The sequence below is a fragment of the Gorilla gorilla genome, chromosome 1 (assembly GCF_029281585.2).
Source record: "Gorilla gorilla gorilla isolate KB3781 chromosome 1, NHGRI_mGorGor1-v2.1_pri, whole genome shotgun sequence".
Lineage (NCBI taxonomy): Eukaryota > Metazoa > Chordata > Mammalia > Primates > Hominidae > Gorilla > Gorilla gorilla.
The window spans coordinates 227,375,637-227,446,765 of record NC_073224.2 but is presented as its reverse complement, the minus strand read 5'-3'; the positions used below and the strand labels follow the sequence as shown (position 1 = coordinate 227,446,765).

The 71,129-nt window shown below is 45.1% G+C and overlaps 3 protein-coding genes and 1 pseudogene across 3 annotated transcripts; 1 reads left to right on the top strand and 3 right to left on the bottom strand.

Moving 5' to 3' along the window:
• The first annotated feature begins 4,117 nt into the window (after positions 1–4,117).
• On the top strand, positions 4,118–6,885 carry LOC115932889 (PRAME family member 1-like; annotated as a pseudogene).
• Positions 6,886–24,712: 17,827 nt separating this feature from the next.
• On the bottom strand, positions 24,713–28,581 carry LOC115932888 (PRAME family member 15-like). Its single transcript, XM_031006525.3, has 3 exons — positions 28,274–28,581; positions 27,024–27,605; positions 24,713–25,274 (listed from the first exon to the last, which is right to left on the bottom strand). The coding sequence occupies exons 1-3, from the start codon at positions 28,564–28,566 to the stop codon at positions 24,713–24,715; spliced, it is 1,437 nt and encodes a 478-aa protein (XP_030862385.3). The 5' UTR covers positions 28,567–28,581.
• A 10,765-nt stretch (positions 28,582–39,346) lies between these two features.
• LOC101148714 (heterogeneous nuclear ribonucleoprotein C-like 3) lies at positions 39,347–41,456 on the bottom strand. The gene is made up of 2 exons (XM_004024691.5): positions 41,295–41,456; positions 39,347–41,081 (listed from the first exon to the last, which is right to left on the bottom strand). The coding sequence occupies exon 2, from the start codon at positions 40,898–40,900 to the stop codon at positions 40,019–40,021; it is 882 nt and encodes a 293-aa protein (XP_004024740.3). The 5' UTR covers positions 40,901–41,081; positions 41,295–41,456; the 3' UTR covers positions 39,347–40,018.
• A 21,613-nt stretch (positions 41,457–63,069) lies between these two features.
• Positions 63,070–65,835, bottom strand: LOC101145725 (PRAME family member 1-like). Its single transcript, XM_004024685.5, has 3 exons — positions 65,549–65,835; positions 64,574–65,152; positions 63,070–63,628 (listed from the first exon to the last, which is right to left on the bottom strand). The coding sequence occupies exons 1-3, from the start codon at positions 65,833–65,835 to the stop codon at positions 63,070–63,072; spliced, it is 1,425 nt and encodes a 474-aa protein (XP_004024734.5).
• Positions 65,836–71,129: the final 5,294 nt, after the last annotated feature.

The window sequence follows — 71,129 nt, the reverse complement described above, 5'->3', positions numbered from 1 at the left end:
GAGCCTCTCACCTGAGGGGTCTGCCAATCATTTGTTGCCTGAACATGGGCAGATTCCTCTTGCTAGCCAAATCTCAGGGTCACCAACATGCTTTAGATTATTTGTGAGGGAGAGCTGAGATCTTGGATGAATGATACCAGCCCCTGCTGTGCCTCGTGGATGCTGTCACCAGAGACACTCACGACCACCCTTGGTGCTGAGCTCAACCTCAGCCTCAGGCTCACAAAGTGAGGGCAGGCAAAGTAGAAGCCCCACTGAACACATTTCAGTTTAACTCAATTGCACACATAGCAGGGCATTGACAGTGAGGTCAGAAATGTGGAGAAAGAACATTTACAGAAACATTTCAAGATAGAGAACACCCTTCAAAGTACTCCAGTTTTGGAGGCCAGTGGCATCTCAGAGCTGTTTGGTTTTCATATAGAATGGGAGAGAAAGGCCTGGAGGACTTTCTGGAGGCAGGGGAGGTTCTTGCTACTTTGTGCCCTAAAACATCGGAAGAATCACTGTGTGATCCCTCTTAGGATGGGAGCCATCCGTGAACTTAGCAGATATTTCAACATGAAATAGAGCTTCCAGGTTTTGTGGGGGAAATGTATTTTAGGTGTGCACCCAATATAACAGTATATATGCGCTGTTCTTAAAGACAAGAAGGCTCTTTCTTTCTTTCTTTCTTACTTTCTTTCTTCTTTCTTTCTTTTTCTTTCTTTCCACCTTTCTTTCTGTTTCCTTCTTTCTGTCTTTTTCTCTCCCCTACCTCCCTCCCTCCCTTCCTTCCTTCCTTCCTTCTTTCCTTCCTTTTTTTTGAGGCAAGGTTTCATTCTGTTGACCAGGCTGGAGTGCAGTGGCACAATGATGGCTCACTGCAGTCTCAACCTCCCGGGCTCAGGTGATCCTCGCATCTAAACTTCCTGGGCAGCTGGGACTACAGGTGCACACCACCATGCCTGGCTAATTTTTTGTATATATTTTTTATAGACAGAATTTTCCATGTTGCCCAGGCAGGTCTCAAACTCCTGCGCTCAAGTAATCTATCCGCCTTGGCCTCCCAAAGTGCTGAAATTAGAGATATGAGCCACCACACATGGCCTGAGTTTTCTTTGTATACCTAATGGTATCACTTTAATCAGAATCTCTCTGTTCAATATCAGGGACAAGGGAGGACTTTAAGGATGGCAGAACATTAATTATCAAAATATGCTGGGGAATGGGACGATGGTATTGATGAGGATGAGGGGCCCTGGGAAACGCCTGTGGGTGAGGGTTGCTGGGAAATGTCCCACTGTGGGAAGATCCCTGAGTTTAAAAGAAAGGTTTCCAGACCATAGCACCATGACAGAGACATGGACCCTTGTTCACTTTCTCCCACATCCTGCAAAACCCACAGCTTCCACCGTCGATGGCTTCCAGGTTGGGAAAGTCTCCCTTCCCAGGTCTGGCCACACTGCTTCTCTCTGGCATCTGCCCCAGCTCAGATTCTCAGATTCCATCTTCCCAGGCTGATTTTCTGAGGCGAGCCCATCATTTTTGGGAGTAAGCACGCTTTCCCTTCTAGTAGGGGCCAAGACTGTATCTGCCTTCTCTGCCCTTAAAGACAATGTTGTGTTTGAAGAGTCTGCACTGTCTCTTCTGTAACTATTCCCTTTTTAATTTTTAAACTCAATCCAGATAGAGTTTTTCAATCCTTCTGTGGAGATGCCCACAAAATACCCACCATGTTTTATGCTGTCTTGGTTCCTTCCCAGGGTTCTACTAGAACACCCGGTCCCATCCTGCCCAGCCCCCACCTCACTTTGTCATTCTGTCCTGATTTCCTGCAGTGAAGCCTTGACCTTAGTCTTGTGATCAATCACACCCTCCGTGGTTCCCTTTTCAACCTGAACCCACATATGACCTGCCCTGTTAGGAAGCATAAAACCCAGGTAACTGTTGGATAACAGAGCTTTTTATTCTGTTTTCTTAGGGTTGACATCACCGTCTTTTTAAAACTGTCTTAGCTCTGAAACGTTTTGATAATTTCAATGTGGCCAAATATTCTCCCATAAAGATATCATCAGGTTTTGTTTTTTCTTTCTAATTTCAGGAACAGATTAAACCTTCCATGTCACTATGAAGGTCACATGTTAGTCAAACTTCATCAGTGTTTGGGGAATAAATGAATTAATGAGTTTTGGACTTTCACCCTGTTATTTATTCTTTCACTTTCATAAATGCACATCTAATTTAATCAATGAATCAGAAGAAAGTGTGAAACTCAATCAGGATTAACTAGGTGGAACTTCAGGATCTAATCAGGTATCACTTTCTGATTGGAAGCTGGTGACTGAGAAGGGGAGGGTGTGGTTAGAAACATCAACAAAAGCTCCTGAGTTTGCACAGGACAGACCCAAAGCCCTGGTGCCTGGAGCTACTGCTTGGTTCTCTGAGAGGTCCCAGCACCCCGCAAACTGAGTCCAGATCTGGTAAGTCACCACCTTCTTAGGAACATGCCCGTCTAATCTGCAGCCAGCCAGTCAGGGATGGTGACACACAGCCCAAAGTGGCACAGAGAATTTCCTGTCTGTTTTTTCAGATTAAACAGATGTAGGTTTTGATTTTTCCTCCAAATATAGTTTTGACTTCATCCCTCAAATTTTGATTTCTGCTTCATTTTCCTCATTTCAAAATTCTTATTGAAGCAGTTTTTTAAAAAAAAATATTAAAAATTTACAGATGGATGGATGTTTATGTCTTGACATGTGAAGTTGTTGGTTTCTGTGCCTGTCAGCTACAGTTCACACACTTAGTGGTATTGTGATTTTATTAGTCAGGCTTTCATTTTACAGAAATCTTAGATCTCCCGTACACCATTCTCAAGAGACTTGTTCCGAACCTGGGATTTATTTCTTCCCTTAGACTCTGTCCCTAAGTGTGTGATTGTGAGTACGCGGAAGGGATGGTATTGCATCCTTCTCCTCAGACTTAGTGTTTCCATTCCTACCTTCCAAGTGCTCTAGACTACTGCAACACTGCTTTTATAATTTCTCCTACAGTTTTTCAAAATAAAAACACACACCTTGGACTCCCAAAGTGCTGGGATTACAGGAGTGAGCCACTGTGCCTCATCTAGAGCTAGTATTTCTATCCCTACCTTCCAAATGCTCTAGAATACCATCACATCGCTTTTAGTTTCTGGTTAATTCTTTTCTCTTGTTCTGAGATGGAGTCTCACTCTGTCACCCAGGCTGAAGGGCAGGGTGTTGAGTTCAGCTCACTGAAAACACTGCCTCCGGGATTCAAGTGATTCTTCTTCCTCTGCCTCCAGAGTAGCTAGGATTATAGGACTGCACCACCACACCTGGCTAACATTTTAATTAATTAATTATTATTATTATTATTATTTGAGACAGAGTCTAACTCTTTTGTCCAGACTGGAGTGCAGTGGTGGGATCTCGGCTCACTGCAACCTCTGCCTTTTGGAGTCAAATGATTTTTAATTTTTTTATATTTAGTAGAGACAGGGTTCATTATGTAAGCCAGGCTGTTCTCGAACTCCTAACCTCAAGTGATCTGCCTGTTTTGGCCTCCCACAGTGCTGGGATTACAGATATGAGCCACAGCACCCGGTCAGTTTCTGGTTGAAATTTTTCAAAATAAAAAATAATGGCATTGACTTTAGGGAGTCCCTTTAGTGTTCCCCCAGCATGTTTATGGTGTAAGCTGAGAATGTAGGCTGTCTGGGGCCACAGGACACTCTCATTCTCATTGCTTTAGGGCGGTAAGTGACAAGAAAATTTTCCTCAAAGAGGTAGAGCTTGGCTTTCAGGATCCTCAGTGACACTTTCCAGTGGTACTGGGATTCAGTGGAGCCATGGATGAAAATTAATGGGCCAGTGGTCTCTTTGACCCCTCCCTCCTTGGTGTTTGGAAGACATTCTTCCTGGTACCAGCAGAAGCAGAAATATCGATTTGTGGCCACCAAGTGCAGAGTGGAATTGGGGTAAAGTGGTAATTTTTCTACCTGTACCAGAGCAATGCTATTGGCCTTAGGAGAAGATGAGGTGATTGTGTTTGGCCTGAAAGTGATGCCTTTTCTCTGGATTTGTCTTCTAGAATTTTTCCTTACAGATTCATCAGGATGAGCATCCAGGCCCCACCCAGACTCCTGGAGCTGGCGGGGCAGAGTCTGCTGAGAGACAAGCCCTTGGCCATCTCTGCCCTGGAGGAGATGCCCAGGGAGCTCTACCTCCCACTCTTCCTGGAGGCCTTCAGCAGGAGACACTTCCAGACTCTGACGGTGATGGTGCAGGACTGGCCCTTCACCCGCCTCCCTCTGGGATCGCTGATGAAGACGCTTCATCTGGAGACCTTAAAAGCATTGCTGGAAGGGCTTCACATGCTGCTTACACAGAAGGATCGCCCCAGGTGAGGTGACCCAGGAAGGCTGGTAGATGGGGCTCAGGTGTCCAGGGAAAGAACAGCAGGGTCAGGCAAAGAAGTAGCCCAAGGATGGCCCAGTGTCTTCTGGTGGTGCTGGTGACGAAGCTCAGGGATGCCTTGGCCATTGCCCAGATCCTCAGGGAAAGAACTGCCCACAATATAGGGTCCACTGTGGGAACAGAAACTTGCCTATTCCCAGTGTAAGGTAAACGGAATAGAAGTGGGGACCAGTCAGAATTGAAAGAGAAAAGGGACCAAGAAAACTCAGAGAGAACAGGGAGCACCGAGGACAGGAGCAGCTGATTTATTGGATGAGAATGAAAGCAAAGGTCAGGGATTTGTCCTTCTAAATTCTGAGCCTCTGCCTTACTTTACCCACAGGAGGTGGAAACTTCAAGTGCTGGATTTGCGGGATGTTGATGAGAATTTCTGGGCCATATGGTCTGAATCCAGGGCCCTGTCCTACTCCCCAGAGGCCATGAGTAAGAGGCAGGCAGCAGAGGACTGTCCAAGGATGGGAGAGCACCAGCCCTTGAAGGTGTTCATAGACATCTGCCTCAAGGAAATACCCCAGGATGAATGCCTGACATACCTCTTCTGGTGGGTTTACCAAAGGAGAGGTTTAGTACACCTGTGCTGTAGTAAGTTGGTGAATTATCTAACGTCGGTTGAATATCTCAGAAGATCATTGAAAATAATCCACCTGAATAGTATTCAGGAGCTGGAAATTTGCTATGTGTCCTGGCCACATCTGATAAGAAAGCTTCATTGTTACCTGAAGGAGATGAAGAATCTTCGCAAACTCATTTTTCTCCAGGTGCCATCCTTACACGTCAATTACCATGAGGAATGCTCAGTCGCCAAAACCAGCTCTATGTTCCTGAGGCTGAAACACCTCCAGCTGCTTAAAATGAATATGGTCACCTTCCACAGAGGGCACCTGGGACAGCTGATCAGGTGAGAAAGGATCGTGCCCTTTCTCTGCAGACCACAGCGCAGCCTTTTTTTTTGTTACAGCAAACACTAGAAGACGTGTACTGTGTGCCAGCCAGTGGCGATGGCACAGTGCAGGGGACACCAGAATGTCAACACATTGTCCCGTTCAGTGCTCCATGTCCTGGAGTGGCTATCACAGGATCACTTCAATAAAGGCAGAGGGGTAACCTAGGGTAGAGGCTAGAGAGGGACATCATGTACAAGGTACTTAGTGGGCGTTTTGTCTCTACTGCATGTGCACGTGTGAATTTCTTGTTACAAAGTGTGTTTCAAGTTGATATGATGTAAAAGAGGTAACAGAAGAGGGTATGAAAGGAGGGACAGTGCATCAAACTTGTGCATTTCACAGTAGAAGCTCTGTCCTCACCAGCTTAGTGATCATGAATGATCCTGTCTCTGATTCCCTGTCTGTTGAAGGTTGTTTTGAACTCCAGGAAAGTCAATTGACATGGGACATGCATGCTTCTGGGATGGAGGGTGAAGGAGTAGGAGTGAGAGTGGTAAAAAGTGACAGTTGGTTTGCAGATGCAGGCAGGCCAGGGAGCCCCTGCCAGCAGGTAGCCCCAGCTAATGTCCCTAGACCTTGCTGAGTTGAGTTCTTTGTGCACATCTCCCACTGGGTACCTGTGGCCCAGAGATGAAGTTTTCTGCTAAAAGATGAAGACAAAAGGCTTTAGAGATTTTGTGGCCTTGACCCAATCACACAAGAAATGGTGAAAGGGCTGAGGCTAAAATGGGACAGCCCCTGAATGATCAGGTTCCTCAACATGCAGCAACTTGCATGAGGACCATCATCAGATGGTGGGAACAAACTTGTGTTTGGTTGAAGCAGGTATTTTCCTTGAGGTTATTCCCCACTACCTTCATCTAACTGGTACCATTGCCCAGAACTAACTTCTTGATCTCCACAGGTGCCTCTAGAACCCCTTGGAGAACTTGGAATTAACTTGTGGCTACCTATTGGAAGAGGACTTGAAGTGTCTCTACCAGTACCCAAGCCTCGCTTACCCAAAGCATCTGAATCTCAGCTACATGCTGCAGTTCTGTATCAGTCTTGAACCCCTCGGAGCTCTGCTGGAGAAAGTTTCTGCCACTCTTGAGACCCTCATCTTGGAGGGCTGTCAGATCCACTACTCCCAACTCAGTGCCATCCTGCCTGGCCTGAGCCACCGCTCCCAGCTCACCACCTTCTACTTTGGCAGAAATTGCATGTCTATGGAAGCCCTGAAGGACCTGTTGCGCCACACCAGTGGGCTGAGCAAGTTAAGCCTGGAGACGTATCCTGCCCCTGAGGAGAGTTTGAATTCCTTGGTTCATGTCGATTGGGAGATCTTCACCCCACTTCAGGCTGAGCTGATGTGTACACTGAGGGAAGTCAGGCAGCCCAAGAGGATCTTCATTGGCCCCGCCCCCTGCCCTTCCTGTGGCTCATCACTGTCTGAGGAACTGGAGCTCCATCTTTGCTGCTAGGGAAGGCGTGCCTAGCGGGGTAGAGAAATCCAAAGTTCTCTTCTAGGCCCTTGGACACTAAAATCTAGTATGTAGGTGCAAGTTATTTTCCTCTTTTCTTATTTCCTTTTTTAATAATTCCAATATTTTTATTACAAAAAAATTGAGATAGTGTTTCACTATGTTGCCCCAGCAGGTCTCAAACTGCTGGTCGCATGGGATTCTCCTGCCTCGGCCTCCTAAAGTGCTGGGATTACAGGCATGAGCGACCGTGCCCAGGCCACATGTGCAACTTAAAGGAAGCACAGAGCTCTGTTTCAGACAGGTGCTCAGTGCGAGGGAAAAAATCCTAAGAGCAGGGGGCAAGACTTGAGGAAAATATTGAGGTGGAGTCAATGAGACCTACAGAGTCAGAAAGAAACTAAAATTCTTCAGTGATGAGAATGTTATCCCTGCAAGGATGATTACCAAGAAATATCAGAAATAGAGAACCTCAATGAAAACTTTCTGGTGTCCTCTATAATTGATTTACTTGTTTTAGGGATTTATACATCAGAAATAGAGAACCTCAATGAAAACTTTCTGGTGTCCTCTGTAATTGATTTACTTGTTTTAGGGATTTATACATCAGAAATAGAGAACCTCAATGAAAACTTTCTGGTGTCCTCTGTAATTGATTTACTTGTTTTAGGGATTTGTACATCAGAAATAGAGAACCTCAATGAAAACTTTCTGGTGTCCTCTGTAATTGATTTACTTGTTTTAGGGATTTATACATCAGAAATCTCTAGTTACTGAGTTACTGATGGAAAAATAATGAGGCACTAATTTGTCTGTGATTGAGGTTCAGCTGTGGAACATCATAGCAGCCAAATAAAATTAGACCATTTTGAGTAATTCCCACCCATTCTTGTTCTTTTATTTCATTTTTTTTTTTTTATTTTTGGAGACAAAAATATTGCTTTGTCATTCAGGCTGGAGTGTAGTGGTGCAGTCTGGGATCACTGGAATCCTTTCCTTCGGGGCTCAAGTGATTCTCGTGCCTCAACCACTCAAGTAGCTGGGAGTACAGGCACGTGCCACCAAGCCTGCTAATTTTTGTATTTTTAGTAGAGACGGGGTTTTGCCATGTTGACCAGGCTGGTCTTGAATTCCTGGCTTTGAGTGATCCGCCGACCTTGGCCTCCCAAAGTGCTGGGATTACAGGTGTGCGAATGGTCTGCACCCATCCTTTACTTCTCTTTATTCATCTGTTTTTTCATACTTTTTCGACTGTGGGGAGCAGCTCGGTCGGGCACAAAGGCACAGGCAGAAAGGGGCCATGAGGAGAAGATGGGCTTGGGGTGGTGCCGTGCTTGCACATGAAGTGTGGTTGTCAGGTTCCAAAGGCAGAGCTGGGGCCATGCTCCAGGGCCCTGAGTTGGGAAGCAGAAATGGCACCAAGGTCAATGACCTGGCCAGCTATGCATCAACTGTGTGCCCACCCTGCTAACAGTATCAAGTTCCTAGGTCTAAAAAGGAGTTCTGTGTGAATCTTCCTGAGGCTGCATTTCCAAGATCTGCCCCCAAGAGGGGTGAGCACAGAGCCTGATGCTTCCGATTGCTGGGCCTGTGGACCATGATCCACTCCTAAAGGCACCACCTCTTGGCTGGGTTGTCAGCCAGGCCTGTGCCCCATGTCCCTGAGGCAGCCAACTGTGCCACCCATACCCTCTCATGGCTAAATGGGACTTGCCCCTAGGTCCGCAGTCTCCACCACAGCCTCGACCTCACTCCCCACTTTGTGCTGTTAGCCTGCAAACTCCTGGATCAGAGCGCAGTTGGGGCTCATTAAACCAGACCCAGGAGCTTCAGATTTGTTTCTGTGGGGTTGACCAGAGCTGCTGTGAACCTGCATCTCACCTGTCGCCTCTGCACGGAAACAGAGAGAGGGCAAAGCTGAGGCTGTGCACACTTTGGAGCTGATGGGATCCTGGGACAAGAGGGAGTCCTGGTCCTCCCAAGTTGGCAGGACGGTAGCTCCAAAGGCACAACTGAAGCTGCCCAGGTTGCAGTTACCAAACAAGGTCCCCCAGTGCTCTCGAGGGCCCAGGAGGTCCCCCCTTCCCCATTCTATTGCTCAATAAAGGTCCTATTTATCTTGCTCACTCTCCACTTGTCTGCATATTTCATTCTTCCTGGTTGCAGGACAAGACCCGCCTAATGGTGGGGCTAAAAGCAGTAACACAAACAAAGCTGAAACACGCCCCTTGCTCACCACGTTGTAGGTGAAGAGAAAAAGAGAAGAGCTACTACTCTTTTCAGGAGCCCAGACGTGGGAGCTTCCTGAGCCAGGGCTGTGATTCCCTTTTTGTGGTTCTGCAGTTCCCAGCACTTCCAAGAAGGCCCATAATGGCAGTTAATGCTAGAAAGGGGAGGTAGAGGAACCTGTGGAAGGAAAAAAAATGGTGGGGCTGAGATGGAGGGCCTGGGTCCACCCACGGACGAAAGTACCTTCCTAGCAGACCCTGCACTGGGCCCTGGGGATCCTGGCATCCCTGGTTCACACCCACGCTGCGTATCGCACCTATGGGGGGCACCCCAAAGCTTCAAGCAAGCCTAGAAAGGAAGACAAGGCTTGAAAGGGGAGGTAGAGGCACCTGTGGAGGAAAAAAATGGGCACAGTAAAGGAGGGGTGCTTGGGTCCCCCCACAGAAGAATGTGCCTTCCCAGCAGCCCCTACGGAGTCCCCAGGATTTCTGGCATCCCTGGATCACACCCACATTGCCTGTCATGGTGGTGGGGGCACCCGGAAGGGGCAAGAAAGCCCAGAAGGGAAGATAAGGTTTGAAAGGGGAGGTAGAGGCACCTGTGGAAGGAAAAAAATGGCGCAGTCGAGAAGGGGGGCCTGGGTCAACCCACGGATGAAAGTGCCTTCCTAGCAGACCCTGCACAGGGCCCGGGGGATCCTGGCATCCCTGGTTCACACCCACAGTGCGTGTTGCACCTGCGGGAGGCACCCCAAAGCATCAAGAAGGCCCAGAATGGAAGAGAAGGCTTGAAGCTTAAGGTAGAAGCACCTGTGGAAGGAATAAAAAACGGCACGGCAGAGGAGGTGGGCATGGGTCCCCCCATGGATGAAAGTGACTTCCCAGCAGCTCCTGAGCTTGGTCCTGGGGATACTGGTGTCCCTGGTTCGCCCCAACGATGCCTGTCTCTCCCACTAGGGGGAAACCCAAAGCAGCAACAGGCACCAGTGGAAGGTAAAAAATACGTGCAGCAGAGGAGGGGGGCCTGTGTCCCCACATGGACTAAAGTGCCTTCCCAGCAGCACTTGCACAGGGCTCCAGGGTTAGTTCCATCCCTGATTCACACCCAAGGTGCATGTCACACCCATGGGGGGCACCCCAAAGTGGTAAGACATCCCAGGATGGAAGATAAGGCTTGAAAGGGGAGGTAGAGACACCTGTGGAAGGAAAAAAATGGCGAGGCAGAGAAGGGGTGCCTGGGTCCCCCCACAGATGAAAGTGCCCTCCCAGCAGACCCTGCACAGGGCCCTGGTGATCCTGGCGTCCCTGGTGCTCACCCACGGTGCATGTCACACTCGCGGTTTTACCCCAATGGGGCAAGAAGGCCCAGAAAGGATGATAAGGCTTGAAAGGAGAGGTAGAGGCACCTGTGGAAGGAAAAAAAAAAGGGAACAGCCGAGGTTCAGGCCGGGGTACCTCCTTGGACAAAAGTGCCTTCCCAGCAGCCCCTGGGTGGGGCCCCGTGGATCCTGACATCCCTGGTTCGCCCCCTTGTAAGTGTCAATGACCTCATGGTATGTATATATATATATACATGTGTGTGGTGTGAGCACCTAGAAAGTGACAACTCTCCAGGACAGAGCTGGCCTCACAGATTAACATGGTTTTTCACTTGGCAGGGAGAAGTAAAATGCCTCGTGTCCCTGGCTGGGCAACCCCCTCAGGAGTCCAGCAAGAAGACATGGGATCTGTGGACGGGAGGCTACTGGGCGAAACCTCTCATTGAGGATTATGTTAAAATTTGCACTTGAGACGTTGAGTGCCCTATGTCCTTCCCACTCACCAAAGAACCCCAGCTGAGCCAGCCCTGACTCCAGACACAAGAGCCCAGGGAGAAGCTGGGAGAGAGGGAGACCTGCTGTGACCTCAGGGCATGGAAGGAGCCCTGACCTTTTTCTCCATGATGCCTTCCCCACTCCCAAGTGCCTCTGGCCCTGAAGCTTCCAGGGACCCCTGCAATCCATCCATGCCCTCCTCTGCTCCCTCCAACCCAGCCTCTTCTAAAGCCCCATGCATTTGTCTCCATGAGAGTGCCCCAGTCTCAGGCGCTCATAGTGCCTCAGAAGCTCGGGGTCCCTGTGCCTGCCTGGAGGCAGTCTCACTCTGTGTGGCCCCGTGTGTGTTCTTGGATTTCTTTCTACACAAGGTCACCTGTAGGTATACAGTAGACACATCACCTGTAGAAGAGCCAATGGGGATGGGTGAGAACCAGGAACCCTCTCAGGCACACACATGGAAAGAGAGAGAAGTGTTCCTGGAAGCATAGGCCTGGGGGTGGGTGCTAGCCCCCTCTGTCTCCTCTAATCAAAGAGGTCAGTGAGTTTGGCTACAGAATACACACCCACTTCCCATGGGTTCACATCCAAAGAACAAACTCCTTCAGACTCCCTGGTCCATGCACTCGAGATCCCCAGGGTGTCTTGAGTTTTTATCCCAGAAGGAGAGAGAAACAAGTTTTCATCAGCTAAACAAGACCACTACTAATACTAATGCAGGTATTGACACTAATACTAGTACTACTACTAATACAAGTACTAACACTACCAAAAGTACTCTACTAATATGAATATCAACAGGGATTTTTTTTTCTAGCTGCTCAAGGAAATGTGTGGAGTCATCCCCTATTTTCTTTCTATTGGAGCCACTGTGTCAGTGGCGACAGTGGTTAGGAGCCTCCTTTGGGTAAAAACGAGGTAAATTCAGCCCCTGCTTGCTCCACTGTCTGCCTCTCCAGGGCCTCTGTGTCCTGCAGAGTCCGGCCTGTTCTGCACAGGCTCACATTCCTTATGGCCCAGAGACACACCAATAAAAAAAGTCCTGAGAGAAAGGAAAGAATGGCACCTGCAAGAGACCTCACACTCACGGACCTCAGAGATATTCGTGGCCTGAGGAACACAGAGGAGAATGTGTGGGGAGCAGATCCCCAGTTAGAAAGAAGCAGGACAGCTGGGCGCAGTGGCTCACACCTGTAATCCCAGGACTTTGGGAGGCTGAGGCATGTGGATCATGAGGTTAGGAATTTGAGACCAGCCTGGCCAATATGGTGAAACCTCATCTCTAGTAAAAATAGAAAAATTAGCTGGGTGTGGTGTTGTGCCTGTAGTCCCAGCTACTTGGGAGGCTGAGGCAGGAGAATTGCTTGAACTGAGGAAGCAGAGGTTTCAGTGAACAATAGGAAAACAGTATTACAAGGAAAACTACTAGTCCTAAGATTTCTAACTATGTTTATTTGCTTGATGAGTCCTCAAGCTTCGGCCATGCGTAGACTAGTCAGCTTCCAGTGTGTGACTAGAGCAGGGCTTGTTGTCTCCTCAACCTTCAGCTGTACGTAGACTGGTCAGCTTCTGGAGTGACCAGAGCAGGGCAGTCATCTTTAGCATCAGCTTGGTCTCATCTCAGGATCAGCTGTGTCTCATCTCAGGATGAGTTGGGTGATCTGGGTCCTGCTGGCTGGTCCACTTGTCCTGAGCTTCGGTTTCAGCCAACTGTGGTGGATCCAAGGCACAACGCCTGCAACTTTAACAGCAGAGGGAGTACACAAGATTACAGTATAGGGCTGGGTGTGTTGGCTCACGCCTGTAATCCCAGCACTTTCAGAGCCTGAGGCGGGTGGATCACGAGGTTGGGAGATGGACAGTATCCTGGCTAACACGGTGAAACCTCATCTCTATTAAAAAAAAAAAATACAAAAATTACCCGGGCATGGTGGCGGGCACCTGTAGTCCCAGCTACCTGGGAGTCTGAGGCAGGAGAATGGTGCGACCCCCAGGAGGCAGAGCTTGCAGTGAGCTGAGATCATACCACTGCACTCCAGCCTGGGGGACAGAGCAAGACTCTGCATCAACAACAACAACAACAAAAAAAGGTTACAGAATAGGGCCCATCCCATATGGGTCCTAGAGAATTTAATTCAACTTTTTAACTCAGAGTCACTAGGTTTAAAGGGGTGTGTCTGGTCTGTCAGGCTTATAGGCATTCTTTCCTGTACCCACCCATGGACACTTTGCAAGTCTGTCCCTAATGCCTGCATTTGCTTTCTTAAGGTTAATTCTCTTAGTTCAAGGAGATCACCTTTAATTTGACTCATGACTGGGGGAGGCTGACTGAACAAAATCTCATAGGGCAAATATCCAGTTTGTTTGGTGAGGGTGCACCTGACTCAGAGGAGGACCATAGCAAGACCTGATCCCATCTCAGATAGGTTTCCTGGAAATATTTCTTCAGTAGCTCCTTGAGTGTCTGGTTCATGCATTCCACTTTTTCTGAACTTTGCGGCTGATAGGCTGTGTGTAACTTCCATTTTATTTTTAGCAGTCTTGTTAAATCTTGCACTATTTCAGCTACAAATGCCGTGCAATTAACGGACCCTAAAGTTAGAGGCAGTCCAAGCATGGGGATAATGTCTCTTAGCAGTACTTTAGTCACTTCTCATGCTTTTTCTGTTCTGGTGGGGAAAGCTTCAACCCATCCTGAAAAGGTGTAAATAAGCACCAGCATATACTGATAGCCTCCGGCATGGGGTAGTTTGGTAAAGTCTATAAGAAAGTTTTCACAAGGCATGGTTCCTACTTCCTGAATTCTTGGGGGTTGAGTGGGCCCCTGTCACGGGTTGTTCTGAGCACAGGTTAAACATTGTTTACAAACAGCTCAAATGATGGCCACGGCACATAGAAACAGCATTTCAGTAATGTTTCCAGTGCCATTTTTTCCCATATGAGTTCCTAGATAAATTTGCTTCAGAAACGTAGGAGCTAACATTTCTGGAATGGCTAATGTCCCATTGAAGAATTTCCACCACCCTCCTTTAATATATTTTCCAGCTTCTTGAGCAAACCAGGCTCTTTCATTTGGAGTAGAACTTGGGTCTTCTTGGAGAGGAGCTTCTGGGAGGAGAAGCATAGCTAAGGCTTCCTCTTTAAAATGTGATGTAATCATTGCTCCCCTCTTTGCCTCTCTATCTGCCTTTCTGTTTCTTTTGGTTTTTGGTGTCCCTGACTTTTGGTGCCATCTGCAGTGCATTAAAGCTACTTTTCCTGGAGGCCATACAGCCTCTAAGAGCTGTAGAATCTCTTCTTTGTACTTGATTTCTTTGCCTCCAGCTGTTAAAAGCCCTTTCTCTTTGTCTATAACTTCATGTACATGCAACATAGTAAAAGCATACTTAGAATCAGTGTAAATATTGACCTTCTTCTCTTTTGCTAGAAACAGTGCTCTTGTCAGGGCTATTAATTCTGCCTTTTGAGCTCATGTTCCAGTAGGCAGAGGCAGAGCATCTACTACTAAGTCCAATGTTATTACTGCATATCTGGCATCTTGAACCCCTTCTAGCACAAAACTACTTCCATCTGTGAAATATTCAACATCCGGGTCTCTGAGGTCTGTCTGCAAGATCTTTCCGAGTGGAGAACACCTCATCTACTGTTGCAACACAGTCATGGAGGGGAGCCCCCGGTTAGACTGGGAGCAGAGGAGCCAGGTTTAAGGTGTTCACTGTTTCTAAAATAATGTAAGGGTTCTCACAAGGAAGACCTGAGTCATTTTTGGGTTTGATAACCAAAGATGCCCTCTTTGGTCCGTCAAAGTTATAACTGAGTGTGGCACCCGCACAGTTAGCTGCTGTCCCAGAGTTAATTTGCTAGCTTCTTGTGTTAACAAGATGGTGGTAGCTAATGCCTTAAGGCAAGGAGGCCATCCTAGCACCACAGAGTCCAGTTGTTTGGATAAATATGCCACTGGGCAATGCCATGATTCTATAATTTGAGTCAGAACCCCTATAGCCATTCCTTTTCATTCATGAATACATAGAAAGAAAGGCTTAATTATATCTGGTAGTCCTAAGGTTGGGCCTGACCTAAAGCTTCCTTGAGCTGTTTGAATGCTATTTCCTGATTAATTTCCCAAAGGAGGGGCTCTTTTTCTCTGATTTTGTGGCTTCTTATAATGCCTTAGCCATCACTGAAAAATTTGGAATCCAGATGTGGCAGAATCCTGCTGCCCCTAAAGGAAGGGGGCCAGCCCCTCCACACCTGTGGGTATACCTCATCAGGTGGGATGAGAGACTGAGAAAAGAAATAAGACACAGAGACAGTGTAGAGAGAGAACAGCGGGCTTCTAGCCAGCAGAGAGTTGCCTGTGTTACTCTCTGGCACTCCTCAGCATTAAACTGTGGGAGAAAAAACTGCCTGCAGTCTGGCCAGGTTGGATTGTGTGTCAGAAAGATGGACTGCATCAGATCTATAAGAGCTTGGGGCTTTTCCATATAGGAGGGAGTATGGTGTTTCCAGTTCAAGAGATCAATGGTTGAAAAGGGATGATAGATGAAAGTCCATTTCCCCCACCTGACTTGGCCTTGGTCATCATAATAAATGGGTCCTCCCATCTCCCTGAGATGCATTTGCATAACTCAAGCATGGCTAGATCTGAGATGGCCTGAGTAACCATCTTGACTTCCTTCCCTGGCCTCTCAAGCCTCTGATCCTTCCTTTGGGGTGAGACTTTGGGTGTGCTAGCTCCTGAATCTGGTTCCTGGGGGGCTGTTGGCCTCGGTAAAGGAGGCTAGGCTGGGACATATGGAGTAGGAATCTCTATTCCCTCTGGTGGCTCCTGCAAAACTGGCTTTTTTGCTCCCTCTGGGACTTTGCCTTTAACTCTGTGTCTGCCTGTAAAGCTGTTCTTACTTTCATTTTTGGCACGGCTCTGGCCACAAGTGTTTTGCACTAACTGGCTAAACAGAGCTGGACCCTGCTGGTCTTGTCTGTGCTATATTTAACCGTAAGTCAATATAAGGAAATTGATCTGGGTGCCCAGGCTGTCCTCCAACCCCTGTCACCACCTTAAATACACAGTCAATTATTTCCCTATCTATAGTTCCTTTGGTTGGCCATCCAACACCAAAAGAAGGCCATTTGAATTCACAGAGAGTTCTCAATCTCTAGGAGGTTAGCATAACTCCATAATCTCCTGCAAAACCTTTATTAAAGTTTTGTAACATGCACCCCAATGGAGTGTGTTTTGATGACTTTCCTGCTATTTCCTCGCTTTACGATGCAGCACACCCACCCTTCCTTTTGCCTCAGACCCACCAGATCATCTCCTATTATGGGACTTTTCAGATGCCACTTGGCTTAAGAAAGGGTTTTATTCCCACCATAACTCTGAGCTGTGGGGCAGCTCCTATTAGCTGTATGCGGTTCGCCACTGGTGCACGTTGGCCCTACACTTCGCTTGGAGCACACAGACCATGCTAAGAGATCTGTGACTCCCCATGCCACTCCCACATTGGTTCCTCCCTGAACTGTATCTTTCACACACTTTCACACACCTCACCACTCCCAGTTCGTGTGTTCCTAATTGGGGTTGTGAGCCACTCTCACCACCTCCAGTTTTCTTTTCCTAACCGACTTGGGGAGCCACTCTTGCATTGTGTGCCAGGTAGGGTGTGAGATTCATCTGAATTGGCGAGCCTCTGTCACCACCTCCAGCCTCTCTGGGTCAGATTACTAGTTACACACTTGGAGGCGATCAGGCTCCCCTTCCGTCCTTATGGGACGGATCCTGTCTTTGGTCCCAAAACTTTACTGCAGTCCTGAAGGAATCACACTGCTCCTGGAATCATCCTGTAGCCCCTCAGGTTCTGTTGTGCTGCTGGGTGGGGGCACCAGGTCACAGGAGAGCCGATCTCCCCTCTGGGCTGAAGTTCTCCCAGCAGCGCCTGGGGTCACAGGTTTCCCTTGACCCTGGGCTCCATCCCCACAAGAAAAGGAGAAAGTAAACCTGTCATCTCCACTCCTCCTGTCTGGCTCACCAAAAAGTTCTGAGAAACTGAGGACCAGAGAGACTGATATGGGAAAACAGGAGGATTTTTTTTTTAAGGTACACACTGGCTCAGTGGATTCATATCCAAAAAGCTGAGCATTGAACAAAGACTGAGCAGGATTTTTATAAGCAGGCTTACAGAAGCAAAACAATGGCAGTTAATCATACAATGACAGGTAATGTAATCTATTACATAACTGTGGCCTTGCATAGCTGGTGGCCTTGTAGCTGCATCAAAAGAAAAAAGAAGAACTGGCTAAATGCAGACATTTGCCATTTTACTTTTTTTTTTTTAATCACCCTTGCTCTGGAGCAGTGGGTGTCTGGAGCCTATTCCTTTCATTTCAACTTCTCCAACAGCATTATCTTATAACTGTCCTTGAAATGAGCTTGCTAGGCAGAGGAAAACTTGTTTTTTTGTTTGTTTGTTTGTTTTACCTTTGCCTGACACATTCTGGGCCTTGGCTTTTACTTCTCAGACTAGGTCACTATGACCTTCTTATAGCTTTGTCTGTAACTTTTCTTGGAGTAAATGAATGTAGTATTTATTGTTATTATTGTGTTTAAATTTCTGCCTCAAGACCAGACTAGGTAGTAAAGACCCCATCACTATTAAAAAAATTAATAGAAAATAGCATATATGATGGGGCATGGTGGTTCATGCCTGTAATCCCAGCAATTTGGGAGGCCAAGGCAGGTGGATCATCTGAGGTTAGGAGTTCGTGACCAGTGAGGCCAATATGGTGAAACCCCAACCCTACTAAAAATACAAAAATTAGCTGGGTGCGTTGGCTCACACCTGTAATCTCAGCTACGCAGGAGGCTGAGGCAGAAGAATCACTTGAATTTGGGAGGTGGAGGTTGCAGTGAGCTGAGATCATGCCATTGCACCCCAGCCTGAGTGACAGAGTGAGACTTCATTTCAAAATTAAAAAAAAAAGAAAAGAAAATAGCATATGGAATATCTCTGTGGTTTTCTTAAAAACAAAGAAAATCTGTCATTTAAAACCACAATAACATTGCTGGGCACGATGGTTCACTTGAGTCCAGGAATTCTGAGACTAGCCCAGGAAATGTGGCAAAATCTTTTCTCTGCATAAAATACAAAATATTAGCCAGGTATGCTGCCACATGCTGGAAGTTCCAGCTACTCAGAAGGCTGAGAGGGGATGATTGCTTGAGCCTGGGAGGCAGAGGTTGCAGTGAGTCAAGATTGCAACACTGCACACCACCGTGGGTGACACCCAATCTAAAAAAAAAAAAGTCTTTCAATCCTTTTGTCCAGATGCCCACAAAATACCTGCCATGTTTTATGTTGTCTTGGTTCCCTCCTAGGGTCCCATTAGAACACTTAGTCCCATCCAGCCCAGCCCTCACCTTACTTTGTAATGTAGGCCTGATTTCTTTCAGTGAAACCTTGACCTTAACCTTGAGAAAAATTACACCCTCAGTAGTTCCTGTCTTCCACCTGAATGGGCATATGATCTACCATGTTAGGTAGCACAAAACCCAGGTGACCAGTGGATACACTGAGATTTTTATTGTGTTTTTTAGGGATGACATCCCTGTCTTCTTAAAGCTGCTTTAATGCTGAAATGTTTTGATACTTTTGATGTGGCCAAAGATTCTCCAATAAAGATATATATATATTCTAATGTCAGAAACAGATTAAATCATTCCCTGTATCACTATGAAGGTCACATATTAGTCAAACTTTACCAGTGTTTGTGGAATAAGTGAATAAATGAGTTTTAGACCTTCATCCTGTTATTACTTCTTTCACTTTCATAAATGCCTATCTAATTTAATCACTTCATGAGAAGAAAATTGAAAACTCAATCAGGGTTAACTGGGTGGAAGTTCATGATCCAGTTGGATGTTGTTTTCGGATTGGAAGTTGGTAGTCAAGAAGGGGGTTGTAGTGAGAAAGGTCAATAAAAGCTCCTGAAGATGCACAGAAGAGACCCAAAGCCCTGGCTCCTGGAGCTACTGCTTGATTCTCACAGAGGTCCTGGCACCCTGCAAAGTGAGTCCAGAACTGGCAAGTCACCACTTTTTAGGGACATGCCCATTTGATCTGATCTTCTGTATAGCAAGTCATACAAAAGTCTGGAAGACACTAGCACATACACTGTGAAGAGAAGTCTGGGATAAGGGGAAGATTATAGGAGATGTTTGCTCTGTGGTTTTGGAATGTTTTGCATTCAGAATGCTGTCCAGAGAAGGGAAAAAGGATGAAAAACAAATGAAGCTCACCCACGTGTACCTCTATGTACCTCCTACCATGCTGGACTTTCTTGTTTTGTTTCATTTTGTTTTTCTCTCTCTCTGTTTCTCTCTTTCTTTCTTTCTTTCTTTCTTCCTTTCCCTTTCTTTCTTTCTTTTTCTTTTTTTGATATGGTGTCTCACTCTGTTGCCTAGGCTGGGGTGCAATGGCATGATCTTCGGTCACTGCAACCTCCACCTCCTGCGTTCAAGCAATTCTCCTCCCTCAGTCTCCCAAGTAGTGGGGACTACACCTATGCACCACCACGCCCAGTCAATTTTTGTATTTTTAATAGAGACAGGATTTCAATCATGTTGGCCATGCTTGTCTCAAACTTCTGACCTAAAGTGACCCACCCACTTCAGCCTCCCAAAGTGCTGGGATTACAGATGTGAGCCACTGCACCTGGCCAATTGCTGTACTTTCATGATACACATGGAGTATCCACAGTATCACAAGGGCTATTTTTTCCATAATCCAACTTATTTGTATTATTGGTAGCGAGCTACTGTTGACGTCCCCACGTTAGCAATTTAGTGGCTATACTGATGATAAACATTTCCATGCATCATGTGGTCAACAGCATTTGCTACCAAGTGCCAGGTTCCATGCTCAGCAGTGGGACCACAGGATGATCGAGACAAAGTTCCTGACCTTTAGCAGCAATATCGAACAAGTGAGATTGTCAAGAAAGAAAAAATCCTTGTAAACCATACCATACCCCTACGATTCAGTCATCTTGCTCCCAGGTATTTAACGAAGTGAGTAAACCCACACCTGGATGTTTATAGCAGCTTTATTCATAATCGCCAAAACTTGGAAGCAAGAAAGATGCCCTTCAGTGGGTGACTGGATAAAGAAACTGTGATCCATCTGGTCAGTGAACTATTACGAAGCCATAAAAAGACATGAAAGATTCCTAAATGCATGTTATTGTACAAGTGAAAGAAGGCAATGTGAAAAGACTCCTCCTGTTAGACATTCCAGAAAAGGCTTCTGCCTTTTTCTATGGAGATGGTAGAAAACCAAGTGGTTGCGAGGCATTTGGAGTACAATGGGATGAATGGAAAGAGGACAGAGGACTTTTAAGGAAACAAAACTACTCTGCATGATGCTCTAATGGTAGATACATGTCATTATCCCTTTGTTAAAATCCATAGAATGTACAAAACCAGCAACGATCCCTCATGTGAACTATGGACATTGGGTGATAAGGATGTGTCCCTGTGGCTCATTGATTGTGACGAATGCTCTGTGCTGGTGTGGGTGCTGATCCTGTGGGGGTGCTGTGTATTAAAGGGGGAAGAAGGTAGATGAGAACTCTGCAGTTTCTGCTTAGTTTTTCTGTGAATCTAAAACTGCTATAAAGAAAAAAATAGGCTGGGCGTGGTGGCTCACGTCTATAGTCGTAGCATTTTGGGAAGCCGAGGTGGGTGGATCACCTGAGGTCAGGGGTTCCAGACCAGCCTGGCTAAAATGACAAAACCCTGTCTCTACTAAAAAAAAAAATAATAATAATACAAAAACTAATCAGGTGTGGTGGTGCATGCCTGTAATCCCAGCTACTCTGGAGGCTGAGACAGGAGAATTGTTTGAACCCTGGAGGCAGAGGTTGCAGTGAGCTGAGATCGTACCACTGCACTCCAGCCTGGGTGAAAGAGTGAGACTCCATCTCCAAAATAAATAAATAAATAAACTCAAGGCTGGGTGCAGTGGCTCATGCCTATAAGGGCTCACTCCCAGCAATTTAGGAGGCCGAGGCAGGTGGATCGCTTGAGCCCAAAATTTCAAGACCAGTCTGGGCAACATGGTGAAACCTGGTCTTCACTAAGAATACAAAAATAAGCCAGGCATGATGGTGCATGCCTGTTGTTCCAGCTACTAGGGGGACTGAGGCAGGGAGATCACCTGAGCCTAGGAGTTCAAGGCTGCAGTAAGCCGTGATCATGCCACTGCACTCCAATCTGGACGACAGAGTGAGACTTTGTCTCCAAATAAAATAAAATAAAACAAAATAAAATAAAATAAAATAAACTCAATATTTTAAAAAACTGTAATGTTTCCTTTCAAAGCTAAAATTGTATTATTCTAAATATATTTTAAAGAAGGAATGATTATTGTTCAGTGTCTTTAAAATTGGTTTTTAAAATCTCATTTGTTTTGACATTTCAAACCAAGTTAAGTATTCTTTTACTCACCCTCCTTGAGACGGAGTCTTCCTCTTTCACCCAGGCTGGAGTGCAGTGGTGCATTCTCGGCTCACTGCAACCTTTGCCTCCCAGGTTCAAGCGATTCTCTTGCCTCAGCCTCCTGACTATCTGGGATTACAGGCGCCTGTCACCATGCCAGGCTAATTTTTTGTATGTTTCATAGAGACGGGGTTTCATCATGTTGGCCAGGCTGGTCTGGAACTCCTGACCTCGTGATCTGCCCACCTCGGCCTCCCAAAGTGCCAGGAATACAGGCATGAACCACCACATCTGGCCATTAACCATTCTTAATATATCATGTTGCATTCTTTAAAAGTTCTAATCTTTCATATACATAAATTACAACACAAATATTTATACTCTAATAGTATTCACATTATAGTAAATTTTTTTTCATGCTCTGTCGCCCAGGCTGGAGTGCAGTGGTGCGATCTCGTCTCATTGCAACCCTCACCTCCCGGGTTCAAGTGATTGTCCTGCCTCAGCCTCCTGAATACCTGGGATTACAGGCGAATGCCACCACTCCCAGCAAATTTTGTGTATTTTTAGTAGAGACGGGGTTTCACCATGTTGGCAAGGCTGGTCTCAAAATCCTGAGGCTGCCTTGGCCTCCCAAAGTGCTGGGATTAGAAGTGTGAGACACCATGCCTGGCCATAATAATAAATTTTATTTTATCTTTTTTTTTGAGACGGAGTTTTGCTACTGTTGCCCTGGCTGGAGTGCAATGGCTCAGTCTGAGCTCACCACAACCTCCACCTCCCAGGTTCAAACGATTCTCCCGCCTCAGCCTATCGAGTAGCTGCAATTACAGACGTGCGCCACCACGCCTGGCTAATTTTTGTATTTTAAGTAGAGAAGGGGTTTCTTCGTGTTGGTCAGGCTGGTCTCAAACTCCCGACCTCAGGTGATCCACCTGCCTCAGCCTCCCGAAGTGCTGGAATTACAGGCATGAGCCACTGCACCTGGCTCATAATAGTACATTTTTAAAAACACCATAAAATATAATCCTTGCAACACTCAATTATACCATCTGGTCTGATCTATCAGCAGATGGCACCCGAGACATACGGATTGGAAATTTTGATCTTATTATGAATGAATCCAGTCCAGAAATGCCCACCCTGCCGCCTGCTGGCTCCTGGGTCTCTGCTCTTTGGGGGAATCATGATGAAATTGTGGCAGAGAGTAGAAGTTGAGCCCCATTGCATGCCCTGAGTTCTTGTTGCCTCTCTATTATCAGGAAAAGGAGGTGAGATTGAAAGATGAAAAATGCTGGGACTTCTGCTGAGAAGAGAAAAAAGAACAAGATGTATTGATCTTACTGTATGCCAAACACCATGCCAAGCCCTAAACATGAACCATCTCAACCTACCAAGGTCCCATAAGCTGTTGGACATCATCATCCTCATTTTACAAGAAGCCGAGGCTCTTGGCTAACATCCCTGACAGCAACACCAGCCCCTGAGTACTCAGCAGGATAATTCACTTGGGTGGCCACTATGCAGGCTTCCTCAGCACAGGGAAGGTCACTCATCACCCACAGGCCCTTGATCGTTATCCATCCTTTGATGATGTCAGATTCCAGAACACGCTGCACTAGTCTCTTCCTTCATAGGGAGAGAGGGGAGGTGTTATGAGAAAAATCTCTCCTCAATCTGACCTAGCTCCCCAAAAACATGTAACTTTTAAAATGTCAGATGGAAATATTTAAAAAGTGTTACATGCCTGTATAGTTTTAGTATTTTACTTAAAGGGAATGTGGCTGTCTTTACTGGCTACAACCAGTTTAATTCAAGAAGGGCTGCTGGTCATCAGGGGAACAAGGGTTGGTGCGGCCCAGAGTCTCCAGCTAATACACAATATGGACATCTCCCTCCAGGGCAGCGGGAAGAGAGTGGCTCCCTGTGCAGTGAAGCTGACATCCACCAACTAAGGCTTCTGGAAGCATGTGGAGACTCACAGGGAGTGGGCAGGGTCTCAGCATCTGGATAGCGGTGAAAGACCCTGAGAAGAGGGTGCTTTCCGTGTGGATTGGCTCACTGTTCTTGCCCAGTAATGTTCCAGGCCTTTGGTGTCCACCTAGTGTGTATTAACCCACTGAACAGCCACAGAAACTAACAAGGAGTTAACAGACATCTAAAGAAGTGAAGAACTGGGGAGGCCAAGCCAAGCGTGGTGGTCCACGCCTATACTCCCTGCATTTTGGGAGGCCAAGGCAGGAGAATCACAAGCTCAGGAGTTCCAGATCAGCCTGGGGAAGACAGCGAGGCCTTGTCTCTACTAAAAAAAAGTATCCAGGTGTGGTGGCTCACACAGCTGTAGTCCTAGCTACTCAGGAGGCTGAGGTGGGAGGATCGCTTGAACCCAGGAAATTGAGGCTGCAGTGAGGTATGATTGTGCCACTGCACTGTAGCCTGAGTGACAGGAGACCTTTAAAAAACAAAAACAAAAAAAAAAGCCTGACACAGTGGCTCACACCTGTAATCCCAGCACTTTGGTAGGCCTACTTGCATGAATCACCCAAAGTCAGGAGTTTGAGACCAGCCTGACCAACATAGTGAGGAAACCCTGTCTCTACTAAACATACACAGATTAGCTGGGCATGGTGGTGCATGCTTGTAATCCCAGCTACTTGGGAGGCTGAGGCAGGAGAATCATTTAAACCCCAGGTGGAGGTTGCAGTCAACTGAGATGGCACCATTGCACACTAAACTCCAGCCTGGGCAACAAGAGTGAAACTCTGTCTCAAATAAAAGAATGGGAAGAAACTGATTACAATAACCAAATTTCATTTAAATGCCTTGATTTTCTTGGGCTGTGTCTTATTGATTGGACAACTCAGTCACTGCCTTTTGTTTTTTCCATCAATAACTGAAGATTCCTGAGGCTTAAACTGGAAAACAGGTTACTTAATAATAGAGGGCACCAGACAGATTCTGCTCAGTTTTCCTTTATTTCTGATTGTTTCTTTACAACCATCCATGCAAGAGTAACTCCCTCATGTATTCTCAAGCCTGAATTCCACTCTAGACATTCAGATTCCCATTTTCGACTCTACAGGACACAGGTCCCCAAAGTCCCATCGAATCCATGGCAACATTTCCCCCAAGTCCGGCCCCTGCTTGATCAGCTTTGCTTTCCCACTTTCAGAGCCTATGTGTGAAATGATGGGTTCCGTGCTCCGTTTAGGATGTACCTAAGACCTAGGCTTTTGTTTCCAAGTGTCCAGAAGAAAGCGTTTGACATATCCATCGAAATAGGCAGGCATTCAACAGCAGTATTGATCTGCCTCCAGGTCATAAAATGACCTGTTGCCACAGTCAGGGCAGTAGTCAGTACAGAAAAAGATCCTGTTGGGGTGCCTTAAGTCCCTCACTCTCTTCATCAACTCAGCCCTAATTTGAGCAAATCTGCTCCAGCAGAGAGTACCATCAGCACCATAACTCTCCCGCGGGGCAGGATACAGCTCCAGACATAAGTTTTTGAGTATGATTGTGTGGCTCAGCAGGTTCTCCAGGGTGGCCATGGAGATGGGATTTCCACAGAAGCTGAAGGTGTTGAGCTCAAAGCAACGGCTCAGGGCAGGCAGGATGGCGTTGACTTGGGAGTCTATGATGCCACAGTCATCTAAATCCAGGTACTCGAGGGTGGCTGCAACTTTTTCTAGGAGAATTTGGAGAGGCACAAGACTGTAATTGGTCAGTCTGATGCCACTCAGGTCCAGGGTCTTTAGTTGACTGATACTCGGGCACTGGGATAGATGCTTCAAGTCTGATTCCAAAAGCACACAGTTAGTTATTGTGAGGACCTTTAACGAGGTCTTCAGACAGCTGGGGAGAGAGAGAGCAAGAAGTTAATTCTGGGGAATCATAGGGGTGAGTGGAGGGTGGTGGGGAATGGCTCAAGGTAATGGATGGAGACCTTTTTGCCCAAGTCCAGGGTCATTCTGATGGCCTGATGGTCAACACTTCGGATGATGTGTGATGAAGAGCTTTGCCACCGAGGTCAATTCCACTTTAGACCCGGCCCAGTAACTCACACCTGTAATCCCAGAACTTTGGGAGGCTGAGACTGGTGGATTCCTTGAGATCAGGAGTTTGAGACCAGCCTGGTGAACATGGCAAAACCTCCTGTCTACTAAAAATCCAAAAATTAGCCAGGTGTGGTGGCGGGAGCCTGCAATTCCAGCTACTTGGGAAGCTGAGGCAGAAGAATCGCTTGAACCCAGGAGGTGTAGGTTGCAGTGAGCAGAGATCATGCCACTACACTCCAGCCTGGGTGACAGAGAGAGACTCTGTATTAAAAAAAAAAAAAGGAGAAAAAATAATTCCATTTGAGGCTGAGTCATTTCACGTCATTTATAGGAATGGATCAAGTTCACAGAATCCCTAAAGCTCCCTTTCCTCATCTGTCAGGCAGAAAACCACATCCCTGGGCCACAGGAGCCCAGTGGAGATTCAGGCATAAAGGACAAACCCAGGCAGGATCCTGCAACATCAGCTGGGGTGGGCGGGCTGCAGGCGTCCCTGACATGCCTGTATCATCAGCAAAGCATCTATCACTTTCACCATTCTTTGTGCCTGCTCCCTGACCCTCTGTTTCAGAATCATGCATTGCCTAGGTAATTAATTTACCTGGAGCTGAAAAGAAACTTTTACAACAGGGAATTAGAGATGGGATCATTCATGTTCACCAAACTATGGGGCACAAAGCTGATTTTCTGACATGTGCAAGTCTGCTGAGCATTCCCCTCTTCAGTGCCCACTTCACTTCCCTACTTCACATCATCTTCTTAAAAATTATCTTGTTGGCTGGGTGTGGTAGCTCTCGCCTATAATCCCAGCACTTTGGGAGTCCAAGGTGGGTGGATCACCTGAAGTCAGGAGTTGGAGAATAGCCTGGCCAACATGGTGAAACCCTGTCTCTACTTAAAATATAAAAATTAGCCAGGTGTGGTGGCTCACGCCTGTAATCCCAGGCACTGAGGAGGCTGAGGCAGGAGAATCGCTTGAACCTGGGAGGCAGAAGCTGCTGCGAGCTGAGATGTCACAACTGCACTCTAGCCTGGATGATCAAAGTGAAAATCCATCTCAGAAAAAAAAAGTTATCTTGTTTGTTTTTACTTTTATTTATTCATTTCTGACAGGGGTCTTGGGATGTTACCCAGACTGGTCTTAAACTCCTAGACTCAAGCAATCCTCTTACCTCAGACTCCCAAAGTGCTAGGATTATAGGCATGGGCCACCGCCCCTGGCCTATTTTTCATCATCTTAACTTAGACACACTTCCTCAGGAAGAATTCAGAAAGGCACCCTCACTAGATCTGAACCACCCAGTAGCTAGCTTCCTATTATAGCAACCTCTCTATAGCATCTCCCTTGGCTGATCCCTCTGCCTCTATTGGGATGGTTGCGTGATACCCATTTCAGGACAGGGCCACCAACAGGACAATGCATGGACATTCTAGTGTCCCCTTCACTGTTACATCCTCATAGGCTGGCTCACAGTAGATGCCCACTAGCGTTTAGTGTAACAGGCTCTGCTGTGGTCTGCAGAGAAAGCTCACCACCCTCCCTCACCTGAGCAGCTGGTCCAGGTGGCCTTCGAGGAAAGAAACAGAGTTCATATAAAGCTTTTGGAGGCAGCGCAGCTTGAGGAACTGAGTGGTGAACTGGGTAACAATCTCCTTCTTCTGCTCTGGGGAAACGTAGTGAGAGAAACCCATGTGGGAGAGAACGAGCTTCTGAAGATTCCTCATGTGGCCCAGGTATGGGGTAAACTGTGTCAGGATGGGCAGTTTCCACCTGCAATTCACTTCCACCTCCTGGATACAGTCTAGGTTCACCATTTTGAGGATGCTTCTGATATTGCGGAAGGGCATTCCCAAAATTTTCAGCTTCTTACAGCACAGGTGTAGTAAATCTCTCCTCTGCTTGACCCATAGAAGGAGGTAGGTGAGGTATTCATCCAGAGTCCTGTTCTTGAGCCAAAGGTCTACGAACACAGTCAAGGGCTGCTGTCCTCTCATCCTTGGACAGTCCTGCACTGCTTTTTTGTTCCTGTTGGCATTGAAGAAGCACCCATGGGCCATAGCTTCAGACCAAACCATCCAGAAGTTCTCACAGACATCCTGTAAATCCAGCACTTGAAGTTTCCATCTCCTGTGGGAAAGTAGAGGTGAGACTGAGAATTTCAGAACTCATTTCTGAACTTAAAACTCCACATCCTGGATAGCAGCTCCTCCCCTCCCTGCTTCTTGTCCCTCTCTCTGACTTTTCTTCACTCTGTTTTCCCCTTGGATCCTACCCACTTCCATATTTTTTTGTTTTTTTTTTGAGACCAAGTCTCCCTCTGTCGCCCAGGCTGGAGTGCAGTGCTGTGATGTCACCTCACTGCAACCTCTGCTTCCCGGGTTCAAATGATTCTCCTGCCTCAACCTCACAAGTAGCTGGGATTACAGGAACCCACCACCATGCCCAGCTAATTTTAGTATTTTTAGTAGAGTTGGGGTTTGCCATGTTGGACAGGCTGGCCTCCAACTCTTGACCTCAGCCTCCCAATGTGCTGGGATTACACTGTGAGCCACCTTGCCTGGCCCAGTTCTCACTTTTCATGGTGCCTTTCAGTGCCATTAGAGGAGAGGTTCCTGTTACCTCCATGGACCTGGCATGGTCAGCAGTGCTTTCCCTGAGGAGCTGGTGAATGGCCAAGTCCTCTCGGCTTCCTCACCACCACCATCCCCCCTTGGGCCCCCTCACTTCTCATGACCCAGCTGTTCCTTCAGTTGGACACCTGGGCCCTCCCCACCAGCCCACCTGGGCCACCTCACCTGGGACGAACCCCTTGGGTAAGCAGTGCATCAAGCCCATCGAGCACAGCTTGGAAGGCCTCCAGACAAGGCATCTTTATCAGAGGCCTCAGAGGGAGGCGGCGGAAGGGCCAGGCCTGCACCATCAGCTTCAGGGCCTCACAGTGTTTCCTGCTGAAGGCCTCCATGAACAGTGGGGGGAAAAGTTCTGTGGGCAGCTCCTCCAGGGTGGACATGGCCAAGGCTTGGTCCCTCAGCAGGCTCCGCCCCGCAAGCTCCAGGAGTCTGGGTGGAGTCCGGATGCTCATCTTCATGAATCTGCAGGGAAAACTTCCAGAGGACAAACCCAAGGAAAAGGCATCACTCTCAGGACAAGCCCATGCAATCTCATCTTCTCCTATAGCCAAAGTCACTGCTCTGGCAATGGTGAAAGAGCCCTCAGTTTACTCCAATTCTACTCTGTCCTCAGTGGCCATTAAACCAGCATTCTGCCTCTGCTGCATCAGCATGAGTGTCTCCGAAGCAGTGAGGAAGCAGGGCCACCACTAGCCCTTCCTTTCTATCCAGTGCTCCATCCAGTGACTAGTGAGTGTGGAGGAACCTGAAAGCAAACCCCTCCTACCATTGGGGGAAATTACTAATTACTCAAGGTTCTAAAACAATGGGAATGGGAGTGTCACAAGCCTACATGCCCACATTTTCAGTTCCTACAAATAAGCTTGTTGGGAACATTCATGGGGCATCCCTAGAACAGGTTCTATTTGTTTTCTTTTCATTATTTAAGCTTGCTTTCTCTTTCTCTCTCTTTGTTCTTTCCTTCTTTCCCTCTCTCTCTCCCTTCTTTCTTTCTTGTCTTCTTTCCCTGCATCCCTTCTCTCATTCTCTCTGTCTTTCTCTCTCTCTCTCTCTTTCTGACAGGGTCTTGCTCTGTCACCCAGACTGGAGTGTAGTGGTGGGATCTCAGCTCAGTGCAGCCTTGACCTCCCATCTCAAAGGATTCTTCCTCCTCAGCCTCCCAAGTAGCTGGGACCACAGTTATGCATCACTACACCCAGCTCATCTTTTATTTTTTGACTTTTTGTAAAGACAGTGGATTTCGCTATGTTGTCCAAGCTGGTCTTGAGCTCCTAGTCTCAAGCAATCTACCCCTCTTGGCCTCCCAACATACTGGGATTATAGGTGTAAGCCTGCGCCCCAGCCTTATTATTGAAAATTTCAGTGAGGAGCTTTGAAAGCTATGTGACACTGTTATGCATCATTCGCAAGATAGATGTTTCCAATGCACACCTCTTACACATATTCAAAGTGAACCACTTTGGCTGGGTGCAGTGACTCACACCTGTAATCTGAGCATTTTGTGAGGCTGAGGCAGGTGGATCATCTGAGATCAGGAGTTCAAGATGAGCCTGGCCAACATGGTAAAACCCTGCCTCTACTAAGACAGCAAAAATTAGCCGGGTGCAGTGGTCTGCGCCTGTAGTCCAAGCTACTAGGGAGGCGGAGGCAGGAGGATCACTTGAACCCAGGAGGCAGAAGTTGCGGTGAGCTCACATTATACCACTGCACTCCAGCCTGGGAAATAGGCTAGATTTAAAAGAGAGAGAGAGAGAGAGAGCTACATTTGATTAGACTTCTTAATCTCTAGCCAGTTAATCCTGACTGGATTTTTGGCTTTCTTAAAGATTAACTGATCGAATTAGATATTCATGCATCAAAGTGAAAGATTTAGGGATAGGGTGAAAGTCCAGGACTCATTCACTGATTCACTCCACAAACATGGAGTTTTACTAATGTGTGTCCTTCAAAGTCCTGAGTGTGAGATAGGGAAGGGTTGAATCTCTTCCTGATATTAGACAGAAAGAAAGAAAACTTGAAAGTATCTTTGTTGAGGGATCCTTGGCCACATCAAATTTCTCAAAATATTTCAGAGTTAAAACAGTTTTCAAAGACAGAGATGACAGTTCCTAAGAAAACACAATAGAAATCTTCATGTATCCAGTGATCACCTGGGTGGCATAATTTTTTTTGGTGTTGAGGGAGCTGAGTCTCACTTCGTCGCCCAAGCTGGAGTGCAGTGGTGCCATCTCGGCTCACTGTTACCTCAGCCTCCAAGATTCAAGCAATTCTCATGCTTCAGTCTTCCACGTAGCTGGGACTACAGGCATGCACCCCCCACAGCCATGTCTCCATTTGGGTGGAAGAGGATGTGATTGGTTTAAAATTAAGGTCAAAGATCCTTTTATGTTAAGATTTTGTTTTTGTTTTTTGGACAGGGTATCTCTCTTTTGCCCAGGCTGGAGTACAGCAGTGGTGTGAGCATGGCTCACTGCATCCTCAGTCTTCCGGGCTAAAGTGATTCTCCCACACCAGCCACCCAAATAGCTGGGGCTACTGATGCATGCCACCATGCACAGCTAATTAAAAAAAAAAAATAGTAGAGGCCAAGCACCAGTGGCTCATGGCTCTAATCCCAGCATTTTGGGAGGCCAAGGCAGGTGGATCACTTGAGGTCAGGTGTTTGAGACCAACCTGGCCAGCATGGTGAAACCCCCCCTCCCACTAAAAATACAAAAATTAGCCAGGCATGGTTTCAGATGGCTGTGATACCAGCTTCTCTGGATGGAGACTGATGCATGAGAATTGCTTGAACCTGGGAGGTAAAGGTTACAGTGAGTTGAGCTTGTGCCACTGCACTCCAGTCTGGGCAACACAGCGAGACTCCATACCCATCCTCAAAAAAAAAACGTTGTGTAGAAGAGGGTTTTTGTCTTGTTGCCCAGGTTGGTCTCAAACCCCTGGGCTGAAATGATTCTCCCACTTTGGCCTCCCAAAGTGTTGGGGTTAAATGCATGAGTCACTGCTCCCTTCAAGAATTCTGAAATGACCTAAACCAAAGCACAATCAACTTTTTTGAAACAAAGACAGAACTGTTTTTAGAGGAAAACATTCAAAGCTTCAAATTGTTCACATGAAAAAAAAAAAGGACAGGATATAGCTCTGTGCCATCGTAGGCTGCACTGTCACCATCCCAGACCAGCTGACTGTAGGTCAGATGGGAGTGTCCTTATAGAAATTAGTGACTTACCAGATCTGGATGTAGCTTAGAAGGTGCTCAGACCTCAGGAAGAACCAGGCAGGAACTCCAGGCTTGAAGACTTTGGGTCTCTCCTGTGGGTCTTTAGAAGCTTTTATTGACCTTTCTAATCACAACTCCCACCCACGCCCCTCCACATATCCGCTGCTAGCTTCCAATCAAAAAGTGATATCTGATTGCATTTCTGAAGGTCCACCCAGTTAATCCTGATTGGGTTTTTGGCTCTCCCCAGATTAATGGATTGAATCAGATGTCCATTCATATCACATATCTATATTCAGTTCATGAAGCAAGAAATTGACAGTGTTAGGGATAGGGTAGAAGTCAAGAACACATTCATTCAAGTCCAGGTGAGGTTGCTCACTCCTGTAATCTCAGCACTTTGGGAGGCAGAGGCAGGTGGATTATCTGAGGTCAGGAGTTTGAGACCAGCCTGGCCAACATGGTAAGACCCTACCTCTAATAAAATTACAAAAATTAGCCAGGTGCGGTGGTCTGTGCCTATAGTCCAAGCTACTAGGGAGGCTGAGGCAGGAGGATCGCTTGAACCCAGGAGGCAGAGGTTGCAGTGAGTTGACAATACACCACTGCACTCCAGCCTGGGAAATAGGCTAGATTCAAAAAAAAAAAAGAAAAAAGAGAGAAGAAGAGAGAGAACTACATTTGTACATTTGATTCGACTTCTTAAACTCTACCCAGTTAATCCTGATTGGATTTTTGGCTTTCTCCCAGATTTACTGATCGAGTTAGATATTCATCCATCGAAGTGAAAGAATTAGGGATAGGGTGAAAGTCCAGGGCTCATTCAGTGATTCACTCCATAAACATGGAGTTTTACTAATATGTGTCCCTCACAGTCCTGAGTGTGAGATAGGGAAGGGTTGAATCTCTTCCTGACATTAGACAAAAGAAAAAACTTGAAAGTATCTTTGTTGAGGGATCCTTGGCCACATCAAATTTATCAAATATTTCAGAGTTAAAACGTTTTACAAAGACAGAGATGACAGTCCCCAAGAAAACACAATAGAAATCTTCATGTATCCAGTGATCACCTGGGTGGTATAATCTAATTTTTTTGGTGTGGGTGAAGCTGAGTCTCACTTTGTGCCCCATGCTGGAGTGCAGTGGCGCCATCTCAGCTCATTGTAACCTCCGCCTCTGAGATTCAAGCAATTCTCATGCTTCAGCCTTCCACGTAGCTGGGATTACAGGCATGCACCCCCACACCCATATCTCCATTCAGGTGGAAGAATTACCGAGAGGATGTGATTGGTTTAAAATTAAGGTCAAAGATCCTTTTTCGTTAAGATTTTGTTTTTGTTTTTTGGACAGGGCTTCTCTCTTTTGCCCAGGCTGGAGTACAGCAGTGGTGTGAGCATGGCTCACTGCAGCCTCAATCTTCTGGGCTCAAGTGATTCTCCCACACCAGCCACCCAAATAGCTGGGACTACAGATGCATGCCACCATGCTCGGCTAATTAAAAAAAAAAAAAAGTAGAGGCCGAGCACCAGTGGCTCACGGCTCTAATCCCAGCATTTTGGGAGGCCAAGGCAGGTGGATCACTTGAGGTCAGGTGTTGGAGACCAACCTGGCCAGCATGGTGAAACCCCCCCTCTACTAAAAATACAAAAATTAGCCAGGCATGGTGGCAGATGGCTGACACCAGCTTCTGAGGATGGAGACTGAGGCATGAGAATTGCTTGAACCTGGAAGGTAAAGGTTACAGTGAGTTGAGATGGTACCACTGCACTCCAGTCTGGGCAACACAGTGAGACTCCATCCCCGTCCTCACAAAAAAAATAACGTTGTGTAGAGGAGGGTTTCTGTCATGTTGTCCAGGTTGGTCTCAAACCCCTGGGCTGAAATGATCCTCCCACTTTGGCCTCCCAAAGTGTTGGGGTTAAAGGCATGAGTCACTGCTCCGTTCAAGAATTTTGAAATGACATCAACCAAACAACAATCAACTTTTTTTAAATAAAGACAGAGCTGCATTTAGAGGAAAAAATTCAAGCTTTAAATTGTTCATATAAAAAAAAAAAGACAGGATACACTTCTGTGCCATCGTAGGCTGCAGTGTCAACATCCCAGAGCAGCTGACTGTAGGTCAGATGGGAGTGTCCTTACAGAAATTAGTGACTTACCAGATCTGGATGTAGTCCAGAAGGTGCTCAGACCTCAGGAAGAACCAGGCAGGTACTCCAGGCTTGAAGACTTTGTGTCTCTCCTGTGCGTCTTTAGAAGCTTTTATTGACCTTTCTAATCACAATTCCCACCCATGCCCCTCCACATATCCGCTGCTAGCTTCCAATCAAAAAGTGATATCTGATTGCATTTGTGAAGCTCCACCCAGTTAATCCTGATTGGGTGTTTGGCTCTCCCCAGATTAATGGATTGCATCAGATGTCCATTCATATCACATATCTATATTCAGTTCGTGAAGCAAGAAATTGACAGTGTTAGGGATAGGGTAGAAGTCAAGAATACATTCATTCAAGGGTGGGTGAGGTGGCTCATACCTGTAATCCCAGCACTTTGGAAGGACAAAGTGAGTAGATCACCTGATGTCAGAAGTTCAAGACCAGCCAGGTCAAAAAGGTGAAACCCCGTCTCTACAAAAATACAAAAATACAAAAATTAGCCTGGCATGATGGCAGGTGCCTGAAACCCAGCGACTCAGGAGGCTGAGGCAGGAGAATTGCTTGAACCCAGGAGGCAATGGTTGCAGTGAGCCAAAATTGTGCCACTGCACTCCAGTCTGGGTGACAGAGGGAGATTCTGTCAAAAAATAAAATTTAATTCATTCATGAACTCCACAAACACTGATGGAATTTTACTAATATGTGAACTTCATAGTCTTGAGTGTGAGGCAGGGAAGGATTTGATCTGTTCCCGACATTAGACAGAAAAATAAAATCTGAAAGTAATGTTGTTAGGAGATCTTTTGCCACATCAAAATAGAAAAATGCTTTATACTTTAAAAAGCTTTATAAAAACAGAGGAGTCATCCCTACAAAATCAGAATAAAAATCTCAATTTATCGAATGGTCTTGGGGATTTTATATAACCTAAGGTAGCGGATTACATGCTCGTGCTGGTGGAGGAGAGGTGCCACTGAGGGCGTGAGTGGTCTCAGGGCTTAGGTTAAGGCTTCTTTGGAAGAAATTGAAACCAAATCGATAAACTTCATAAATTTAATCAGTGAAGAAGGGAGGGGGAGAAACAAAAATAAACCAAGCTTGCAACACATTCAGCATTCATCAGGAGGTCAGCTTGCTCTCTGACCTGGTTCCTTATGGTTGCTGGCAGCCTACTGTTCCAAAATCATATAGACCTTAGATTATAGTTCCCCTTAACTTCCCTGCAGACAACAATTTAAGCATTGTGAAACATTAACTTTTTTCATTTGTCATATTCTTTCAGATTCTGCATGTCAGTGAAACTACTGATGCCAGCTGATCTAAATGGGCCCTGCAAGGCACTAACGCAAAGAATGCAGTTTCTAGATCCTGTTGACTTCTTCCCTCTTATCGCTACCCCGACTTTCCAGCCCCTTGCTATCCAGGATCCACTGGAAATGCTCAGTACTCCTTGGGGGGATGAATTTGAGGATCTCCTCCTAACTTCTCATTCAGCCACCCTGTGATCATTAAACTCTCTGCTGCAAACCCTGCTGTCTCAGAATATTGCTAAGCTACTGTGCAGCAGGCATAGGAACCTCATGGTCCTGTAATAAAGTCATGACAAAATTACAAATGGAAGTGAGGGTGGAGCTGGTCAGGGTTGAGCTGGGTTTTTAATGGGAACCTGGGAGTGAACCAAGACTTGGTGAACATGTTGGGGGTTATTGAGTGGGTGGAGGATGAATCTATCCAACATTGCATGGTTGCCCCTTTGGTTTTGATCCTTATGACCAAGTATGAGTCTTTCAAAACAATTTATATAATCCTCCTTATTTTTCCTTTCAAAACCTTCAACTTCCTTTATCTCCCCCAATAATCTCACATCTACTCCCATTTCTTTGCTTACTTCATAATACATTTTTTTTTTTTACAGAGTCTTCTTCTCTGTTAAGTAGACCATATATTTTGTTGCCACACAAGATGAGTAACCTGGTTCTATGGACAGAAAGGGTCAAAAGGATCCCATTCCTCAACAGCTGGGGGTGATGTAAAGGTCATGGTTATTCCTTGTCATATCTGCACCTGCATATTGCCAGTGAAAACTTGCAGGTCACATTGGGCAGGTTTCCAAATTAACCACCTGTGGAAGGTCTTTCGATTGGCTTACATCCTGTCCCTGAGTAAAGTGTCTGATCATGAGTTCATGAGTGCCTCAAACCCCACAAGTATTGATGAAGGCTTCACCCACTGACAGTGAGAAGGACGCTGATTTGATTCTGATCATGAGGTTTTGCTGGTTGTCTTGCAAGGAATATGTTTTATCCTGTTATGTTGTCATCTAAAGCCAATGATTGTAACCTCTGTCTTGTCCCTTCCAATGGAAAAAAACAAAAACAAAAACTCAATTCTATTTGAGCCTTGCCAGGTCAATCAGACAAAAGAAAATTTAAAAACAAACTGAAAGGAGGAGTCCCATTCCCTTCTTTTAACCTTTCTTACAAAAGCATTCCAACTTGTAACAGACTTTGGAAAACACCCACTTTGTCAGTGTGTGTCTTCCAGGTCAATCCTCACATTTAGCTTCCAGTGAAGCTTTCGTTAATTATTTCTACCTCAACAGCCTTATCTTCTATTGACACAAGGTTGCATGGTAGTGGTTTGAATTGGGGTGGGAAGAAAAAATATTTCTATGTCTTTTATAAAGTAATCCTTGCATGTCATCTCCATAGAAGAATGAGTAGGTTCTTCTCCAAATATGTCCTGAGTATTGATGCATCCAATAAACAAAACTAATGTTTATTTCATATACTAGAGCTATAGATGCATTCTATTTCCCTCTAGAATCTCCAATGAACCAATGTCTAGTTTCAGTAAGTTTCTCTGATTATATGGCAGAGGGTAACATGGTCATGTTCTGATTCTGTGTCTATGTCAATAACTATAGCGTTCCAGTCTTCATAATGTGCATCAAACCAGAGTTTATTCTAGTGGGAGTCTGGCACATCATCTAGATTAGACCCAGTTACACTAATGTTTTCTATGCATAGAGATAAGTTACCAGTAATGAAATCAATAATAGTCATAGGCCACTCATTTGCACCTATAGCTTCTTCTCAATGCCAAGTCATTTAATTATAAATATTAACCAACCAACCAAAGGAAGGATAACAAATCTTATCATGAATTTAGCATCCTCAATTGCTACCCAACTGTGTACGAAAGCAGGTTGTAGTATTAGGTGTGATCCTTCCCTTTCATCTAAATGACTCCATAGCCAGCAATTGCTTTGGTTAGTGAGAGTGGCTACATTTTGAACAGAAGATCTTAGAAAGTGTTTGGTTTGAGTGGTGAAAGTACCTAACAACATAAAATATAGGTTTGATAATTTTGTGTTAATACAAAACAAAACCAAGTCTCAGTCAATGGAAGAAGATCAAATGGAGTCTTGCTCCATTGTCTTGGAAAAGCTGTCTACCAGGTGATGATGTGTGCTTCTAGGGAAGGCTTTTCCTCAGATATCCTTAAGTTTAAGTCATCTGGTACGGTCCCATCCAATGCTGTTCATGGGCAGATTTCCCTTGGTGTCATTTCTAAAGGATGCAATCTCCAAACGCTAGGGCATGAAGGTCTAAGCATCACTGAAAGCCTCCTTCACCTACTGGAAATAGTCTTTCAAATACTGCATCAAGGTCTTGCAGTATTGATTCATATTGTTACTGAACGATGGGCTCACTCTTCTAAGTGCATAGAACCCAATACTATGACACCATGTTTGAGAAAAGTAAAAAAGATTCAGCCAGGCATGGTGGCTCACGCCTATAATCCCAGCCCTTTAGGAGGCTGAGGCAGGCAGATCCCAAGGTCAGAGGTTTGAGACCAACCTGGCCAACATGGAGAAACCCCCTTTCTGCTAAAAATACAAAAGTTAGCTCAGTGTGGTGACATGTGCCTGTAATCCCAGCTACTCAGGAGGCTGAGGCAGGAGAACCACTTGAACCCAGGATGCAGAAGTTGCAGTGAGCCAAGGTAGCACCATTGTACTCCAGCCTGGGCAACAGAGACTCTGTCTCTAAACAAAAAATAATAAGAATGCAGTCTCCTTTATTGGTTCAGCTAATTTTAGTTTCAAGATACCGTTTGTTCACTCAACCTTTGTAGAATACGAAGGATAATGAAGTTAATATTAGTGCATTGGATCAGTAAAATCTTACCTGTGTGATAACCTGCCCAGTAACTGAGTTCTCCTCCCATTGGAGATTTCTCCAGAGATGCTCCAGAAAGGAAGCAAATTTTATAATCATTTTTTTGACTATGACTGTGGCATAAGCCTTTCTAAAAAGGTAATCTACAACCCATCCTGAAAACGGACACACAATCACAAGAATTGTAGCCTTTTTACATGGCTCACTGACATCATTGGTCCACGACAACCCCGTTTCTTGCAGCTATATGTGTGTATGTCTACCTATTCATATCTGTATCTATTTCCTTTTATTACCATGATTCACTTCCACTCTCCTTTCCATAGACAGCCACTCTACTCTTTGACCTAGCCTTGAATTTGCTTGTGACCTCATGGAACATAAGTATATGGAAAGCATATAGATTATATACTTGCATTTTGTATGTGTATTTATTTAAATCCACATATATGTTATAGCATATGGTGCTACAGAAGAGGGCCTCACAATTAATTGTCCAGTCCCAGACACTTTGGAGAGTGAATAGACATGCTGTTATAATAATTATTATTATTTTTGGAGATAGTGTCTGGCTCTGTGGCCAGGCTGGAGTGCAATGGCATGATCTCGGCTCACTGCAACCTCTACCTCTTGGGTTCAAGTGCCTCTCCTGCCTCGGCCTCCTGAGTACCTGGGATTACAGGTGCCCGTCACCACGCCTGGCTCTTTTTTGTATTTTTAGTAGGAATGGAGTTTCTCCATGTTGGCCAGACTGGTCTTGAACTCCTGACCTCAGCTGATCCACCCACCTCAGCCTCCCAAAGTGCTGGGAATACAGGCCTGAGCCACTGCACTTGGCCTCTCACGTGCCTTTTTAAATTGATGGGAAAATGACACCCAGGATAATTTATGGCCATTGTGGGAATTATTGGAAATCTTTAAGACCGTTTTTCTTACAAAACCACAATTGTAGGATTAAACAGTCTGAATGGGATGCTAGCACGTAGAGCCTTCTAAACTCTCTTTCTCTTCTTTTTTTGGGGAATTTGGGATCTGCCTACTGATTACAATTAATTGGTTTTCTTAAAAAACTGTTTGGTTAAGATTTTTTTTTTGACAAGGTCTCACTCTGTTGCCCAGGCTGGAGTACAGCAGTGGTGTGAACATGGCTCACTGCAGCCTCAATCTTCTGAGCTCAAGGGATTCTCCCACCTCAGCCACCCAAGTAGCTGGGACTACAGCATGGATCTGTAGTCCTTTTTTAAAAAAGAAGCAGGGCATTGGTGGCTCACTGGTGTAATCCCAGCACATTGGGAGGGCAAGGCAGGTGGATCACTTGAGGTTAGGAGTTCAAGACCAGCCTGGCCAACGTGGTGAAACCCTGTTTCTACCAAAAATATAAAAATTAGCCAGGCATGGTAGCGGGTGGCTATAATCGCAGCTACTCAGGAGGCTGAGGCATGAGAATCACTTGAGCCTGGGAGGCAGAGGTTGGAGTGAGTCGAGATCATGCCACTGCACTCCAGCCTGGGTAACAGAGCCAGAGACCATCCCCACCCCTCAAAACAAATGTTTTGTAAAGATAGGGTTTTGCCATGTTGCCCAGGTTGGTCTCGAATCCCTGGGCTCAAATGATCCTCCCGCCTTGGCCTCCCAAAGTGTTGGAATTATAGGCATGAGTCACTAATCCCACCAAGAATTTTTTTCTTTAAATTCCTGGTTTAATAAGGACTTGTTTATTTTGAGGAAAAAAGGTCCCAAACATCAAGCTGTTCACAAAAATAACCCACAGTATCAACTTTAGAAAACACATTTTAAGACTATAACACTAATTATTTTTCTGAGGATGCATTTGACATGCCAACTCTCATTCACAAAAATACATTGTTAGATTTTTGTTCAACTGCCCCACACAGCCCACTGACATGGGGTGTAACACACATACTTCTAACTCCAAGCTGCTTTCAGGAGCTGCTCAACTCAATGAGATTGCCTTTGCAGTTAGGGAAGCAACTATTGAACTTATGTATAAATGAAAAGAACTGTATTCCCTGCATAACAAGAGATTATTTTGGAGACAGTTGATAAAAACCATACATCCTTTTTACTGCTAAGTCATAAAGAGGTATCTAAATTAAAAGCAAAAATTGCAGGGTAAGACTTAAGAAAACTTCAAGGAGCATCAAGGGAAGTGAAAATGGGACTAGGCGCAGGGCAATATGAATTAATGAATGTGGGAAGGACAAGGATGGGGAGAACAGTAAGCATGTGCTGAAGATACTAAGGGAGAGGATCTGGTGAAAAATTTGTTGTTAGACAAGCTCCTAGGTAAAGAAACAATGGGATAAGATTTCTCAACCCCACTATGTGCTTAAGAGTCATCCTGGCCGTTGGTGCTGTCTCTGTTATCCTCTCCTTCCTCAGCCCCTTTTTCATCATCCTTGATCAACTCCAGCTGGTTGTCCCCCTGATCTTCATTATCATCATCATACAGTAGGTCCCCCTCCTCAGCAGAGTCTTCTGCACCCCCCTCAGACTCCGTCTTCACATGAGTCTTATCCTTCTTCAAGGAGCTGCTGGTCTGCTCCTCTTCAGACTTAGCATTCTTTACCTCTACTCCTTGCTTGCAATGTTCCTTTTCAATTTTTTCCAGGTTTTCCAGGAGAGAATCCACTTTCTCTTTTATCTGGGTCAACTCCTGCTTAATGGCCTGAAGGCCATCTCCTTTCAGCTTTCCAGACTTGGAAGATCCCCGCTTTCCACTCTTAGAATTGAAGCCACTTTTGCCCCTTCGTGAGGTGTTTCCTGATACACGCTGACGTTTCGAGGGCACTACAGCCAGAGCAATGGGAGGAGGAGGAGGTACACGTGCTGGGAAACGGTACATCCCATCATAATAATCCCGTTGAAAGCCATAGTCCAAGTCAAAAGAGGAGCCGTACATCTCCGCTGCTGATCGTTTCACACCTGCGCTTCCTCGGTTCACTTTTGGCTCTGCAGCCAGGTTAATATCTACAACCTGACTAGCAATCATTCTGCCATCCTCTCCTGCTACAGCAGCCCGGGCATTTTTCTCCTTATCATATTGAACGAAGGCAAAGCCCTTATGAAGAGAGCAGCCCGCAATTTTGCCATACTTGGAAAAGATCGCCTCCACATCCGATTTCTTGACAACAAGAGTGTTGAGATTCCCAATGAACACACGGGAGTTCATGGAGTGAGGATCCATCTTGTTGGTAACGTTGCTGGCCATTGTGTTGGATGATAAGGTTTCTCAAAAAGCCAAAAACAGGAGGGGGGAGGGAGAAGAGATTCGATTCTAAGTCTCCTACTGCCGGGTTCTACGTGGAGAAGCTGACTGCAGCTCGAGGCCAGAAATGCGGCCAAAACAGCTCAGTCTTCCTCTCTTCACAAAATGGCTCCCAACAAGAATTCTGAAATGACGTAAAGAAAAGCACAATCAACATTTTTGAAATAAGGACAAAACTGCATTTAGAAAAAAAAGATCAAAGCTTGAAACTGTTCTTATGAAAAAAAGAAAAAAAGACAGGATATAGCTCTGCGCTGTCGTAGGCTGCACTGTCACCATTCTACATCGGCTGACTGTAGGTCAGATGGGAGTGTCCTTACAGAAATTAGTGACTTACCAGATCTGGACTCAGTTTGCAGGGTGTTCAGACCTCAGGAAGAACCAGGCAGGAACTCCAGGCTTGAAGACTTCGGGTCTCTCCTGTGGGTCTTTAGAAGCTTTTATTGACCTTTCTAATCACAACTCCCACCCACGCCCTTCCACGTATGCACTGCTAGCTTCCAATCAAAAAGCAATATCTGATTGCATTTCTGAAGTTCCATCCAGCTAATCCTGATTGGGTTTTTGGCTTTCCGCAGATTAATGGATTGAACCAAATATCCATTCATATCACATACCCATATTCATTTCATGAATCAAGAAATTGACAGCATTAGGGATAGAGTGGAAGTCAAGAATTCATTCATTTAAGGCCAGCTGAGTTGGCTCATGCCTGTAATCCCAGCACTTTGGGAGGCCAAGACAGGCGGATCACCAGAGGTCAGGAGTTCAAGACCAGCTTGGCCAATATGGTGAAACCCTGTCTCTACAAAAATACAAAATTAGCCGGGCATGATGGCGGCTGCCTGTAATCCAGATACTTGGGAGGCTGAGGTGGGAGAATTGCTTGAACCCCGGAGGCTGAGGTTGCAGTGAGCCGAGATGGCACATTGCCCTCCAGACTGTGTGACAGAGGGAGACTCTGTCAAAAAAAAAAAGAATGCCTTCATTCACGAACTCCACAAGCACTGATGGAATTTTACTGATATGTCACCTTCATAGTCCTGAGTGTGAGGCAGGGAAGGGCTTGATCTGTTCTGGACATTAGACAGAAAAATAAAACCTGAGAGTAGTGTTGTTGGGAGATCTTTGGCCACATCAAAATTATAAAAATGCTTTATAGTTAAAATAGCTTTATAAAAACAGAGAAGTCATCCCTACAAAATACGAATTAAAATCTCCATGTACGGAATGGTCTTGTGGGTTTTACATCACCTAAGGTAGCAGGAAATATGCTCATGCTGGTGGAAGAGAGGTGCTACTGAGGGTGTCAGTGGTCTCAGGGTTTAGGTTAAGGCTTCTCTGGAAGAAATTGAAACCATACATATAAACTTTATGAATTTAATCAGTGAAGAAGGAGGGGGAGAAACAAAAATAAACCAAGCTTGCAGCACATTCAGCATTCATCATGAGGTCAGCTTGAACTGCTTCCTCATGGTTGCTGGCAGCCTACTGTCCCAAAATCATGTAGACTTTAAATTACAGTTCCCCTTAACTGCCCTGCAGACAACAATTTAAGTATTGTGAAGCATTAACTTTTTCATCTGACATATTCTTTCAGGTTCTCATGTCAGTGAAACTACTGATGCCAGGTGATCTGAAGGGCCCTGCAAGGCACCAACTCACCAAAGAATGCAGTTTCAACATCCCGATGACTTCATACCTCTTACCGCTACACCAACTTTCCAGCCGCTTGCTATCTGGGATCCACTGGAAACCCTCAGTACTCCTTGGGGAGATGAATTTGAGGATCTCCTCCTAGCTTATCATTCAGCCACCCTGTGATCATTAAACTCTGCTGCAAACCCTGCTGTCTCAGAATATTGGTCAGCTACTGTGCAGCAGGCATAGGAACCTGATGGTCCTGTAATAAAATCATGCCCAAATTACAAATCTTATCATGAATGTAGCATCCTCAATTGCTACCCAACTGTGATGAAAGCAGGTTGTAGTATTAGCTGTGATCCTTCCCTTTCATCTAAATGACTCCATAGCCAGCAATTGCTTTGGTTAGTGAGAGTGGCTACATTTTGAACAGATCTTAGAAAGTGTTTGGTTTGAGTGGTGGAACTACCTAGCAACATAAAATACAGGTTTGAGAATTTTGTGTTAGTACAAAACAAAACCAAGTCTCAGTCAATGGAAGAAGATCAAATAAAGTCTTGTTCCATTGTCTTGGAAAAGCTGTCTACCATGTGATGATGTCTGCTTCTAGGGAAGGCTTTTCCTCAGATATCTTTAAGTTTAAGTCATCTGGTATGGTCCCATCCATTGCTGCTCATGTGCAGATTTCCCTTGGTGTCATTTCTAAAGGATGCAATCTCCAAACGCTAGGGCATGAAGGTCTAAGCATCACTGAAAGCCTCCTTCACCTACTGGAAATAGTCTTTCAAATACTGCATCAAGGTCTTGCAGTATTGAGTCACATTGTTACTGAATGATGGGCTCACTCTCCTAAGTGCATAGAAGCCAATACTATGACACTATCTTTTGAGAAAAGAAAAAAGATTCAGCTGGGTGTGGTGGCTCACATCTATAATCCCAGCCCTTTAGGAGGCTGAGGCAGGCAGATCATGAGGTCAGGGGTTCGAGACCAACCTGGCCAACATGGTGAAATCCTGTTTCTGCTAAAATACAAAAATTAGCTGGGTGTAATGGGGTGCGCCCATAATTCCAGCTACTCAGGAGGCTGAGGCAGGAGGATCTCTTGAACCTGGGAGGTGGATTTTGCAGTGAGCTGACATAGCACCACTGTACTCCAGCCTGAGCAACAGAGGCTCAGTCTCAAAAGAATATTAATAATAATAATCCAGTTTTCTTTGTTAGTTTAGCTAATTTTAGTTTCAAGATACCATTTGTTCTTGAATACCTTTGCAGAATACCAAGGATAATGAAGTTAATGGTAGTGCCATTGAATCTGTAAAATTTTACCTGTGTGATCACCTGCCTAGTAAACTGAGGTTTCCTACCATTGGAGATTTCTCCAGAGATGCCCCATAAAGGAAACACATTTTATAATCATTTATTTGCTATGACTGTGGCATCAGCCTTTCTAAAATGGTAAGCTACAACCCATCCTAAAAACAGACAGACAATCACAAGAATTGTAGCCTTTTTACCTGGCTCACTGTTATGATTGGTCCATGACATTCCTCTTTCTTACAGCTAGATGTGTGTATGTCCATCTATTCATATCTATATCTATATCTATTTCCTTTTATTACCATGATTCACTTCCACTCCCCTTTCCATAGATAGCCACTCTACTCTTTGACTTAACCTTGAATTTGGATGTGACCTTATAGGATATAAGTATATGGAAAGTATATAGAATATATACTGGCATTTCATATGTGTATTTATTTTAATCCACATGTATGCTATAGTGTATGGTGCTACAGAAGATGGCCTGACAATTAATTGTCCAGTCCTGGACACTGGAGAGTGAATGAACACGCTGCTATAGTTAATTTTCTTTCTTTTCTTTTTTTTTTGGAGATGGAGTCTCACTCTGTTGCCAGGCTGCTGGAGTGTAATGACATGATCGCGATTCACTGCAACCTCCACCTCCTGAGTTTGAGTGATTCTCTTGCCTCAGCCTCCACTCTACCTGGGATTACAGGCACCCGCCACCATGCCTGGCTATTTTTTGTATTTTTATTAGGATGGGGTTTCACCATATTGGCCAGGCTGGTCTCGAACTCCTGACCTCAAGTGATCCACCCAACTCAGCCTCCCAAAGTGCTGGGATTACGGGTATGAGCCATCTTGTCCAGCCTTGTTATAATTAAGATTTTCAGAACAACAGGGGTGAATGAAGGCTTATAATCACCTTAACTATAGACCTTGGTCTCTTACCAAATTTTTAACTAATATATTTTTCAAATATAATAAGAATAAAAGTATTGCTTGCCCTATGTGAAATCCAGCTTGAAGTACTTAAATAGATTAACTCATAGCACTCTGTGAAATCAATATTGTGATTATCCGTTTTTGTGGGTGAGTGAGCTGGGGCACAGAGGTTAAGTAAGTTGGATAAGATCACACAGCCATTGGCCACTGAGCCAGATTTGAACCTAAATTAATCAATCTGGATCTGGAATCTTTACTACTAACCAAAATACCTACATGCCTCTAAATCCTAAGTTGCTGAGCGTCTTACCTTGTTTCATATCTCAGTAGGAAGGGAGCTAATGTTTATCCATTACATCTGATGTTTAAGCAATTTTTAATATATAACATTTCATTTTCCAAAATATGTTATTATACATTTACTTTGATTTTTCTGCAATTCTTTTCTGCATTTTGTAGGAGCCTTGCTTTTTCCTCCTTTAGTTTGTTAGTGTGGTGAATTATGCATAGATTTTTCTGAGATTGTCTGGCATTCCTGGAATGGCCATTATATATTACTTTCTTTTCCTTTTTTTTTTTTTCTTTTTAAGACCCAGTTTCACTCTTGCTGCCCAGGCTGGAGTGCAATGGCGTGATCTCGGCTGACTGCAAATCTGCCTCCTGGGTTCAAGGGATTCTCCTGCCTCAGCCTCCTGAGTAGCTTGGATTACAGGCACCCACCACCACACCTAGCTAATTTTGTATTTTTAGTAGAGATGGGTTTTCTCCATTTTGGTCAGGCTGGTCTCAAACTCCCGACTTCAGGTGATCCACCCACCTTGGCCTCCCAAAGTGCTGGGATTACAGGTGAGATTCACCACACCTGGCCTATATATTACTTTCTAATGCACTGTTGCACTTAGTTTGCTGATATTTTATTAAGAGCTTTTGCTGTCTTGCTCCAGATCACAGAAAAAAAGGCTTTCAATTTCTCCATTCAGTATGATGTTGGCTGTGGGTGTGTGAAAAATACTCTTTATTATTCTGAGGTTTTTGTAGAGAGTTTTATCGTAAAGAGATGTTGGCCAGTTGCAGTGGCTCACCGGTGAAACAGTGAAACACCTTCTCTACTAAACATACAAAAAAATTAGCTAGGTATGGTGATGTGTGCCTGTAACCCCAGCTACTCAGGAGGCTGAGTCAGGAGAATCACTTGGACCTGGGAGGTGGAGGTTGCAGTGAGCTGAGATTGCACCACTGCACTCCAGCCTAGGTGAAAGAGTGAGGCTCTGTCACACACACACACACACACACACACACACACACACAAATCCTTTCAGGACAAAACCTTGTTCACTCGTGGTCTATGTTTAATGTGCTTCCACTAGAAGTGAGAAATTCTCATAGTTTACACAATATTTTAAAATTATGAATCACTCCAAAGGCATATCTACTATTTGTAAAAGTACTAACTACTTTGTCTTTGACTATATGACAAGCTCTAGTAGGGGTGTATCTTACTGTAAATTGTTCTGATATAAACTCTAAAATAAATGCAACAGAATTAACCAACTTTTAAAACAGGAAAGATAGGCTGGGAGCGGTGGCTCACGTCTGTAATCCAGCACTCTGGGAGGCCAAGTCAGGCAGATCACGAAGTCAGAAGATGGAGACCATCTTGGCTAACATAGTGAAACCCCATCTCTACTAAAAAATATAAAAATTAGCCAGGCATGGTGGCACAGGCCTGTAATCCCAGCTACTTAGAAGACTGAGACAAGAGAATCATTTCAACTACGGAGTCGGAGGTTACAGTGAGCTGAGATCTCGCCACTGCACTTCTACTGGGGCAGCAGAGTGAGACTCCATCTCAAAAAAAAAAAAAGAAGGCCGGTCGCCGTTGTGGCTCACGCCTGTAATCCCAGCACTTTGGGAGGCCAAGGCAGACAGATGACAAGGTCAAAAGATTGAGACCATCCTAGCCAACATGGTGAAACCCCATCACTACTAAAAATACAAAAATTAGCTGGGCATGGTGGCGCCCACCCGTAGTCCTAGCTACTCAAGAGGCTGAGGCAGGAGAATCGCTTGGACCCGGGAGGAGGAGGTTGCAGTGAGCCAACATCGCGCCACTGCACTCCAACCTGATGACAGAGAGAGACTCCATCTCAAAACAAACAAACAAACAAACAAACAAAAACAAAACAACAACAAAAAACCCCCAAAAAGCTGGAAAACTAAATTCTGAAAGAATTTCCATCTCTATGAGTTCGTCTTCAGAAGTGATAGTATTTCCTGCTTGGCATTTTTCTTCTACATTTTTGGCATAAAATCTATCAACAAAAAGTATAAACCCAGGTTTGTGTAATAGAATATTTTAAAAATCAATAGGAGGAGTCAGTAGTTCTGATGCCACACACACATGTATGGTCTTCTCCATCATCAGAAAATGGCAAAAAAGTGGTAGAGGTATGCAGAGTGTAGCATTTGAAATAGAGATTTGAAGGTGACAAGAAAAGGATTTTGTAAGACATTAGTCTACAAGTTGAAGAATGTTGGTTCACATCAAAATATTTTTATTTATTTATTCATTTTGAAACAGTCTCACTCTGTCACCAGGCTGGAGTGCAGTGGCATGATCTCAGCTCACTGCAACCTCTGCCTCCCCAGTTCAAGCTATTCTCCTGCCTTAGCCTCCTGAATAGCTGGGACTACAGGTTCATGTCACTATGCCCGGCTAATTTTTTGTATTTTTAGTAAAGACGTGGTTTCACCGTGTTAGCTAGGATGACCTCGATCTCCTGACCTCATGATCTGGCCACCTTGGCCTCCCACAGTGCTGGGATTACAGGCATGAGCCACCATGCCTGTCTGGTTCACATCAAAATTTAACAGGTATTCAATTGCACATGAAACTTGTAGGTGAAGTTTATTTCTTTTTTCTTTAAAACATTTATTTATTTATTTATAACGTATTTATTTATTCATTTTTTTTTTGAGATGGAGTTTCACTCTTGTTTTCCAGGCTGGAGTGCAATGGCATGATCTTGGCTCACTGCAAACTCTGCCTCCCTGTTCAAGTGATTCTCCTGCCTCAGTCTCCCAGTTAGCTGGAATTACAGGCGCAGGTCACCATGCACAGCTAATTTTTGTATTTTTAGTAGAGAGAGAGTTTCACCATGTTGCCCAGGCTGGTCTGGAACTCCTGACCACTGGTGATCCACCCACCTCTGCCTCTGAAAGTGATGGGATTACAGGCATGAACCACCGTGCCCGGCTTAAACTCATCACTTTTAATACCTTCTACATCACATGAGGAAAAGAGCAGAAACACTTGAGTACTTCATGAAGGTCAAGGTTGGTATGAGTTTGGGTTCCAATATGATCAATTTCTGCTTCTAGGGAACCAAGCAGTTCAGGTTAAGGAAGGTCAGGAAACTCTAGGGTTTTCTCTCCCTCCAAAGAAAGCTTTACACATCACCTTATCTTAGAAAGCAAATCTCACCCCATGTTATCACTTAGTAAAACGGTATACTTTCCTAAAAATGGTCCAAATGTCATTTGGACTACTTCAAATGCCAGAATTTTCTGAACTTCATGTGAAACCCCTCCTCAGAAATATTTTCCTTACTCCAAGGGATTTGCTGATATATTGGGTTGGGGTGTAAACTGGATATGGCAGCCCTAGTTTCCACCAACTCTGTACCTAAGTCTGCATTGATCTGCATCCCAGCTTCTCCATTTTTATTTAAGGGTATTATAGAAAGTAATTTACTAGAGAGTTATTTGAAGTTCCATCAATATGGAGCCATCAGAAATGTCCTCTCTCCAGGTGTGATGGCTCATGCCTGTAATCCTATCACTTCAGGAGGCCAAGGCCAGGGGATAACCTGAGGTCGGGAGTTCCAGATGAGCCTGACCAACATGGAGAAACCCTGTCTCTACTAAAAATACAAAATTAACTGGCCATGGTAGTACATGCCTGTAATCCCAGCTACTTGGGAGGCTGAAGTAGGAGAATCATGTGAACCCGGGAGGTGGAGGTTGCAGTGAGCTGAGATTGCACCATTGCACTCCAGCCTGGGCAACAAGAGTGAAACTACATCTCGAAAAAAAAAAAAAAAAAAAAGAACTGTCCTCTAATGTGAACAATGTCTGGGCCAAAGGGGTTAGGTCCAATAGAGACCTGGTGCAAAGATGGACAATTTTCATTCCAATGGCCTGACTGTTTCAAAGGTGGCAGGCAACTCAAGCAGGCTTTCCCTGTTTACAACAAACTGAATTTGAGTTTTAATAGTAAGAGGAGCTCCCCTTGCTCTTCTCCCTTCAGCTGTTTTAGCTGCAAATGCCTTATTGTCCTTTGCATTCTTTTCTTTCAACATTGGATGATTTTATGTTCTAGAACTCTCTTAAAGTATTCACCTATGGTGACCAATTCAGCCATATCAGTAACTTTTTCTTTTCTTTTCTTTTCTTTTTTTTTTTTGAGACAGTCTCCCTCTGTCACCCAGGCTGGAGTGCAATAGTGCGATCGTGGCTCACTGCAACCACTGCCTCCTGTGTTCAAGTGATTCTCCTGCCTCAACCTCCCAAGTAGCTGGAATTACAGTTGTGTGTCACCATGCATGGCTAATTTTTGTATTTTTAGTAGAGATGCGGTTTCACTATGTTGACCAGGCTGCTCTTGAACTCCTGACCTCGTGATCCACCTGCCTCAGCCTCCCAAAGTTCTGGGATTACAGGCGTGAGCCACTGTGCCCGGCCTTTTGTATTTTTAGTAGAGATGGGATTTCACCATGTTAGTCAGGCTCGTCTCGAACTCCTGACCTCAAATGAGCCACCTACCTCAGCCTACCAAAGTTCTGGGGCTACAGGTGTGAGCCCCTGCACCTGGCCAGGAAACTTCTTATGCCATATTTTTCATTCAGGTCACCAAGCTGTGGTCGAAGTCCATTAGTGAGTAAAGTTGTCTGAGCCCTTCAAGTTCTAGCAGGAAATACTCCCTAGCTATTACTATAAGAACAGAATGTTTTACAAAGGAAATTACCATTCTGGACTTGGAATCAAAAACTGACACATCTGTCTTCTGTTCACATCATTCAATAATAAACCAGTTGGCCACATGTGGTGACTCAAGACTAATCCCAATGCTTTTGGAGGCTGAGGCAGGAGGATCGCTTGAGCCAGGAGTTGGAGGCCAGCCTAGCTAACAGAGTGAGGGCCCACCTCTATAAAAATACAAAAATTTAGACAACTGTGGTGGTGTGCATCTGAGGTCTGGACTTTGGGCCCTGATGAGTGTAGGAGGGAGGCTGAGAGGGGGTTGCAGACAGATCAGCGCTGGTCTTTGGTTGCTCCTTGCTACAAGTGACTTGGGCACCATGGTTGGTGGTGGGAGGCAGACAGAATCCCGGACAGGAATGCGAGGGTCAATGGTGAGGCTCCACCTTCTGTCCAAGGAGGGCCTGAAGCCCGTGTACTGGGTCAACAGTCCTACGGACCAGAGTGGGAACATGTGTTGCCTTTTCTGTGCCTGCTCATGGCCACCTATGACCCAATCAGCACATATTTTCTCCTGTCTGATGCCAAAAAAAACCCCCAGACTCAGGAAGAACATCAGGAAGACCAGTGGCAGAGATGAATTACCCACTATTGGGAGGATTTTCCTGCAGAGACAAGCAACCCACTCCGGGACATTTTCTCTACTGAGAGCTGTAGAGATGATGAGATGACTTTCCTGCAGAGAGCAGCAACCCACTCCAGGGCCTCCTCTCTACCGAGAGCTGTGGTGATGATGAAACAACCTGCCAGGAGAGAGGGGTCACGCACCCCAGGGCCTCCTCTCTGCTCAGAGCTAAACACTCATCAGGACACCCTGGCTACAGAAAGAAGCTACCCACTGTGGGTCTCTGAGTTGTTCTATTGCCCGATAAAGCTCATCTTTATCTCACTCACCCTCCACTTGTCTGCATATTTCATTCTTCCTGGTCACAGGACAAGAACTCAGGACCCACCTAATGGTGGGGCTAAAGAGCAGTAACACAAACAAAACTGAAACATGCCCCTTGCTCACCAAGTTGTAGGTGAAGAGAAAAAGGGAAGAACTACTACTCTTCCAGGAGCCCAGATGTGGGAGCTTCTGGAGCCAGGGTTGTGACTCCCTTTTGGGGGTTCTGCAGTTCCTGGCATTTCCAAGCTTTCAGTGTTGGTGTCACTGGGTACTCCAGTGACAACCATGGAAGCTGCTTGTGTTGTGCCTGGTTCATTTGCAGCCTTGAAGAAATCTGTTACCTGTGCTGGCACCTGGAGCTTCCCACCCCACTGCTGCAGCAGCCAGCCAGTGATTGTGCATAGTGGCCAGACCCCCTGCTCACTCGCACACACCTCACCGCTCCAGCCCTGACCCTCCCTTAATAGGCATGTGATCCAGGCCTGAAGCATGAGCCAAGCATAGTCTACCAGGCTGAGTGGGCAGAACAAACCCAGTGAACCCCATCAAAACTCTGGCAAAGGTGCTCCCAGCCACAGAGGTTTCTGGACAGAAAAGTCACAATCCAAGGATTCCAGAAGAGAAAATTACTTAAACACAAAGAAAGACAGGATGGAAGAGAGAAGTCTCTAAACAACCAGAAAACAAGAAATGAAATGGGAGTACTAAGCTTTATCAATAATAACAATGAATACAATTTATCTCAATTCTGCAAGTGAAAGGCATAGAGTCCTTGAATGAGTAAAAAAAAAATAAGACCCTACTATATGCTGTTTTCCAGGAACTCACTTCACCTATAAGGATACATGTAGATGGAAAGTGAAGGGGTACAATAAGATATTCCATGCAACTGGAAATCAAAAAACAGCATGAGTAGTCTGCAGACTTAAATGTCCATGTCTGACAGCCTTGAAGAGAGTAGTGGTTCTCCCAGCATGGAGTTTGAGATCTGAGAATGGACTGACTGCCTCCTCAAGTGGGTCCCTGCCTCCCAAGCAGCCTAACTGGGAGGCACCCTCCAGTAGGGGCAGTCTGACACCTCACACAGCCGGGTGCCCCTCTGAAACAAAGCTTCCAGAGGAACTATCAGGCAGCAACATTTACTGCTCAGCGATATTTGCTGTTCTGCAGGCTCTGCTGCTGATACCCAGGCAAACAGGGTCTGGAGTGGCCCTCCAGCAAACTCCAACAGACCTGCAGCTGAGGGTCCTGACTGTTAGAAGGAAAACTAACAAAAAGAAAGGACATCCACATCAAAACCCCATCTGTACGTCACCGTCATCAAAGACCAAAGGTAGATAAAACTACAGATAGGGAAAAAATGAGCAGAAAATCTGAAAATTCTAAAAATCAGAGCATCTCTCCCCCTCCAAAGGAACACAGCTCCTGGCCAGAAACAGAACAAAGCTGGACAGAGAATGACTTTGAGGAGTTGAGACTAGGCTTCAGAAGATCAAACTTCTCTGAGCTAAAGGAGGAAGTTCGAACCCATGGCAAAGAAGCTAAAAAGCTTGAAAAAAGATTAGACGAATGGCTAACTAGAATAACCAGTGTAGAGAAGTCTTTAAATGAGCTGATGGAGCTGAAAACCATGGCGTGAGAACTACGTGATGAATGCACAAGCTTCAGTAGCCAATTTGATCAACTGGAAGAAAGGGTATCAGTGATTGAAGATCAAATGAATGAAATGAAGCAAGAAGAGAAGTTTAGAGAAAAAAGAGTAAAAAGAAAGGAACAAAGCCTCCAAGAAATATGGGACTATGTGAAAAGACCAAATCTACATCTGATTGGTGTACCTAAAATTGATGGGGAGAATGGAACCAAGCTGGAAAACACTCTTCAGGATATTATCCAGCAGAACTTCCCCAATCTAGCAAGGCAGGCAAACATTCAAATTCAGGAAATACAGAGAATGCCACAAAGATACTCATTGAGAAGAGCAACTCCAAGACACATAATTGTCAGATTCACCGAAGTTGAAATAAGGAAAAAATGTTAAGGGCAGCCAGAGAGAAAGATCAGGTTACCCACAAAGGGAAGCCCATCAGACTAACAGAGGATCTATTGGCAGAAACTCTACAAGCCAGAAGAGAGTGGGGGCTAACACATTCTTAAAGAAAAGAATTTTCAACCCAGAATTTCATATCCAGCCAAACTAAGCTTCATAAGCGAAGGAGAAATAAATTCCTTTACAGACAAGCAAATGCTGAGAGATTTTGTCACCACCAGGCCTGCCCTACAAGAGCTCCCGAAGGAAGCACTAAACGTGGAAAGGAACAACTGGTACAAGCCACTGCAAAACCATGCCAAATTGTAAAGACCATTGATACTAGGAAGAAACTGCAGCAACTAATGAGCAAAATAACCAGCTAACATCATAATGACAGGATCAAATTCACACATAACAATATTAACCTTAAATGTAAACGGGCTAAATGTTCCAATTAAAAGACACAGACTGGCAAATTGAATAACGAGTCAAGACCCATCAGTGTGCTGTATTCAGGAGACTCATCTAACGTACAGAGACACATATAGGCTCAAAGTAAAGGGATGGAGGAAGATCTACCAAGCAAATGGAAAACAAAAAAGGCAGAGGTTGCAATCCTAGTCTCTGATAAAACAGATTTTATACCAACAAAGACAAAAAGAGACAAAGAGGCCACTACATAATGGTAAAGGGATCAATTCAACAAGAAGAGCTAACTATCCTAAATATAGATGCACCCAATACAGGAGCACCCAGATTCATAAAGCAAGTCCTTAGAGACCTACAAAGAGACTTAGACTCCCACACAATAATAATGGAAGACTTTAACAAACCACTTTCAACATTAGACAGATCAATGAGACAAAAAGTTAACAAGGATATACAGGAATTGAACTCAGCTCTGCCCCAAGCAGACCTAATAGCCATCTACAGAACTCTCCACCCCAAATCAACAGAATGTACATTCTTCTCAGCACCACATCACACTTAATCCAAAATTGACCACATACTTGGAAGTAAAGCACTCCTCAGCAAATGTAAAAGAACAGAAATTATAACAAACTGTCTCTCAGACCACAATGCAATCAAACTAGAACTCAGGATTAAGAAACTCACTGAAAACCACTCCACTACATAGAAACAGAACAACCTGCTCCTGAATGACTCCTGGGTACATAACAAAATGAAGGCAGAAATAAAGATGTTCTTTGAAACCAAAGAGAACAAAGATGCAACATACCAGAATCTCTGGGACACATTCAAAGCAGTGTGTAGAGGGAAACTTATAGCACTAAATGCCCACAAGAGAAAGCAGGAAAGATCTGAAATCGACATCCTAACATCACAATTAAAAGGACTAGAGAAGCAAGAGCAAACACATTCAAAAGCTAGCAGAAAGCAAGAAATAACTAAGATCAGAGCAGAACTGATGCAGTTAGAGACACAAAAAAACCCTTCAAATAATCAATGAATCCAGGAGCTGATTTTTTGAAAAGATCAACAAAATTGATAGACTGCCAGCAAGACTAATAAAGAAGAAAAGAGAGAAGAATCAAATAAACACAATAAAAAATGATAAAGGGGATATCACCACCAATCCCACAGAAATACAAACTACCATCAGAGAATACTATAAACATCTCTATGCAAATAAACTAGAATATCTAGAAGAAATGGATAAATTCCTCGACACATACACCCTCCCAAGACTAAACCAGGAACAAGTTGAATCCCTGAATAGACCAATAACAGGCTCTGCAATTGAGGTAATAATTAAAAGTCTACCAACCAATGAAGTCCAGGACAAGATGGATTCACAGCTGAATTCTACCAGAAGTACAAGGAGGAGCTGGTATCATTCTTCTGAAACTATTCCAATCAATAGAAAAAGAGGGAATCCTCCCTATCTCATTTCATGAGGCCAGCATCCTGATACAAAAGCCTGACAGAGACACTAAAAAAAAAAGAGAGAGAATTTTAGACCAATATCCCTCATGAACATTGATGCAAAAATCCTCAGTAAAATACTGGCAAACCGAATCCAGCAGCACATCAAAAAGCTTATCCACCATGATCAAGTGGGCTTCATCCCTGGGATGCAAAGCTGGTTCAACATACAGAAATCAATAAACATAATCCAGCATATAAACAGAACCAAAGATAAAAACCACACGATTATCTCAATAGACGTAGAAAAGGCCTTTGGCAAAATTCAACAGCCCTTCATGCTAAAAACTCTCAATAAATTATGTATAGATGGGATGTATCTCAAAATAAGAGCTATTTATGACAAACCCACAGCCAATATCATACTGAATGGGCAAAAACTGGAAGCATTCCCTTTGAAAACTGGCACAAGACAGGGATGTCTTCTCTCATCACTCCTATTCAACATAGTGTTGGAAGTTCTGGCCAGGGCAATCAAGAAGGAGAAACAAATAAAAGGTATTCAATTAGGAAAAGAGGAAGTCAAATTGTCCCTGTTTGCAGATGACATGATTGTATATTTAGAAAACCCCATCGTCTCAGCCCAAAATCTCCTTAAGCTGATAAGCAACTTCAACAAAATCTCAGGACACAAAATCAACGTGCAAAAATCACAAGCCTTCCTATACACCAACAATACACAAACGGAGAGCCAATCATAAGTGAACTCCCATTCACAATTGCTAAGATAAAATAAAATACTTAGGAATCCAACTTACAAGGGATGTGAAGGACCTCTTCAAGGGGAACTACAAACCACTGCTCAAGGAAATAAGAGAGGACACAAACAAATGGAAAAACATTCCATGCTCATGGGTCTGAAGAATCAGTATCATGAAAATGGCCATACTGCCCAAAGTAATTTATAGATTCAATGCTAACCCCATCAAGGTATCATTGAGTTTCTTCACAGAATCAGAAAAAACTACTTAAAACTTCATATGGAAACAAAAAAGAACCTGTATACACAAGACAATCCTAAGCAAAAAGAACAAAGCTGGAGGCATCATGCTGCCTGACTTCAAACTATACTACAAGGCTACAGTAACCAAAACAACATGGTACAGTTATCAAAACAGATATGTAGACCAATGGAACAGAACAGAGGACTCAGAAATAATGCCACACACCTACAACCATCTGATCCTTGACAAACCTGACAAAAACAACCAATGGGGAAAGGATTCCCTATTTAATAAATGGTGTTGGGAAAACTGGGTAGCCATATGCAGAAAACTGAAACTGAACCACTTCCTTTCACCTTCTACAAAAATTAACTCAGATGGATTAAAGACTTAAATGTAAGACCTAAAACCATAAAAACCATAGAAAAAACCTAGGCAATACCATTCAGGACATAGGCGTGGGCAAAGACTTCATGGCTAGAACACCAAAACCAATGGCAACAAAAGCCAAAATTGACAAATGGGATCTAATTAAAATAAAGAGCTTATGCACAGCAAAAGAAACTATCATCATAATCAACAGGCAACCTACAGAATGGGAGAAAATTTTTGCAATCTAACCATCAGACAAATGGGTAATATCCAGAATCTACAAGGAACTTAAACAAATTTAAAAGAAAAAAACAAACAACCCCATCAAAAAGTGGGTGAAGGATAAGAACAGACAATTCTCAATAAAAATATTTATCCAGCCAACAAACATATGAAAAAATGCTCATCATCACTGGTCATTTGATTTGCATTAGAGAAATGCAAATCAAAACCACAATGAGATACCATCTCATGCCGGTTAGAATGGTGATCATTAAAAAGTCAGGAAACAACAGATGCTGGAAAGGATGTGGAGCAGTAGCAATGCTTTGACACTGTTGGTGGGAGTGTAAATTAGTTCAACCATTGTGGAAGACAGTGTGGCAATTCCTCAAGGATCTAGAACCAGAAATATCATTTGCTCCAGCAATCCCATTACTGGGTATATACCCAAAGGATTATAAATCATTCTACTATAAAGACACATGCACACGTATGTTTATTGCAGCACCATTCACAACAGCAAAGAATTGGAACCAACCCAAATGCCCATCAATGATAGACAGGATAAAGCAAATGTGGCCCATATACACCATGGAATACTATGCAACCATAAAATAACAAGTTCATGTCCTTTGCAGACACATGGATGAAGCGAGAAACCATCATTCTCAGCAAACTAACACAGGAACAGTAAACCAAAACACCACGTTCTTACTCATTAGTGGGAGTTGAACAATGAGAACTCATGGACACAGATAGGGGAACATCATGCATCAGGACCTCTCAGGGTGTGGAGGGCTAGGGTAGGGGTAGCATTGGGAGAAATACCTAATGTAGATGATGGGTTGATGGGTGCAGCAAACCACCATGGCGTGTGTATACCTATGTAAAAAAACTGCACATTCTGCACATGTATCCCAGAACTTAAAGAAGAAAGAAAGAAAGAAAGAAAGAAAGAAAGAAAGAAAGAAAGAAAGAAAGAAAGAAAGAAAGAAAGAGGAAAGGAAAGGAAGGGAAAGGAAAGGAAAGGAAAGGAAAGGAAAGGAAAGGAAAGGAAAGGAAAGGAAAGGAAAGGAAAGGAAAGGAAAGGACACCCATAAAATAGGAAAGCTGGCTGGTCACAGGAGAAGCAGGAAAACATCAAGCAGTGATTTCATATAGCAGCAAGAAAAGAGCTTGTAAAATTAGCTACAAGAACAAGGATAAGCCTTGACCAATAAGATCTGAACCAGCAGGAAGGGGCTAAGCTGGCTGACACTAAATTGGTCGGTTATGGCACTGGGTTTGACCCGTGACCTAACCCAGTCCTAATTATACACTCATTATGACACTGTCACACACCAGTGCCAGGAAGGTTCTGAGCATGCACATATTTAGAATAAAAACAGGTGACACCTAGCCAGGTGCAGTGGCTCTTGCCTGTAATCCCAACACTTTGGGAGCCCGAGGCAGGTGGGTAACCTGAGGTCGGGAGTTTGAGACCACCGTGACCAACATGGAGAAATCTCGTCTCTACGAAAAGTGCAAAATTAGCTGAGTGTGGTGGTGCATGTCTGTAATCCCAGCTACTCCAGTGGCTGAGGCAGGAGAATTGCTTGAACCCAGGAGGTGAGGCTGCAGTGAGCCAAGATCACACCATTACACTTCAGCCTGGGCAACAAGAGAGAAACTCCATCTCAAAATATAAATAAATAAATAAATAAATAAATAAATAAATAAATAAATAAATAAATAATAAGTGACACCTCAGTTCTAAGAAAACTTCACCATTTTTTCTTAAAATCCTGATGATTATTTCAACCTCTCCTTAGAGGTCCTATAAAATTAGAAACCCAAACTACCTCATACACGACTCGCTCTCCTGAAAAAGCCCTCTCTTGAGTGTGTTCCTTTGCTTTGCAGTAGACACCTCTTGCCTTTTGCTTCACTCTGCCTGCTTCCTAAACTCTTTCTTGCAGCGGTGACAAGAATGTGGACACCAGCTGGTGATTGAGTCTCTGGGCACCTGGAGATGACCTAATTAGGCACTATGGCAATGGGCAGAGTCTAAAAATCAAACAGGATATCACAATTCACTCTCTGGTTTTTCTTGGGGGAAAAAATCCAGTAACTTTGGCCCCATATCCCCAAAGGGCATCACTCAGCACAAACTGAGAAGCAGCAGTCCTACCGCCAGATTGTAAGTATGTGGCTTTATTTCTGGGTTCTCTATTCTGTTCCATTGGTCTATATCTCGACCTTCATACTGGCACCATGCAGTTTTGCTTACTATTGCCTTACCATATAAATTGAAGTCAGGTAATGTGATGCCTCCATATTTGTTCATTTTGCTTAGGATTGCTTTGGCTTTTCAGCCTCTTTTTTTGGCTTCATATGAATTTTAGGATTCTTTTGTAATCCTGCGAAAATTATGTTTGTATTTTGGTGTATGCAATTTTTAGACTGATGTTTTTAGATTGATGTTTGATGTTTGCAATTTTTAGATTGCTTTGGGCAGTGTGGTCATTTTCACGATATTGTGTCTGTCAATCCATGAGCATGGGATGTTTTTCTTCTTTTTTGTCATCTATGATTTTTTTCAGCAGTGTCTTGTAGTTCTCCTTGTAGAGATCCTTTACCTAATGGTTAAGTGTATTCCTAGGTTGTTTTTGTTGTTGTTGTTTTGCAACTATTGTAAAGGGATGGAGTTCTTGAATTGATTCTCAGCTTGCTTGTTGTTGGTATAAAAGAGTGTTACTGATTTGTACATACAGATTTTGTACCCGAGACTTAAGTGAATTCATTTATCTCATCTACGAGTCTTTTGGTGGAATCTTTCAGGTTTTCTAAGCACATATGATCATATCATTGGCAAACACAGGTAGTTTCACTTCCTTCTTTCCAATTTAAATGTCATTTATTTCTTTTGCTTTCCAGATTGCTCTGATAAAAATTTTCAGTTCTATGTTGATTACAAGTGGATAAAGTGAGCATTTTTTTCTGCTTGTAGTTCTTAGTGGGAATACTTTCAACATTTCTTCATTCAATATGATGTTGCATATGGATTTGTCATTTTTGGCTTTTACTATTTTGATGTATGTTCTTTCTATGCATAGTTTGTGTGAGTGCAGTCTATTATTTTACAAGCTTAGATTTGTATTCTGTTTTACCTGACTACATTCTGAGATTTGACATCTATTTTACCTGTTTTAAGTGTAGATACTCTTGCTGTTTTTTTGGTTTCCAGTTGCATGGAATATCTTATTCTACCCCTTCACTTTCCATCTACATGTATCCTTATAGGTGAAGTGAGTTTCCAGAAAACAGCATGTAGTAGGGTCTTATATTTGTACTCATTCAAAGACCCTATGCCTTTCACTTGCAGAATTGAGATAAATTATATTCATTGTTTTTATTGATAAAGGCTTAGTACTCCAATTTCATTTCTTGTTTTCTGGTTGTTTAGAGACTTCTCTCTTCCATCATTTTCTTATTGTCTTTCTTTGTGTTTAAGTAATTTTCTCTTCTGGAGTCCTTGGATTGTGACTTTTCTGGCCAGAAATCTCTGTGGATTGGGGTACCTTTGCCGGAGTTTTGATGGGGTTCACTGGGTTCATTCTACCCACTCAGCCTGGTAGATTACACTTGGCTCATGTTTCAGGCCTGGATAACATGCCTATTAAGGGAGGGTCAGGGCTGGAGTGGTGAGGTGTGTGTGAGTGAGCAGGGGGTCTGGCCACTTTGGACAATCACTGGCTGCTGCTGCAGTGGTGGGGCAGGCAGCTCCAGGTGCCAGCATAGGTGCCAGATTTCTTCAAGGCTGCAAATGAACCAGGCACAACACAAGCAGCTTCCATGGTTGTCACCAGAATACACAGTGACACCAGCACTGAAAGCTTGGAAATGCCAGGAACCACAGAACCCCCAAAAGGAAGTTACAGCCCTGGCTCAGGAAACTCCCATGTCTGGGCTCCTGGAAGAGTAGTAGCTCTTCCCTTTTGCTCTTCACCTACAACTTGGTGAGCAAGGGCTCTGTTTCAGCTTTGTTTGTGTTATTGCTCTTTTAGTCCCACCATTAGGCGAGTCTCAAGTTCTTGTCCTGCGACCAGGAACAATGAATTATGCAGACAAGTGGAGGGTGAGAGAGATAAAGACAAGCTTTATTGGGCAATAGAACAACTCAGAGACCCACAGTGGGTAGCTTCTTTCTGCAGCCAGGGTATCCTGATGAGTGTTCAGCTCTGAGCAGAGAGGAGGCCCTGGGGTGGGTGACCCCTCTCTCCTGGCAGGTTATTCCATCATCACCACAGCTCTCAGTAGAGAGGAAGCCCTGGAGTGGGTTGCTACTCTCTGCAGGAACGTCATCTCATCATCTCTACAGCTCTCAGCAGAGAAAAGGACCCAGAATGTGTTGCTTGTCTCTGCAGGAAAATCATCCCAGTAGTGGGTAGTTCCTCTCTGCCACAGGTCTTCCTGATGTTCTCCCTAAGTCTGGGGCTTTTTTCAGCATCAGACGGGAGAAAGTATGTGCTGATTGGGTCATAGGTGGCCATGAGCAGGCACAGAAAAGGCAACACATGTTCCCACTCTGGTCCATAGGACTGGTGGCCTAGCCCATGGGCTTTAGCCCTCCTTGGTCAGAAGGTGGAGCCTCACCAGTGACCCTCAACTTCCTGTCCAGGATTCTGTCTGCCTCCCACCACCAACCATGTTGCCCAGATCACTTGTACCAAGGAGCATCCAAAGACCAGTGCTGATCTGTCTACAACCCCTTCTCAGCCTCCCTCCTACACTCATCAAGGCCCAAAGTCCAGAGGGTTCAAGGCAGCCATGGGACGCTGCATCAGCACTGACCTGAGTGTGCACACACCTGCCTGGGCTGCGACAGCATCCAGGCTGGACCACAACCACACCCCAAAATTAGCACAGGTGCCATGAGAGACCAGGCAGTGGGAGCAGACACTCTGAAGCTACAGGAGAAGGGGGGAACCTCCTGGGCCCTCGACTGCACTGAGGGACCTCAGTTGGTAACTGTGACCTGGACAGCCTCAGTTGCACCTTTGGAGCTACTGTCCTGCCAACTGGGGAGGACCAGGACTCCCTCTTGTCACAGGCTCCCATCAACTCCGAAGTGTATGCAGCCTTGGCTGTGCCCTCTCTCTGTGTTTCCCCACAGAGGTGACAGGTGACATGCAGGTTCACAGCAGCTCTGGCCAACCCTGCACAAAGAAACCCAATGCTCCTGGGTGTGGTTTAACGAGCCCCAACTGCACTTTCGTCCAGGAGCTTGAAGGCTAGCAGCAGGCAGTGGGCAGTGAGGTCAAGGCTGTGGTGGAGACTCCAGACCTGGGACCAGGTTCCATTTTGCCATGAGAGGGTGTGGGTGGCACAGCTGGCTGCCTCAGGGATGTGGAGCACAGGCCTGGCTCAAGACCTTGCCAAGGGGGTGACTCCAGGGGTGGCTCATGGTCTCCAGGCCCGGTAATCAGGCTCCATGGTAAACCCTATTGGAGGGCAGATCTTGGAAACACAGCCTGGGGTGGATCCACATAGAACCGCCCTTCAAGACCCGGGAGCTTGACACTGTTAACAGAATGGGCACAGTGGCCAGATAGCTGGCCAGGTCCTTGAAGCAGGTGCCATTTCAGCTTCCCACCCTGGCCCACTGATGGATGGCCCCAGCTCTGCCTTCTGGGCCTGGCATCCACACATCTTGTGCAAGCAGGGCACCACCCCATCCCTATCTTCTCCTTGGGGCCCCTCTGCCCATCCCTTTGCACCCGACCGAGCTGCTCCCTACAGGCAAAAAAGTAAGAAAAAAACTGATGACTGAAGAGTAGTAAAGAATGGGTGGAGATCATCTGTACACCTGTTTTCCCAGCACTTTGGGAGGCCAAGGTTGGTGGATCACTCAAAGCCAGAATCTTGTGACCAGGCTGATCAACATGGAAAAACCCCGTCTCTATTAAAAATACAAAAATCACCCAGGCTTGGTGGAACTTGCCTGCAGTCCCAGCTATTTGAGTGGTTGAGGCATGAGAATCACTTGAGCCCTGAAGGAAAGGATTGCAGTGAGCACAGATTGTACCACTGCACTCCAGCCTAAACGACAAACAGATTTTGTCTCCAAAACAAAACAAAACAAAAAACAAAGGACAAGAGTGGGTGGAAAATACTCAAAATGATCTAAATTTATTTGGCTGCTTTGATGTTCTACAGCTGAAACTCAATCACAGACAAATTAGTATTTTTCCATCAGTAACTCAATAACTAGAGATTTCTGATGTACAAATTCCTACAACAGGTTAAAAGTTTTCATTCAGGTGCTCTTTATTGCTGATATTCCTTGGTGAACATTCTTGCAGGGATAACATTCTCATCACCGTAGAACTTTAGCTTCTCTTTCTGACTCTGTAGGAAATGGGCTCCTGAAGGTCTCATTGATGTCACCTCAACATTTTCCTCCAGCCTTTCCCCCTGCTGTTATGTTTTTTCCCTCACACTGAGCACTTGCCTGTGCTTCCTTTAAGTTGCATGTGGCCTGGACACAGTCACTCATGCCAGTAATCCCAGCATTTTAGGAAGCTGAGGCAGGAGGATCCCATAAGCCCAGCGGTTTGAGACCAGCTGGAGCAACACAGCGAAACCCTGTCTCAAACTTCCTTTAATAAAAATTTTGGAATTATTAAAAAAGGAGATAAGAAAAAAGAAAACAAACTTGCACCTACATACTAGATTTTAGAGTCCAAGTGCCTGGAAGAGAACTTTGAATTTCTCTACCACACTAGGCACGCCTTCCCTAGCAGCAAAGATGGAGCTCCAGTTCCTCAGACGGTGATGAGCCACAGGAAGGGCAGGGGGTGGGGCCAATGAAGATCCTCTTGGGCTGCCTGACTTCCCTCAGTGTACACATCAGCTCAGCCCGAAGTGGGGTGAAGATCTCCCAATTCACAGGAACCAAGGAATTCAAACTCTCCTCAGGGGCAGGATACGTCTCCAGGCTTAACTTGCTCAGCCCACTGGTGTGGCGCAGCAGGTCCTTCAGGGCGTCCATAGACATGCAATTTCTGCCAAAGTAGAAGGTGGTGAGCTGGGAGCAGTGGCTCAGGCCAGGCAGGATGGCACTGAGTTGGGAGTAGTGGATCTGACAGCCCTCCAACACGAGGGTCTCGAGAGAGGCAGCAATCTTCTCCAGCAGAGCTCCGAGGGGTTCAAGACTGATGTGGAACAGCAGCACGTAGCTGAGATTCAGATGCTTTAGGTAACCGAGCCTTGGGTACTGGGAGAGACACTTCACATCCTCTTCCAATAGGTAGCCACAAGTTAACTCCAAGTTCTCCAAGGGGTTCTGGAGGCACCTGTGGAGATCAAGAAGTTAGTTCTGGGCAATGGTACCAGTTAGATGAAGGTACTGGGGAATAGCCTCAAGGAAAATGCCTGCGTCAAACAAACACAAGTTTGTTCCCATCATCTGATGATGGTCCTCATGCAAGTTGCTGCATAATGAGGACCCTGATCATTCAGGGACAATCCCATTTTAGCCTCAGCCCTTTCACCATTGCTTCTGTGATTGGGTCAAGGCCATAAAATCTCTAAATCCTTTTTTTTCATCTTTTAGCAGAAAACTTCATCTCTGGGCCACAGGTATCCAGTGGGAGATGTGCACGAAGAACTCAACTGAGCAAGGTCTAGGGACATCAGCTAGGGCTACCTGCCAGCAAGGGCTCCCTGTCATGCCTGCATCTGCAAACCAACTGTCACTTTTTACCACTATGATGCCTACTCCCTCACCTCCATCCTGGAAGCATGCATTTCCCATGTCAATCACCTTTCCTGGAGTTCAAAACAACCTTTTACAGACGGAATTAGAGACAGGATCATTCGTGATCACTAAGCTGGTGAGGACAGACCTTCTATTGTGAAATGCACAGGTTTGATATGTTTCCCTCCTTTCATACCCTCCTCTGTTATCTCTTTGACATCATATCAACTTGAAACACACTTTGTAACAAGAAATTCACACATTGCACCCCCAGTAGAGCTGAAACCCCCCACTAACTAGCTTGTACATGATGTCCCTCTCTAGCTTCTACCCCACGTGACCCCTCTGCCCTTATTGCAGTGATCCTGTGATAGCCACTCCAGGACATGGAACACTGAATGGGACAATGTGTTGACATTCTGATGTCCCCTTCACTGTGAATTTGCCACTGGCTGGCACACAGTACACACCTTCTAGTGTTTGCTGTAACAAAACAAGGCTGTGCTGTGGTCTGCATACAAAGTGCACGATCCTTTCTCACCTGATCAGTTGTTCCAGGTGCCCACTGAAGAAGGTGATCAATTTTATTTTAAGCAACTGGAGGTGTTCCAGCCTGAGGAACACAGATCTGAATTTGGCAACTAACCGTCCCTCGAGTTCATTGTCTGACGTGTAAGGATGGCACCTGGAGAAAACAAGTTTGTGAAGATTCTTCATCTCCTTCAGGTAACAATGAAGCTTTCTTATCAGACATGGCCAGGACATGTTGCGAATTTCCAGCTCCTGAATACTATTCAGGTATATTATTTTCAATGACTTTCTGAGATATTTAATCGGCGTTAGATAATTGACCAGCTTACTACAGCACAGGTGTACTAAACCTCTCCTTTGGTAAACCCACTGAAAGAGGTATCTCAGGCATTCATCCTCGGGTATTTCCTTGAGGCAGATGTCTATGAACACCTTTAAGGGCTGGTGCTCTCCCATCCTTGGACAGTCCTCTGCTGTCTGCCTCTTACTCATGGCCTCTGGGGAGCAGGACAGGGCCCTGGATCCAGACCATATGGCCCAGAAATTCTCATCAACATCCCGCAAATCCAGCACTTGAAGTTTCCACCTCCTGTGGGTAAAGTAAGGGAGAGGCTCAGAATTTAGAAGGACAAATCCCTGACCTTTGCTTTCATTGTCATCCCATAAATCAGCTGCTCGTGTCCTCAGTGCTCCCTGTTCTCTTTGTCTTTTCTCGATCCCTTTTCTCTTTTGATTCTGACTGGTCCCCACTTCTATTCCCTTTACCTTCCACTGAGAAAAGGCAGGTTTCTGTTCCCATAGCGGACCCTGTATGGTGAGCAATCCTTTCTCTGAGGATCTGGACAATGGCCAAAGCCTCCCTGAGCTTCCTCACCAGCACCACCAGAAGACCCTGGGCCACACTTGGGTTACTTCTCTGCCTGACCCTGCTGTTCTTTCCCTGGACACCTGAGTCCTATCTACCAGCCCTCCTGGGTCACCTCACCTGGGGTGATCCTTCTGTGTAAGCAGCATATGAAGCCCTTCCAGCAATGCTTTTAAGGTCTCCAGATGAAGCGTCTTCATCAGTGATCCCAGAGGGAGGCAGATGAAGGGCCAGGCCTGGACCATCACCATCAGAGTCTGGAAGTGTCTCCTGCTGAAGGCCTCCATGAAGAGTGGGAGATAGAGCACCCTGGGCAGCTCCTCCATGGCAGAGATGGCCAAGGCCTGGTCTCTCAGCAGGCTCTGCACCACCAGCTCCAGGAGTCTGGGTGGGACCTGGATGCTCATCCTGATGGATCTGTAAGGAAAAATCTCTAGAAGACAAATCCAGGGAAAATGTATCACTCTCAGGGCAAACACAATCCCCTCATCTTCTCCTAGGACCACTATCATTGTTCTGGTAGAGGTAGAAAAATTACCACTTTACCCCAATTCCACTCTGCGCTTGGTGGCTTCAAATCTATACTTCTGCTTCTACAGGTACCAGGAAGAATGTGTTCCAAACACCAAGGAAGGAGGGGTCAAAGAGACCACTGGCCCATTAATTTTCATCCATTGCTCCACTGAATCCCGGAGACACCGGACAGTGCCACTGAGGATCCTTAAAGCCAAGCTCCACCGCTTTGAGGAAAAATTTCTTGTCACTTACCACCCTAAAACAATGAGAATGAGAGTGTCCTGTGGCCCCAGACAGCCTACATTCTCAGTTTACACCATAAACATGCTGGGAGAATGCTAAAGGGACTCCCTAAAATCGATGCCATTATTTTTTATTTTGAAAATTTTCTACCAGAAATGGACTGGCTGCTGTGGCTCATGTCTGTAATCCCAACACTGCTGGAGGCCAAGGCAGGCAGATCACTTGAGGTCAGGAGTTTGAGAATAGCCTGACCTACATAATGAAACCATGTCTCTACTAAATATGAAAAAATTAAGAATCATTTGACTACAGAAGGCAGAGGTTGCAGTGAGCCGAGATCGCACCACTGCACTCCAGCCTGGGTGACAGAGTTGGACTCTGACTCAAAAATAAACAAATTGATAAATTAATTAATTTAAATATTAGCCGGGTGTGGTCATACATGACTGTAATCCTAGCTACTCCGGAGGCAGAGGAAGGAGAATCACTTGAAGCCCAGAGGCAGAGTTTCCAGGGAGCCCAGCTCAGGGCCCTGCACTCCAGTCTGGGTGACACACTCAGAGTACATCGCAGAAAAAAACAAAATAATTCACCGGAACTGTAAAAGTGGTGTGATGGTATTCCACAGCACTTGGAAGTTATGCATAGAAATGCTAACTGTAGCTGGGCATGCTGGCTCACTCCTGTAATCCCAGCACTTTGGGAGTCTGAGGTGGGCAGATCTCCTGAGGTCAGGAGTTTGAGGACAGCATGGCCAATATGCGAAACCCCGTGTCAACTAAAAATACAAAAATTAGCTGGGCATGGTGGTGAGTGCCTGTAATCCAAGCTACTCAGGAGGCTGAAGCAGGAGAATCGCATGTAACTAGGAGGCAGAAGTTTCAGTGAGCCAAATCACACCATGGCACTCCAGCCTGGGCAACAATAGGGAAACTCCATCTCAAAAAAAAAAAAAAAAATTAACCAGAAACCATAAAAGTGCTACCATGCTATTCTAGAGCACTGTAACTCTGAGATGAAGGTTGCAATACACATCACTTCCACATACTCACAATTACCCACTTTTGGACAGATCCTAGGGGCAAAAATAAATCCCATGATCTGAGCAAAAGTGCACTCTTGAGATTGATGTGTGGGATACCCTTAAGGATTTTATGAAAATGAAAGCACACTTGGAGAATCAGAATAACACCAAGTCTATGAACTGTAATTGAAGGGCACAAAAACAAATAATTTCAAGTGTCAAGAAATAAAAATTCATCTAACTGTAAATTTTTAATGTATTTTTTAAAAACCTGCTTTGATAAGAATTTTAAAATGACAAAAACCAAGCACAAATCACAATTTGATGGATGAAGACAAAACTACATTTGGAGGAAAAATGAAAGCCTAAATCTGTTCATCTCACGAAACAGACAGAAAAATATTCTGTGCCACTTTGGGATGTGTGTCACCGTCCCTGACTGGCTGGCTGCTGATCAGATGGGCATGACCCTAAGCAGGCGGTGACTTACCAGCGCTGGACTCACTTTGCAGAGTTCTGGGACCTCTCAGGGAACCAACCAGTAGCTTCAGGTATGAGTGCTGTGGGTCTCTTCTGGGTACCCTCAGGAGCTTTCATAGACCTTTCTAACCCCACCCTTCCCTTCTCAATCACCAGCTTCCAATCAGAAAGTGATACCTGATTAGATCTTGCAGTCCCACCCAGTTAATCCTGATTGAGTTTTCAGCTTTCTTCTGACTAACTGATTGAATTAGACACACATTTATGGAAGTAAAAGAATAAATAATAGAGTGAAAGTCCAAAACTCATTCATTCATTTATTCCCCAAATACTGATGAAGTTTGACTAATAGATGACTTTCATAGTGATACAGGGAAGGGATTAATCTGTTCCTGATATTAGACAAAAAAAAAAAAAACCTTAAAGTTTCCTTATTGGAGGATGTTTGGCCACATCAAAATTGTCAAAATGTTTCAGAGCTACAATAGCCTGAAGAAGATAGTGATGTAATTCCCAAGAAAACAGAATAAAAAGCTGTGTATATCGAATGGTCACCTGTGTTTTATGCTATCTAACATAGCAGATCATATGCACATTCAGGTAGAAGAAAGGAACCACTGAGGGTGTGATCTATCTCAAGACTAAGTCAAGGCTTCACTGAAGGAAATCAGGACAAAGTGACCAAGTGAGGTGTGGACTGAGCAGAATGAGACTAGGTTTTCTAATGGGAACCTGCAAAGGAAACAAGACAATGTAAAACATGGCGGTTATCTTGTGGGCATCTAGATGTCAGGACTGAAAGTCTTTTGTCAAGATTGAGTTTATTTATTGATTGTTTGATTGATTTTCGGACTGGGCCTCCATCTGTCACCCAGGCTGGAGTGCAGTGGCACGATTTCAGCTCACTGCAACCTCAACCTTCTGAGTTCAAGCGATTCTCTCACTTCTGCCTCTCGAGTAGCTGGGAATTACGGGTGCACTCCAACATGCCCCACTAATTTTTGTATTTTTAGTCAAGATGGGGTTTCACCATGTTGGCCCGGCTGGTCTCGAACTCTTGACCTCAAGTGATCTCCCCACCTCGGCCTCCCAAAGTGCTGGGATTACAGGCACCAGCCATCTCACACACCCTAGATTGAGTTCAGAAATTAAAAGGAGAATCATCAAAAGAGATAGGTCAGACTCTTAAACCGTAACATTGGCTTTCAGAACACAGGGGGCAGGTATAGTCTTGGCCCTACTAGAAGGTAAAGGGTGTTCACCCACAAAAATGATGGGCTCCTCTCAGAAAACCAGCTTGCAAAGATGGAATCTGAGAATGGGAGCTGGAGCAAAGGCCAGAGAGAAGACTGGGGCCAGACCTGGGAAGGGAGACTTTCCCAAGCTGGAAGCTACCCAGGTAGAAACTGTGGGCTCTACAGGAAGTGAGAGAGAAATGTATGAGAGTCCATATGTCCCTGTCATGGTGCTATCATCTGGAAACCTTTCCTTTAGACTCTGGGATCTTCCTACTGTGGAACATTTCCCAGCAACCATTGGCCCCAGTCATTTTCCAGGACCCTTCATCCAAATCTTAATCTCACTGACTCCCTTCCTACTCTAATTTGATAATTCATTTTTCTTCCTTCTTAGAGTCCTTTCCTGTCACTAATATTGAACATAGAGATTCTTATCAGAGCATCACCATTAGGCCTACAAAGAAAGCTCAGGGCCAGGCACAGTGGCTCATGCCTGCAATGTCAGCACTTTGGGAGGCCAAGGTGGGCTGATCACGAGGTCAGGATATCGAGACCATTCTGGCTAATAAGGTGAAACTCCATCTCTACTAAAAATACAAAAAATTAGCCGAGCATAGTGGCAGATGCCTGCACTCCCAGCTACTCAGAAGGCTGAGGCAGGAGAATCGCTTCAACCCGGGATGTGAAAGTTGCAGTGAGCTGAGATGGCGCCACTGCCCTCCATCCTGGGTGACCGCATGACACTCTCTGAAAAAAGAACAAAAGAAAAAGCAAGCAGGCATGCAAGAGAGAAAGAAAGAAAGAAGGAAGGAAGGGAGGAAGGAAGGAAGGAAGGAAGGAGAGAGAGAGAAAGAAAAAGAAAGAAAGAAAGAAAGAAAGAAAGAGAAAGAAAGAAAGAAGAAAGAAAGAAAGAAAGAAAGAAAGAAAGAAAGAAAGAAAGAAAGAAAGAAAGAAAAGAAAGAAAGAAAAACAAAGAAAGAAGGAAAGAAAGCTCAGGCCTCTAATCCCAGCCCTTTGGGAAGCCAAGAAAGGCAGAGTGCTAGAGCTCAGGAGTTTGTGAGGAATATGGGCAATGTGATGAGACCCTGTCTCTAATACAAATACAAGATATTAGCCGGGGGGAGGCAGTGTGCACCTGTAGGCCAAGCTGCCTGAGAAGTTGAGGTGGGAGGATCACCTGAGCCCAGTGAGGCTTCTACATCCCACGCCCCACTTTGTAAACCTGAAGCTGAGGGTGAGCTCAGCACCAATAATGGTTGTGAGAATCTGTGTTCACTGAGCATCCACGAGGCACAACAGACGGCTGGTACCAATCATCTCGGACCTCAGCTCTTCTTCATGGAGAATCTAAGGCACGTTGCTATTTTCCCCATTTCTAACCTGATAAACCTGAGACTTGGCCAGAGAAAAACCTGCCCATGTTCTGGCAGCAAATGATTGGCAAACCCCTCAGGTGAGGGGCTCAGTGGAATCCCCAAGGTGTTCAATAAGCTAAATATTGGAAAGAACTGGCTGACTGACTTCCTCTTCCTGCCCATTTCAAGGGGTGCAGTAGCACCCCCAGGGCCCCAGTGAGAATCCTGCACTTGGGGTCTTTTCTACCATGTCCTGTCACCAGTTCTTCTCAAGGTGCTCATCTGCTGCCAAGCTCAGAGCAACCTTCGAAACCCATCTCAGGAAACGACCTGACCTATTCTCCAGTCCCAGAATCCACACTGGGATTCCAAAGCTCCTATGAGGCCCTTGCTTAGGCTCTCTAGAATATTCATGAGCCTCTGTTTTCTCCCCCAGCCTGAGCTGATGGGGCAGGTATCACTTTATGCATCCCAAGGCCGTCAGCCCCTCTCTCCTGGACTTTGGAACATGATCACAATGCAGAGAGACCCAGCAGTAATTAAGAAATTTTCTCCAATTTATATTGAGTGATGTTGGTGAACATGGCAAGGCACAAAGCAGGAAAGTCCACAGCTGCTGCTCTGGACCTAAAGAGGCACCCTGGACTTCTGGGTGGTGAAGCTGCCTGGCTTGCAGAGGAAGACCTGACCCCTCTGGTCTTCCAAGGCTGCCAGGATGATGGCAGAGCCTAGGACAGGTCCCAGTGCAGGGGCCATCCCTTCTCAGGTTCCCCTAGCCCAGCCTTAGAGCTGATAAGGCTGCACCTGGAATGCAATAAGTATTTTTTTGCCCAAGCCAGGTCTCT

Excerpts from the sequence above, each read along its gene's own strand:
- LOC101145725 (XM_004024685.5), bottom strand. The coding sequence starts at position 65,835 with ATGAGCATCCAGGTCCCACCCAGACTCCTGGAGCTGGTGGTGCAGAGC. Across the intron at positions 65,153-65,548 it reads ACACAGAAGGATCACCCCAG|GAGGTGGAAACTTCAAGTGC; the intron begins GTGAGGTGACCC and ends CTTTACCCACAG. Across the intron at positions 63,629-64,573 it reads CACCTGGAACAACTGATCAG|GTGCCTCCAGAACCCCTTGG; the intron begins GTGAGAAAGGAT and ends TGATCTCCACAG.
- LOC115932888 (XM_031006525.3), bottom strand. The coding sequence starts at position 28,566 with ATGAAGATGAGCATCCGGACTCCACCCAGACTCCTGGAGCTTGCGGGG. Across the intron at positions 27,606-28,273 it reads ACCCAAGGGGTTCGTCCCAG|GAGATGGAAACTTCAAGTGC; the intron begins GTGAGGTGGCCC and ends ACTTTCCCACAG. Across the intron at positions 25,275-27,023 it reads CACCTGGACCAGCTGCTCAG|CTGTCTGAAGACCTCGTTAA; the intron begins GTGAGGGAGGGT and ends CTCTCTCCCCAG.
- LOC101148714 (XM_004024691.5), bottom strand. The coding sequence starts at position 40,900 with ATGGCCAGCAACGTTACCAACAAGATGGATCCTCACTCCATGAACTCC.